General features: G+C 34.7%; 4 protein-coding genes and 1 long non-coding RNA gene across 5 annotated transcripts; 2 read left to right on the plus strand and 3 right to left on the minus strand.

Moving 5' to 3' along the window:
- Window positions 1–1,302: 1,302 nt before the first annotated feature.
- Window positions 1,303–18,359, minus strand: LOC128217936 (uncharacterized). Its single transcript, XM_052925402.1, has 4 exons — window positions 18,146–18,359; window positions 8,518–9,226; window positions 6,009–7,036; window positions 1,303–3,838 (listed from the first exon to the last, which is right to left on the minus strand). Exons 1-4 carry the CDS (start codon window positions 18,146–18,148, stop codon window positions 1,820–1,822), a joined length of 3,759 nt encoding a protein of 1,252 aa, XP_052781362.1. The 5' UTR covers window positions 18,149–18,359; the 3' UTR covers window positions 1,303–1,819.
- On the plus strand, window positions 11,738–13,906 carry LOC128217937 (uncharacterized). The gene is made up of 3 exons (XM_052925403.1): window positions 11,738–12,613; window positions 12,935–13,036; window positions 13,523–13,906. Exons 1-3 carry the CDS (start codon window positions 12,454–12,456, stop codon window positions 13,669–13,671), a joined length of 411 nt encoding a protein of 136 aa, XP_052781363.1. The 5' UTR covers window positions 11,738–12,453; the 3' UTR covers window positions 13,672–13,906.
- Window positions 18,360–20,808: 2,449 nt separating the features above from the next.
- LOC128215993 (uncharacterized) lies at window positions 20,809–31,979 on the minus strand (the record flags this gene model as incomplete). The annotated part of the gene is made up of 5 exons (XM_052922590.1): window positions 20,809–22,291; window positions 22,466–22,727; window positions 23,750–23,756; window positions 30,150–31,491; window positions 31,738–31,979. Coding segments are annotated over 5 exons (3,204 nt in total), but the record flags the coding sequence as incomplete, so codon positions are not given.
- Window positions 31,980–31,988: 9 nt separating this feature from the next.
- On the plus strand, window positions 31,989–46,122 carry LOC128216764 (uncharacterized). Its single transcript, XR_008258127.1, has 4 exons — window positions 31,989–32,200; window positions 43,637–43,787; window positions 44,368–44,465; window positions 45,831–46,122. It is a non-coding gene; the product is annotated as an uncharacterized LOC128216764 (long non-coding RNA).
- Window positions 46,123–56,005: 9,883 nt separating this feature from the next.
- LOC128215994 (uncharacterized) lies at window positions 56,006–57,959 on the minus strand. Its single transcript, XM_052922591.1, has 2 exons — window positions 57,622–57,959; window positions 56,006–57,368 (listed from the first exon to the last, which is right to left on the minus strand). Exons 1-2 carry the CDS (start codon window positions 57,957–57,959, stop codon window positions 56,018–56,020), a joined length of 1,689 nt encoding a protein of 562 aa, XP_052778551.1. The 3' UTR covers window positions 56,006–56,017.
- Window positions 57,960–71,662: the final 13,703 nt, after the last annotated feature.

The following is a 71,662-nucleotide window of genomic DNA, read 5'->3' on the forward strand; positions in this document are numbered from 1 at the left end:
GAATGATATTTTAAAGGATACTTAATTAAAAAAAATGAAAGATTAACCAGAGCACAGTCAGAACAAAGCACATCAAATGAAACACCAAATTGAAAACCTCAAAACGGCGAACTATTTGACGTTCACTTTAAATTCCAACGAGTTATGACGTGGCCCTTAATAAAAAAAAATGCACGTGCAATTTTAATGAAATTTGAAAAAATAAATAAATGATATCGTCAGAACTTCAATTAAATTAAAAATTTTGGTATGCAAAATAAAGTATCGTAAACATGCAAACTTGTTTATGACACTGGGTATGCATTATGTATTATACTGTTCACAAATATTACCAAGTGCTATTATCTTATGTCTTGAAGTTAAATTTGTTTAAATGTATTTATCTGCCACAAGGAAACTATGTGGTTGACAAGAATAAAAACATGTTCTGGGGCCTTATTCAATAAATATCTTAGGTTGGCTGTTTTGATTGGGCTAGAATATTAATTGACCAATGGAAGCTCTTAGTTAATTCTCCTTAGATTAAGATCAATCTAAGTTGTTTATTGAACACTGCCCCCTGCTATATTATTGATTGAGCATTACTTGAATAGAAGATATGTCGGACGTAACTTGGCAAATACAATTTAGCATATTTAAGTTTTTGATTCGTTGAAAAAAACAGTAAAGAGATGAAACTGTCAAATATTTCTCTCAAGAATATGTCTCTAAAATCACTTCAAAGGTTCATTACTTTGATTGTATCATATTTATTTGTTGTAATTAAAATAACTTAATGTCCATGATGTTTATACAAATGGACCAGATATGTGACACCTGACAGTGTAAAAACACTGATCTTCCTTTGTTGTGATTATGACCACTTTTTTTTTGGTTGTTTTTGTCAGCATTTTGTTGAAAAGTGATTTTGATATACTATTTGAGTTTCCAGACAAGAACTTCACGGTTAATAAAATCAATCTCATTGTCAGAGATCCGTATTACAAAAACAGGCATATTGAAAGTATATTAAATACATGACATGACAACGAATATATGGCCGAGCATTTGTTTTTGTAATGAGTTAATACGCAAATATTCGAGAAATTCAGCTTTAAGATAACGTGTGGAAATAGCACTACCATGTCCCTAACAAACAGTAAGAAATGTTTATTTTCCATAAACCTATTTAATTACACATACGATTTTTTTTTAATATCAAACATAATTGTTTACATTATTTGCATTTTCAAAAGTGAGGTACTCATATTTGATAAAAGGAAAAAAATAGAATAATAAAATCAAGAACTAGAATAAAAAAGCTGTAAATATTTTTTTTTATTTCATTAATAAAACTCCATATATCAACCAAAATCAAGAAAGACAAGTTCGCATTAATTTATTAAGTGTAAATATTTATTTATCTTAAAAGACAGCACCATTTGAAGATGAATAAAGCAAGTTTTGTGTATAATAATAAAAATATGCTCCATTATATGCAATTCCAAACTATGTACACGTCAGTGATTATAAACATCATGTAAGTACACATTCTAACAGTATCATTAACAATACTACTTTAACATTTATTATTTATTGTATCATGCATTGCACTTAATTCAAAACATGATAACTTATCATACTTTGAATCTTTTTTTATTAATTTTAAAAAGAAAAAAAACTCTGTAAAAATAATAATGCTCTATAGGACACAACAAAAACAAAACAAGAACAACAACAGTAACAATAAAAACAAACAACAACAGCTTGTATTGTAAATCACGGTTAACTTCCGATTTAAACGTTCACATTACCAGCACAATTCTAAACATAAGTTATCTCAATACTGAGGCATGCGTTCAAAGAAGGGTATCTGCGTCAAAGACACTTTATACCCTCTAAGCCATCTTGGCCCAAGAACTATCTTGTCCTTGTTTACATCCTTCCAAACGCCTCCGGGTACATAAATGTCCCGAACCGCCTCATTGCGCTCCACCGCCTCGCAGAAGATGGGTGCCACCAGATATGTGTCTGCCAATACAAACTGGTCGCCAACGGTAAAGGTGGCGTCATCAGCGCGTTTACGCCACCATAGCGGCTCCATTACAGGCTCGCCCGCTAGGATACGACCCTGCATCCCATAAATTGCGTCCATAACTACGGTGGAATGGAAAATCGTTAGATTCCTCGAAATTTCAACGACACCGACGTCGTAGTGCCAGGGTTTGATAGTGTATCTCATGGCCGGAAGGAATGCGGACAGTTGCATCCACCGGATATATAATTCTCTGCTGGGATACCTGGCTATATCATCTTCGTCGTCGTGATCAACATCGAATCCATCGGACATAACGAACGGGTACCCCATTAAACCGAGATTGAGAATATCAGGAATTATATTTTTCAAACACTTTTGGCCATGCGTCTCGACGATTGACGATGGTAATGCAATTAGATGCGAAATATGCTGAGACTGAGAGGTACTCTCTACTATTGAGTTCCCAAGTGTTGAGACCATATCAGAGAACATTTGTTTTAATTGGTTAGGATTCATTTCGTCAATATGAAAAACTGGCTTGTGTGGTATCCAAGATGAAGTCCCGTAGGCGAACCGGAATGTCTTGATGTCATATTTCTCTGCTATGGTTCGTATTTTAGACATGTACCATTCACGTGCAATCGGATTCGAGACGTCAAGCATGACGCCAACGCCATGTTCCCAACGTAGAAGTGCCGGTACTGAGCCACCGAAGTCTTTGACGAAATAATCTTTGTTAAGTCCCTCTTGGAAATTAACAGAACGAAAGCTGAAGAACGGGTACAAATTCAGGGACATGTCACAATTTGTCTGTTTAATAGACGTCGTAAGATTTGTAAGATTTTTGAAATGATGTTGACTGAATGTAAAATCTCCGAAATTTGATTCCCATTTGCCATCCAGTTCCAGAGAACTGCAGTTTAGTTTATTTCTAATAAGCGACGTCGCAACGTTTTGTATGACACTTTCGTTCAGTTGAAAATCATCAGCGTCCCAAACAGTCGACCAATGAGGATATTGCAAGAATGATCTTTCTGGCATTGCCGTAACGGTTGGGAAGTACGTTTTTCGAATGAAACTGTGGGTATCCCTTATGTTTACCCCATTACAGACAGTGTATTTAAAAGTCTTGAGATACATGTCGTCATGGTGATAAAAATCACCGGTATCTTTACCAATAATACAAAACGCACCGACCCGTCTCCGGTTCCAGCTAATTTCCAAGGGGTAGTTGGAATCAACTACCACTGCTTCGCCGTTTGAAGAAATCCAATAATATTCGATGGCTGAAGTGAACGTTCCGCTTCCATGATGTTTGGCTCTGTTTACGGTGAACCTAAAGCCGTCATGTCGTATCGGCCACTGACTTTCGCTCCGATTTCCAGGCCCGTACCAGTAACCACTTCCGATGTTGTAACAATCAAACGGCGCTGTTCCGTGCTGCATATTCCACGTTACGTTATAGCACTGTGTATTGTTCACTACAAAGTGACTTATATCCAATCTTCCATGTTCTCGCCACTTTAAACACGTTTTGTCCAAAATCTGCGCGTAATCTGGATAACAATGCGTAGGATTTTTCCACGAAGGTATGTCAAGCCCTAATGCCCCAGAAAATGTATCGAGCCCGGCGGAATCGCCCAATGTTAGTACCCGCTTCTTTCCGTCGAAGAAGACCTTCTGTGCAGATTGGACGTACTCGTGGTGTTCACTGTGGAAATGGAGACCAACGACGACGAAAGTAAGCGTCAGCAAGAACAGGAAAAGGACCAACAAGTGCAGTTTATACTTCTCTACCAACCGCTTCCGTTCGGACCACATCTGCAATAAAGGACATGTGCTATAAGTTAAATAGACTTACAGGTAACACGTTTTAAGGGTGAAATGGTTCCTAGTGGTTAAATGTTTTCAAACCATATGTTTAAGGTTATTTGGTTCTACTGGTAGCATGTTTAAAATGCGCAATGTTTACTTGTAGCAGATTTTAAACGTGAAATAGTCCTACTTGTATTCTCTTATTTTAAAGTAAAATGGTCCTACTTGTTTTAGAGTGAAATTATTTTACTTGCAACATGATTTTTAAACTGAAATTGTTTCTATTTTTGCAGCATGTTTTTAAAATTAAAAATGTTTAACTTGAAGCATGTTTGAAAACTAAAATGGTCCTATTTAAAGCATGTTTTTAAAAAGTGAAACAGTCCTACGTGTAGCAAATTTTTAAAAGTGAAATTGTTTTACTTGAAGCATGACTTTGAAAGTGAAAAGGTCATACTTATAGCAGGGTTTTATTAGTGTAATGTACCTACTTGTAGCATGGTCATACTTAAAGCATTTTTGCTTAAGTGAAATGCACTTATTCCATTGTCGTACTTTCAACAACTTTTACAAGCGTTATGGTCCTACCTGTAGCAGAGTCTTACTTGTTACATGTTTTTGAAAGTGAAATGGTACAATTTGTAACATGTTTTACAAGTGCAATGGTCCTACTTGCAGCATGTATTAAAAATGAAATGGTCCTACTTGCAGCATATTTTAAAAGTGAAATGGTCCTACTTGCAGCATGTATTAAAAATGAAATGGTCCTACTTGCAGCATGTTTTAAAAGTGAAATGGTCCTACTTGCAGCATGTATTAAAAATGAAATGGTCCTACTTGCAGCATATTTTAAAAGTGAAATGGTCCTACTTGCAGCATGTATTAAAAATGAAATGGTCCTACTTGCAGCATGTTTTAAAAATGAAATGGTCCTACTTGTAGCATATTTTAAAAATGAAATGGTCCTACTTGCAGCATGTTTTAAAAATGAAATGGTCCTACTTGCAGCATGTTTTAAAAATGAAATGGTCCTACTTGTAGCATATTTTTAAAGTGAAATGGTCCTACTTGTAGCACGTCTTAAAAAGGTAATGGTCCTACTTGTAGCACGTCTTAAAAGTGAAATAGTCCTACTTGTAGCATATTTTAAAAGTGAAATGGTCCTACTTGCAGCATGTTTTAAAAATGAAATGGTCCTACTTGTAGCACGTCTTAAAAAGGTAATGGTCCTACTTGTAGCACGTCTTAAAAGTGAAATAGTCCTACTTGTAGCATATTTTAAAAATGAAATGGTCCTACTTGTAGCATATTTTAAAAGTGAAATGGTCCTACTTGTAGCATGTTTTTGAAAGTGAAATGTTACAACTTGTTGCATGTTTTTCAAAGTGAATGGTCCTACTTGTAACATGTTGGTCCTACTTGTAGCATGTTTTGAAAAATGAAATAGCCCTACTTGTAACATATTTTAAAAGTGGTCATACTTTAAACATGTTTTAAAAAGTAAAATGATCTTGCTAATATGTTTTTCTTCATATGAATGACATTACTTGAAGAATTGTATTAACGCTGACAGTGTCCTATAATTAAAATGTTCAAAATAATAAATTGATTCTTAAGTTGTAACTGTCTTACTGCATAACCTTAAAAATGAAATTGTCCGTCTGTTTAATTTGCAATTTTTAAAGGGGTACTGCATTTTACTTACGTTAAGTCTTGATAGCGGATATATGTGATACGCTTGATCGCTGAAAAGTTTCGCTGTAAAGTCGTTTGCTAATATTCGATGTGTTTATTACGAAATGTAGCTTACTTATTTGCTAAAACGATTGCCAGATGATATTATAAATTGCTGTGGTTCTTTTTTCGTTTTAAATGCATACTTACTTTTGTTTTTTATTAAAGTGTGCATTAACCGCTAATTTCTTTTGTCATATTCATACCGATTCAGCATGTTACTCTATATCGTTATTAAGTTTGTTGGCCTAACGTTAGTCAGTAAAATTGACGTTTTAATAGTATGCTAATTTACAAGTTTGAATCGTGCTATTTAAGTTTTATGAACAATCACCTATATGTGCTTAATTTAAATACACATTATGTTCTATTTTTCTGGTATGTTCTGAAATATTCTTTGCTTTTATGTATCTTTTTTTAAATATCAGCAAATAAAACATACATGTTTGAGGTTATTCTTTCCGAAGCATCTCCAATGACGAACACCATATTGCTTGCGTAACTCCTGCATAGCCGCAGTTCCATGTTGATCTACAAAAAGTGCAATGGAGTCTTTCCGCACTTTAAACTGATGTCCAGCAACTGAATCCTCAGACACGACTGACTCATTATCACTCGGTCGTTGTTTCAGAATAGACTTCGGTGGTGTGTCGGATGATCCCCGTCGGGTTCCAAAGCTCGCCGGCAATGATACAGACGATATCTTTTGTGTCGGATTGACCATGGTATGCTGAATAATCGCCGGTTGATCATAAACGGGCACCCGAATTGGCGCCGGCGACAGACGTCTGACGGGGCGATCCGCGGCTTCTTGATAAGTCGGCGGCGGGCTATGGCTGTCAAGATGTACGCCTTTTAGGGAGTCTTCATCGTCTGCCACGTACGCGCGGTTGTCTATGCCGCTGGCGTATCCTTCTTCAACGTCGCTGATGCTTAATTCGCTGGTTGTCCTTTCAATAGCTCCAGGGCTGTCTCCATCCTCTGTACCTAGTCCCTCGTCTTTGTCTGACGTAATTTGCTTTAACGACACTCTCTTTGGTCTGGTACCATTCTCATAGGTTATCACATTATTATTTGTATTTTCGTCTGAATAATATTCAGGCTCTTCGCAGACGCTTTGTCGTATTTCATCATTAAGAGGATATCTACTACCGTTAATGAGCGTCGTAGTGTCAAAGGAAACCTTTCGTGTTCTCGGCGTATCTTGCACTGCTATGAATTCCGCTGATCGTGTACGCTGCAACCGTGCATCCGACGAAATCTTCCGACGAGGTCCGGTGGTTCGCATTTCCAGCGACGCCGACGAGGGCGATAGCCGGGCATCCGAGGAAAACTTACGCGACTTTTGTTCAATAAGGCGCTGCACAGGAGAGGACGGACTCGGCGAAAGCCGCCGCCGCTGTTGTTCCGGGCTCCTCTCATAGTGTCGCCGGTAATCTTCAGAGTGCGCGCGTTTCACAGGAACCTCGTCTGAATGCAGATAAAATAGCTTTACTTTAATGTTACGCAACAGTGCCATAAAATTCATATTAAATATTGAAAGCTACACATGAAAAAAGCTATTGATCCAATACAGTACTACTGTTTGGGGTCGTGCGTTCGAGCCCAACCAGCTAGCCGAAGCAGTTATCCAGTCCGTTTCATTTGGAATAGCATTCATGTATTTCATACCATACATTTACCACTGGCAAGATAATCGGTTTAATAAAGTGTTCATGAAAAGGCATGAAGCGTAAATTCTTCTAAAAACTTGTAAATATTGTTCAATCAGTCATAATTGACACCGTTTTTGTTTAGAATTGTTCCAAATATTTAATGTATAGTTTGATATAAGATATTAAAAGACAGCCATATAGTCGTTATCATCAACGTCAACTCTTATTTCAATTCAATTCATTTTAATTTAAATCAATGTATTTATTTCCCCTATATAAAAAAGGTTGAACCATTAATTGTCAATGTTTTGAATATGTTTGTACAACTATCAAGTTGTTTTATGCTGTTTTTGTTTTTCGTAACATGTTAATTACAAAAACAACAATTAGACTGAAGTTGCCTGTATATCTTTCTGTGTTTATAGCAATTAAACTCTCATAAAACTACTTTCTGGAAAACAAGAAAACTTTAATTGAAATGAATCACGAAAAGAGTACAACAATAATATTAACAAAAACCATTCTCTTGCTATTAGATGTGCAACTTTTGCGAACTGTAGCCTAATTAAGAAATTATGCATGTGCATAATCTAACCTCGTAGCATGACATGAACGAGTTTGTATAAACCATTTAAATTAGAATATAAATGTCGATCTTTAGTTATGAAACGATACTTTGAAAGAAAACAATATACAAACGGAAAAGAAAGAAAGAAATAGGTTTTGGGAGGTGCTGAAAACAAAAGACAGGGGAGAAAGCACGAAGAAAAGGAGAAAGAAAAGAGAGAAAGAAAAAAAGAAAAAAGAGCAAGAAAAGGAAAAGAAAGAAAAGAAGGAAAGAAACAAAGTAAATACAGATTTTCAGGCACGATAAGGAAACGTAAATGTTAAGTAGGGGCTGTTGAAGAAAATAAAAAAAATAAAAAAACATACTACAGTTAGTTTTTTTTCAAATGCTTGAGGCTCATATTTGAACTTGAATCAGCAGTTATCTGTGACGTCATCTGCGAAAGCGGCTAAATAAATAGGTAACAGTGGCGTGTTTGTGTTTGCAAAATGCCTTGCCCCGTAAGCAAGCGGTCTGTTTTACTTTGTTTTTTGTTTTAAAATTATCTCTAATTCACATTTTAAAAATTGTTGAAAGTCATTTCATTATCCATTCGCTGAACAATTGGTTTTTAATGATGATGTAAATACCTCAACATGACTCATTTTCGCAGAAGATATCACAATATTGCAATGAAAAACAATGTTTCCGTTAACAAATAGGAAATAATTGACATAAAAGCATAATACCTTGCCGACGATCACATCCCTCGCTCGGTTCCTCAGCTATAAAGGTTTTCCGCCGGCGGCGGTCGGGGCTCGCACCTTCCTCCGGCCCGTCGGGGGAAATGAGGAAGCCGATGCTGTCATGGAGGACCCTTTCCTTGTGTCTATCCGTATTAATCTTCAGGTTTTTAGGATTGGCAAGGCGTCTTGGTTTTGTTTCATCGTAGATTATATCTGTTGGTAGGTCTTTATCTATTTGGTGTTTTTGATGTGTGACTGTTTGATTGTTTTCTAACCTGAGTCTCTTTTCTGTATCTGCAGTATGTTCAGCCTCGTGTGGTTGTGGTAAATTTTCATCTTCTTCGATAAATACTTCATCGTTTGTGTCTGCTATTTTGGTTAAAGCTTCAATATGTTGGTTACTATCGTCGTCTTGATCATATGAATTTGGCATATTGTTGATTAATGTTTTTAACGCCAGACTTTCTGAGTTTTCATCAATGGGTGTATCTGGTGTTATTTGAATTTCGGGACAAGTTGTTGGACCGTTCGAATTTTGTCGGTTTTCACCGGATATATGATCGGGCATTTCCGTCCCGTTATGCTGTTCATCTCCGTAAATGTCCGGACGAACTTGGGCCATGATCGTGCGTTTCCGTCGTCTTCCGGGAGGGGATTGTTGGGGAAAAATCTCCTCAGATGTTACGAATTCAGCTGTTGCCTCGGACGCTGACTGAAATAACATATAAATACATGTGAGCAAGGCTATACTAGTGTAAATAAATGCTTAATTATACAACTTATCCCACAATTTTTATTCTGATATTTCCATCAATTTATCGAAAATATAATCTCATTGGTACTTTAATAATATTGGGATATGTCGTGACATGATGTAAGTGTATTCTACCGGCTGTAAACAATAAGTTTGTACCGAGCTAGATTCCGCTTCAGCTAAGCACTTTCACTTATGTTTTTGTGACGTATATGCAGTGTGTGTGTACCATGTGATAAATTGCGTCATTAATGCTACATCGGAAGGCAATATTTTGCTTCGAATAGAAACAACTTCACTTTTTCTTTACCGTTTTAAATGAAACTTAGCACAGTCTACGCCGCCTATGGAGCCCCGTCTTCGATCTTTTGCCAGAGTTTGATTGAGAGTTTAGTTTCATAAAACACTTCGACAAACCTTTTCAGTAGTGGCCTTATCAAACTTACGTAATAAAACGAAGGCGGGGCTTTTAAGCGGCATAGACTGCACTTTGTTTCATTTAAAATGGTGTAGTATAAGAAAAGTTATTTTTGATTTAAGTCTTTATTTTAAGCAGAATGTTGCGTTCCGACGTAGCATTTATGACGTAATTTATCACGTGGTATACACACACTGATATGGTGACGTCAATTCAGCAACAAACAGTAACATGGCTGCCGCAATGACAGTTTTATAAACATGAATTATCCGTGATAAATGTGTTCTTCTACGAGTTTAGTTTGGTATTTGGCATTTGTTTAGCATATTTAAAGGCGATTTGTAGCCGTTTGATTAGCGATACGATGTATACAAAGATGACCTTTATTTTGTGTAGTGAGTTGAGTATAAGTATCTTCCATGGCCGAGAGTGTAAGATAGGTTTATCCCGACCAGAGCGTAGGGTGTTTTGCGGAAACGAGGTTTACCGAGTTTCCGCTAAACACCCTGCGCGAGGGTTTGGATGAACCTATCTTACACAATGGAAGATACCTTTTCTCCCACATCAGTTAAACAAAATTAAGTACAAATGTACTTTTTACTGAAACTCTTTTGTGCGTTGTGAAAATAAATGCGTATGGATATGTGATAATTCGTGGTTGTTATGGATATGCGCGCAGTGATTCAGATTATTATAATTGTAAAATCGGTCTTTAAATAGTTCTGAGGAGAGTGAACCATTATTTCTTAAAAGGTGTGTGAAAACTGTCATTTGAAGCGGGAAATAATTAATTAGCATTCTAAATATTGCCACAAGACAAGGTTTCTGTTATCTGTTGTCATGGATATGCGCGCAGTGATTCAGAGTATGTTAATAGTCAAATCGGTCTTTAAATAGTTCTAAGGAGAGTGAAGCATTATTTTTTGAAAGGTGCGTGAAAACTGTTTTATGGTGACATTTGAAGCGAGAAAGACCTATTTGACTATTAACATACTCTGAATCACTGCGCGCATATCCATGACAACCACGAATTATCGCATATCCATGTATACGCAATTAATTTCACTAAGCACAAAAGAGTTCCGGCAAAAAATACATTTTTACTTAATTTTGTTTAACTGAGGTGGGAGAAAAAGCATCTACCATAGCCGCTCGTGTAAGATAGGTTCATCCTTACCATCGCGCAGGGTGTTTCGCGGAAACTCGGTAAACCTCGTGTCTGCAAAACACCCTACGCTCTGGTCGGAATGAACATATCTTACACTCTCGGCCATGGAAGATACTTATAATCAGGGGTGGGAGGAAAAGTTTATCCGCATGATGACAGTTGGATCATCCTCGAATTATTCTGTGTTTGATGGTAGCAGGAGAATATAGTTATCAAGAAAAAATGTCAGACTCATCGTTTACTTTTGAATCGAGAAAAACATGCCTGTATTTTATTAATGTAATAAATTGCTACCTTTTGCCAAAAAAATAATTTTGAATTTTTTTTTTTAACAAGTGTAAAAAGTGAACTAGTATGGTATATTTAATAGAATAAGATGATCACATTTTGAGTCACGGAACTTACAAACGACCCGTACAATTGACTTGTTCAATGAACAATAAGCCATTATTCATTTTAATCAGGTGAATCGGTTGATTTAAATCAGAGGTAGGGTCAGTAGTAAAAAATCTCAAACACGAAGCTGGTGAAAGCGTTATTAACGTGTATTACCCTAATAATCGGGCCAGTGCGACCAGGCCAGTGCGAGACTCCAGCCCAGTGCGACACTCCAGGCCAGTGGGGTTACAACAGGTCAGTGCGACACTCCAGACTAGTGCGACACTCCAGACCAGTGCGACACTCCAGGCCAGTCTGGCATACCAGGCCAGTGCGACACTCCAGACCAGTGTACTTTGGTATGTTCAAACTGATAAAATTAAACCATTAGATTCATTGTTCAAGCATATCTTAACCCAAACCGGATGTTTATTACGTCATTGCCTTATACACCATAACAGGACTGTGTCACGCACGTGTACCATACCTATACTTAAGCTCTTCCTTAGTAAACCGCCAAGATACTGAGTGTTTGAGTGTAAATACTCGTAAATGAGAAAACGTTTGAATTTGGTAAACAATCGCAGTTTAATGGGGGACATGGTGGGATTATGTTTCGTTTCAATACTTTCAATTTGTTTTATTTAAATCAGTGGCTACTATTCAAAGTTTGTTTCCATTATTTTAGTTTTAAAATAACTCAATAACTTAACGCTCTGGGCTATTCTTAAGTACGTTATTTGATACTATTGGAAAATGAAGAAATAACATTTCGCAACAGGTAATCTTGGTTAAGTCTACGAAGAGAACTAGATCACTTGCAACGGGTTTTATCGATCCGGGCACACACTTAATATCGTATTGGAATCTAGTTAGACGCATTGATTTAAACAGTTGGAAATTACACAAGAAACTTTGACATCACCTGAGTAAGAAAAAGGTGACATTACCTGAATTTAATAAAAAGTGAATCAAGAAAGAGTACTTGTTATACTGAAAACGGATATGTTGAGATTTGTCAAGATTATACGTAGCAATTCTTTCAAAGTGGTGATATCAAAATCCTCTTAAGATTTGTATATGTTTATGGAATGGTTGGAATTATGAAAAGCTCTTAAGCTAAATCTTGAAAGGACCTACGTTATGTTACCTCAAGCCTAACATGAAACGTGTGACGTGCGGAAACATACTTTGTGAAATGAAATAATCATCCGATCTGAGATGGTGATAGCATGTTGTTTAAAGCGAGATGGACACACATTAAAAAGTTTAAAGGAACACTGTCATGCCAGCCAAGAACAAAGTAGGAATGTAAATGTTCAGACAATCTCTGTGGTGCTTAAGGACTATTCGAATGACCCTGTTTCGAAAGGAAACTCAGGTACGTGCTACTTTTGGTTTAAAAATAATTAAAATTTATCGTTGTTGTGATGTCATTCTTAGATGTAATTGGTGATCAAATGTTGTTATATAATATTTTCATGTAAAAAATAATTAAAATAGAATAGCCGTGGTTTGAAACGTGACATGTTTTCATGACAACAATAGTGATCATAGATTTTATTCCATTAATGTCACTGTGGTTTTTAAGATAATTCATGAGGCCGTCATAAAAGGTTGCCTGATAAAATGTTATGCGCTTGAATAGGCTCCAGTGTTTTAAATTTCTGAAAATTGATATTGTTTCTTTCTTCTTTAACAGCCGTTGATGACTCTTCGGAGCCGGAACTGGCGTTCTGGTGCCGTGCCGGCTGTGTTAGCACCGTTTGTGTGTCCGCCCTCATCTTTCTCGCACTTCCGGCAGGTAAGACTGCACATTTGTCTTTCCTCTAGTTAACGACCGGAATCTTCTGGTTCAGCCATACAACTGTGCTGGTGTTGCCGTGCCGGCGTGTTACTATCCATTGTACGTCCATGCTTAACATCCACGTCTTACTCATGGATGGCAATAACGACTGCCATAAGGTCGCTTAATTGTCAGGGGCGTAGCCAACCCTCTATTCATCTGGTGTATTCTGTGCCTTCTAATGTGCTTTATGTAATACTGGAAAATGTACAGTTTTAGGATCATGAAGTCAAGTACGCATACTGCAACTGTGCTGTTTTTTTTATTTTGTCAAAATCATGTGGATTCAGCCGTGTACTCGCATACAGGCAGCTACGCGCCTAATTGTGTCGCCAATTTATAATAGATGCATTATGTTATGATAGATAACTATGCTAGGTATGGCCATTGATTAAATATGTTTTTTGATATCGTATTGAAACCCATCATCATCCTCTATTCCAGGAATCCTCCTGTGTGTCTATGCATCGAATAACGCCGACAACGAACTATTGACCGTCGGCATCATTATATCCTGTCTTCCGATATTGACGCTCCCGCTTATTGTGCTGGTCTTGTTCAACCGCCGATGTATCCGTAGTTCGCGGTCCTGACGAAGTATACATAATCGCCATTAACATTCCAGTCAGAAATTTTGAAACCGTTCAATGTCTTTGTGTGTGATTTAGTTTATACCTTATATAAAGTGATGTACGTATTTCTTTGATGCTTAGTCAATGTTCTAAAAAGGTGCAATGTTGTTGTTTTTTACAAACTTGATGTAAAGCTATCATCTTTTATGAATTAACTGTGATATTTATTTGAATACACGTTATGTATAAAGGCAATAAAAATACAAAAAAAAAATGTTATTTTTTAAGGATCCAAATATTGAACCACATGATACTTTCAGCCATGTGTTTGAGAGTGGTTTCTTTCTGATTGACGTCCCATTCACTCCAATATCTGAACGATAACATGCAGATGAAACAGAGAAACAAAGAAGTACAATGGGCGTAACCGTTCTTATCTAGTTAAACATTTATTATGTTATCTAGTTAACCATTTATTATGTTATCTAGTTAACCATTTATTATGTTATCTAGTTAAATATTTATTATGTTATCTAGTTAACCATTTATTATGTTATCTAGTTAAACATTTATTATGTTACTTATTAAGTGGAATCCACAAACCATAACTAGAAAACTTGTCAGTGTTGTTAAGCATGAAATGGTAAGAGCCTGCTATAGTCTTATAAAGTAAAGTGTATGTTTATTATAGTGTCACCCTCTTAGTAAAGTGTCTGCCCGTTGGGCTTATGAAACACCTACATTTGTGAACATCTTTACCTCGATTCCTATTCCAAATGCCAGGCGCCTGGCAGGAAGGCAATCGGTACCCCTCGATTAAACAAGCTGCTGGGTCGGCAACCGACCATGTCAGAACAAGCCCCGTGTGGAACCTTAGACCTCTCGCTCCGTAGGCGGACGCCTTAACCACTAGGTCACGGAGACGGTATATATATTTACACCTCAACTTCCATTTTATTAATGAACGGCTTTTTGGCAATAGCCAATATTCCGATGAAAGCAAAATCTTCGGAGTTGACCTCGAATTATTGCGTATCAACATAAATTGAAAATTAATTATATGTTATTCTTTTAGTCGGCAGGCCACGAACAATTTAATAAGCATTTTATGACTTTTTAAAGGTATCGTTGTCATTAGCGTTTCAATTTAACGTTAAACAGTATTTTGTAGGGATTTATTTTTTTGCGCGTTATTGTGACGTATAATGATAAACTGTTTTCGGTTACGGTCGAGTACTCCTAGTATACAGAATGGATGAAAAAGAATTATTTCAATGTTTTTTTTAAATGAAATTTTGTATTTTTTATCAATTCTGGAAAGAAATAATAATAACTTATGTGTAAATGTAGGCAATTAATTGCGCGATTTTTGTCATTATCGTGTATATGAACGCAGTTGGTCTGGTTTAAGAACGTGTGGAGTCTCCACCGACTTTAACCGGGTTGGTTAAACAACTTTAACAAGTCATAAAATCATAGTCCGATAATGACATCAATCACGCCATTCATTGCTTAATTGATATTTGTCTTACCGAAAAAATAGCGAATATTAATTAGATAGCTAGATAATTATCGCAAAAATGAAATGGATAAAACGAAACAATTAGCGAACAATAGCAGATTATGTAACAGCTTTTATATGCCACCATACATTATATATCCTCCGTGCAGATAAATGACAACGTAACGCACGTACATTGACGCTATATTCTTAGCGTCGTCCGTCACAGCATGATACAAAACAGTAACGTCCCCCGCAACCCTTACTTAAGCGTTCGTATATAATCTCAATAATTCGGGCTGTGTGTGCCGTTTGTAATATATATTTCATTTCCGCACAAATCGCTATGTCGCGAAGGTGATAATATTAAGGATAAAATAATTGTCACATGACGTTTTTGTTCTTATTGTTTTTATATGGATTTATTATTGCCGATTTGTCATCATTCCGACTGTATGTTCCTTATTAATACTCAGTGACATGTTCATCCTAATCCCCTCGCATTTTGTCAAAACTGGGGGCTTGTCCAGGATTTGGTGCTAGATTGAGCGCATCTTGGGGACAACTAATGAAGTCAGTCACCCCCCCCCCCCCCCAAGACCAGAACAAATGTATACATTGAATGAGATAAGTTGGGTTTAGCGGTCCTCAACCAAAAAATGTTTGTCTAGTTTTAGTATGAAATTTTGCATTCAGGTTTGTTATATGTATATATACGCGACCCTGAATCCGCTAGTGAAATAATGAACCCACGATTTGAAATATTGTACCATGTAGGAAAGCGTTTTCTAAGTTTTCGCCATTCATTTGGAGGTAAAAAGCAAAATGCCACGTGTTACCCAGTTCTTTCATTCAGGCGCAGGGTTTTTCGCGATGTTTGTCTTTCACAAATAAGGTGTCTTCTCTATCCCGCATTTTACGTCCGATCCTGCAGGTTACTCGCTAGTGTAACCTATTTCCATCCGATTTCAGGAAACAAAACAGAAAAGGGACTTGATAAATGGAAACAAGCATGACTCTGTATGGAAAGTTAAATGAATAAAATATGATCGTTCGTCCTCAAAAACAAGGCCACAATCTCGCGCAACATCGTGCTAACAGCAGTAACCTAGCATTAATCACTTGCTTCATAGTCGTTATAAAGAAAATAATTTTTAAACTAAAGTGTGATCATAATGACAAAGACTCACGCTGACCGCTTTACTAATTTTGCAGACCTCATTCTACAGAGCGGATATTACTACGTAGTTAGAATGTTTTGATATAGTTTGAGAGATGTCTTCTATTATTCATATTGTAAGGTCCGTAAACATGCGAACATTTTATTAATTATTGTGTCATATGTCTGACTTCTTATGACTTGTGAATAAAACGTATGGTAATAAAATTCACGAACTTATTTATTTTCCTGACAAAAAATGTGGTAAAACATGTCCAGTACGCATCAGAGTAGTAAATATAGAAATAACACGTCCACACTGCCTGACACAGTAATTATTGGTCATCATGATATCTTGTCCAATGAGAAAGCCGTATTTTTTCAAGTTTTCCCTCATATTCATTTCAGTAAACCAGCTGATTGTATAGATTTTTAATCAGATGAAGCGGTAGATATAAACAGTGGATGGTTCATTGAGTGGGTAGTTTACAAACTATAATGTAGACCACTAAAACGTGAAGATTGTCATTATGTGCTTACACAAAATAAATAGTTATGCATCACCATTATTTTTTGAAAGTACATGGAAACAATCTTTAACCATTACTGAAGGGTTGCTTTTATTTCCTGCCTGCTTCTTATGTTGATAGACATACACTGAATAAAGCATGCTATGTTCAACTGTTTCATCCCATTAGTGTTCGAATTCATGATTTGTTCAATGGGATTGCAGTCATTTTCAAATGTGTGTTACACTTAATTCGTTAAATCAGCAGTAAGCCAATGTATATATTATTCATTAGGTGTGAATGGTAAATTTAAAACCGAGGAAGGGTCAGTAGGCAAAATTTAACCTCAAACACTGAGCTGGTTAAAGAGCTGATAGTATATCTGCATTAACCTTTTGAACTGGTATATCGTCTGCGAAGCTCTATGGCAATTTGTTATGCTAATTACATACTAATAAGTAATAACCCTAAACTATAACCAACATTATTTATTTAGCCTGTTGTGTGGAAATATTACACGTATGTCACAAAAAGGTACGCTTTCGTAAGATTGTCCAGTTTGACGCATGTCAGGTTTTAATTGCATCCAAATTCAAGGGAAAAATCGCCCAACGCAAAGACATTTAATATCTTATTTTCCAAGCGCACTTGAATTATGTAATTTTGCATATATACTAATAACGTACATATTTAGCAATGGTTTCTATTTTCTATTAAGACAAATTTAATACTTTTTCAACTCATACGAAAACATGTCACACGCAAATTAAAATAATGTACTTTTTAATTCGTGTCCTCGCCCAACGTATGTTCATATTTTCGAATTGTACATAATAACTTATAACTATAAAGCATATACTAGCCGACAATGAAATCGCCTATCGGCCATCAATAAGTTTCACACTTAAAGAATAACAATTTAACATCTTAAAAAACGACGTCATAACTAAGGGTTAGCATATATTTAACTTATTACATTATATTATTAAAGAATTATACAACTAAAAACTATACCACAAAGTTCCCGCCTCGGTAAGAGAAAATCCATAATTGATACAAATGAAATCGCACATAAGTAAAACGCTTATTCTCCAAGAACTGCTGTTTTAAATGACATCATAATTGATTTCCCCGCCTGCATGATATTATCTATGTCAGTTAGACGCTTCGCACGCTTTTGTCCTTCTTAATCATTCAGATCTTACACGATATGTTTTAACTATTACTAAGCGTGCACGATAATGCAATGCACAACACCCTTTATATACTTAATCGAAATCTTTACTTAAACTTCTGACGTTTTGAGTTTATTAAAAGCATACATACCATTTCATAATGAAACTTCACGTAGATTGGAATGGAATGATTCCTTCACTAAACTTTTTCTTGACGGCTTTCCTCTTTCACGAATTTATCCTCTCGCAAAAAAACCTGAATATTCTAGTTTTGACATCTAATACGGGAAGCAAAAATGATAAATAACGCACTCGTCTAACTTACGTATACATTCACTGCACACGTTGAACGTAATGAAATCATTCTAACGTTAAGCTACGCTGTCTCTGTTACGCTTGAAGTAATATGACAGTCTCTCAGCTGAACTCTTACATTATTCAGACGTTAAACAACAGTTTATATCTGCATAAAATGTATTTCCCAACACGCTTACGAATCACGCGTAACTTGAACGGGCTTCGACTTGAACGTTTTTCAAAGTTTACGCTTTGATTTTCGTTCACCGGAATCAGACGGGTACAATTAGCAGACACGTTCAAATACACGCTGACAAGTTGTTCATCAATGTATCATAATTGTATAAGTAATGTCTTAACTATCGCATGTACAAAATTGACCGCAGGCTGGCTTGAAAAAATAACGTAAACGAACTAACGTTGTCATCTTTATTACCGCCGTCAACAAGTTATTTACGTGGACGCTTCAATATAAACGTTTTACGTGTGAAACTTCAAATGAAAGGTTAACAATAATACGACGACAGGTCAATGTCGTTGTGCCTTTCTGCTAATTGAACTGTATATGTCAACTGAATATTGTTTGTGACAGTCATTTGAGCTGCGCTTGCAACTGCGCTTGCAACCGAAGAGTTCATCATCATCACCATCATCATCATCATCACCATCAACATCAGTAGCAGTAGCAGTAGCAGTAGTAGTAGTAGTAGTAGTAGTAGTAGTAGTAGTAGTAGTAGTAGTAGTAGTAGTTGTCTATGGAGTCTTCAAATTTCAACAGAAAAGCACATTTATTCAATTACATCGAATCATTCTTATTCCATTCGTTATACAAAATAAATGTGAGTAATTGTACAATTTTGCATACGGTTATAAAATTCAGCAAATTTCATCATTATAACTGAACTAGATATTAAACAGCAATAAAATGAAGATTTGCAGTTTTGCCACTTAAGTCTGAACTCAGACTTGAGATTGTTCGTTATTTTTGCCCCTGAGCTGATTAGGTTCGCTAATATATTACTATTTTTTGGACATTATCAGCATTATTTTAAATGTATTGATTTAATGAATAATGCAACTTCACGCAATTCTAAGGGCGACAACAAATGGAGGAAAGAGACACATTAGGGGGATACGAGTTGCCTTACACTGAGTTACTTCTGAAATAAAGAATACATGTGGTATTGCAACGTCATTCAGAGCCTAAATGTGTAAGAGTAAACATATCGGTTTTGTCAATGCAATCTTATGAAGCCTTTCATACTTTAATAGGAGTACAAACATTTTATTTATTGAATATGCATGCAGTTTGTTAATATATGATTTATGTTACAGGCATTCTTAATTAATTTAAAGCAAACTTTTTTTCCATACATATATAGCATACAGGTATTCATAATTGTAAGATGCAAGATTCAAGATTTAAACATATTTATAACATATATCATACAGTTCATATATATATATATATATATATATATATATATATATATATATATATATATATTTAAAAAGAAGTATTGTTCCCATACAAAAAACAGTATTATGAATTTTACATGTATCCACTACAAGTTGCATTTATTAAGAAACTTTATCGACAATAAAACAAATTTAAAAGGTTAAATCATAGCATTTTCCAAATTGTTTAGTCCCAGATGGATGTTAAAGCTGCACTCTCACAGATTGGCCGTTGTGACAACCTTTTTATCAATACTGTTTTGTCTTTGAATGGGGCAATTTCTGCGTAAATGTTTGGAAAGCAGTGCTAAAGATTGCTGACAAAAGATCAGATCGCAGTTTATATTCATATTTATATTCGAACAGTTATGTTTTGTAGCTAAAAGCGTTACTCACGCTTTAATAAAAATGTTAGTTTTGGCAGTTTTCCAAATATTAAAATCTTTTATATCGTGTGTTATCCTATATGACTGAGAAGAAGGCATTGTCACATAAAAGAACTGCTTCAGAGACAAAACACATTTTTTTTGGTGAAAACTGTAAATCTCTAAGAGCACAGATTTAAGATAATCATGTTAAATTCGCCTTTTCATCTTTTCTGTTAACTTAATTTGCATACCACACAGGATATTGATATTCCGCATTCGTTTGTACTCAATTATAATGGTTAAAGGTCCATTTATACTTTATCGAACGATTAGTTCTCGAAATTATATTTTCACCAATGAGTTATAAGTTGTTATTGACTTGAATCAGGTGATTCGGTAGAATAAAACAGAGGCTGGATAAGTAAACAAAATAGCAAATGCAATAGAATTGATGTTATCAGCTTTATATACATTTGAAGCTGAATAAGATAATAATAATTAATTATAATATATAATATTAAAGCATTATGTGATTAAGTTCATTTGGCAATCATGATTATTCAAATATTGATTTATAAGTTAATTATTTACAACCAATCAAAAATATGATATTTTTTTCTGAAAGATGTATAATTTCTATGTAATGTAATACGACTCAGCAATAAATCACACATTGTACACCGGTATATCACTCATACATTCTTAATATAAACTAACATACATTATTATTAACAAGTTCTCACATTCACGCAAAATCTAATTTTTAAAGAAGTAGGCTTTTTATCGAGTGTACAAGTCTTCTGATGAGCGTTTTTATAATTCATTATTTCACCTTCAACACAACAATGTTGTTATTTTCATCTTGTCCTACAACAAGACTTGATGTATGGCTTCTGTAACACAGTGATTGTGGTTTCACCAATCCATCAGCCTGTGTAGCCAGTGTAGCCAGCTTCCTCTTTCCTTCCCTGTCCACTTGTAGTACGGTGTTTGAGATATAAGAGCAGACAAAAACGTGACCTAGAGGTGACACGTGTATTGCGCGTGGACCTTTCATATCGGGATCGCTGAGCGTTGCTAGTTTATTTCCTTCTCTATCCAAGGTAAGAAGTTGGTCTTTGGAGACATTTGCGACGTAGATTTTACTGCCATCAGAGCTTACAGCACAAGTGTAAACACTGAGCTTATCCGCTTTGTCCTCAAACAGCGTTCCCCCATTTTGGCCAACCTTGTCGTAAGTGTAAAGTGCAGTGTCAGATGTGATAAACAGACGCCCTGAATAATGAACTATTTGTCGTATTGTATGATTGAACGTTAACTTTCTTGTCTGTTGTAACTTCAAATTCATAACGTTGAAGAAGCGAACTTCATGTCTGTTCTTTTTATCAGAGTTGACGGAAACCGCCAGCTCATTGCCCGCAATGTGACATACATCTAGTGGATGAGTTGGAACGTCGCAGTGATCGACAATCTGATAGGAACGGTTTAGGAGCTTTATACGGCTATTGTAATTGTCAACGAGAACGAGCTCTCCACTTAGTAGCTCACATATTCCACTTATGAATGGGTTTTCTTTGTCAATTCTAAGTGCTGCATTGAATTGTGTCGCATTTTCAACTTTGAAAACATGGGATGTATTAATTATTTTTCCAAACCGTTCCACAGACATTAAAGAATCAAGAAGGTCATACAGCTTTGTATTAAGCACAAACGCCAACTCCACTTCGTGTTTGGTTGCGGTATCTCTGATGAAATCATTAGTTTGTGTAACTAATTTCTGGCATCTTGAATATCCTACGCAGACCAAGGAATCGTTTGTTTTATTCTTCCTCATGTTATCTGCAAGAGATTTAATGTCTTTGTTCATCTGTTCGGACAGATCAATGTCTTTCTTTATTTGCTCCTGAAATGTTGCTACCCTAACGTCTAACTCATTGATTGTGTCTTCCTCCAATTGATCAAGAACTTGGTCGAACATTCTTCGCAAAGCTCTGATCTCTGAAAGGATGTGTGCACGGGAGTCCCGTATGCATTGTTGCGTTTTCTTGCGGGACTCTCGCAGCTTCTTGATTTTTGATTGGATGTCTGCGATTTGTTGTGAAAGCCGTTTGAATTCTGGTTTGTCATAAAAACCATTCGCTACGTCTGGTATATGTTGTATCACCGAACATTGTCTGTAATGTAAATTTAATAACGACATTGACATTAAATTAAATACGTGTAGAAATTATTTGTTTTGAGTTTGATCGACTTAAAACTGTTTATAAAATAAACATGCAACCTATTCTACACAACGTTTCCTTTCACCGATTTCATACTTAAATTTCCTTTCGCAAAGCGAACCGTACCTGTGAACAACGGAGACGCATATTTGGCAACACAGCTCTCGGTGGTCCCCGCAGAATAGCTCCACTTTTTTCCCGGGATGGTGCTCGCATCTTTCAATATCGTCCTCGACTGTCCCAGGCACCACCGCCCATTTGTTTACGTCCTGCCGGTCGAGTAATTTGTGCCGCTTAAACAGACCGCAATGTTTGGACTCGCACCGCGAGCAGTAGTACTTTGAACAGTCTACACAAAAGTACTGAGCCTCAGAGTTAAGTCCGCCTTCTTCACAAGGAGAACAATTAAAGTCATGAATTAAATCTGATGATTGGTAATGAGAGGAATCGAAAATAAATGCCATTTTATTTTAGTAAATAATCTTTTAATCATTGAGAATTCAACACAAAGTTTCAACTGCCCTATTTAATTTACGAAAGGTAGTTAATAATCTTATCAGGGCATTTATAATAACCTGATAATAGACCCCGGTATGTACAATTGTTAAACTATAGACTGACAATCTAGCGAGTTTTTATCAATATAAATGTGTCGAATAATCTTCCTGCATTGATAAGAAGTACTTAAAAAGCAGAGTCAGTTTAGACATGAATCATGTAATGTATGCTTTAAGGATTGCGTCCGATACGTATAAAAATATTTTGTTTCACTTATTTGGTTAACAAATTTATGCTTTATATAAGAGGGCCATAACAGAAATACGTAGACACTGAAAATAAAGCATTTAATATCGGTAATATTGTAATTATACTTATTAAATCACCGGAATATTTTCTCATGTTGTGGAAAATTTCATAAACATGTAGATACGTTGAATTTGCTTGATGTAGTTCTAAATTAAAACACGCGACGTAGAACAAGTCGGCGTACTTAACCCAATGACGTCAAACGACGATGTTTACACAGATGCACAAAGTACATTACTTAGCCTTAAGGTTAATAAAGTTATGTATTTATCTAGATACGATTTTGACCACTGCTGAACAGATGTCTAACCGTAAATGTAACCGTTGCAAAAAAAACCACCAAAAGTATACTCCTTTTTAAAGGTTTTTAGCATGATTGCGTATCAAGCACAGCATGCTGAAATGACATCATTATTGCACGATTCTCCCTTAAGGTGTCATTTTGTTGATTTATAAACAGCAGGAGCCTTTTTAAAGATTCAGGTTTCTACATTCAACAAATATATAAGTGGTATTACTTAACCTTGATGTCATATTACGGACATTTTTAAAAACAAACAACAACAACAAAAATAAAAACAACAACAACAACAACAAACAAACTTGAGACCTAAAAATGAGAACAGCATGAGGAATACAAACTTATATACCATACATATGTCTATGCAAACCATTTCTTAGACTGGCTTGATTCTAAGACATATTACTCGTATATTTTACCAATGATACACTAGTGCTTTCAGTCACAAAATATGGTAGCACTATACACATGTATGTGAGATATAAAACATGTTTTATCATTAAAACTTTTTTATAAAGATATATTTCAATACAGTTGTATACTTTCCATCAAATTCTGAAAGCGTGGCATCTCGTCCTGATTTTCTAGTTAATGTATATTCACAAAAAATGACGTCATGAACTTATTACCATTTATGACATAATCTTACCGGATATGACGTTAAGATTGATAAGAAAGCAAAATTGTTGAAATCATAGCGATTGTGTTGTTCTTCTTACTGAACATCATCTTAAAATCCAATCTACTTTTCAACATAACTAGAATGACTGGATGTATATTATGTGTTACCAGGCACTACCATTCTGCAATCCATGAAACGCGAAAGATGACATTGCGTTGTGGTCTAACACACGCCATCATATAATACACACTTTTATTCTATTCGTCCGGGAAATATAAAAGTTAGCTCGTCAATGGTTGGCTTATCTCACACAACTCTTTTTAAAACCGTCCGTTTCAACAAACATTGTTATTGTCATGAATACACCAACAATCAATGCAGTTTGTTTATTTTACAGGTACAAAATATGTTGTTAATTATTTATGCTTAACAATAATTGGAAAACACATTAAGTAGTTTCATTTTCAACATAGTTTACAACTAGTAAGGGTTGGAGCATTCCGTTGAGAGCTCCTTACGCATTATTGACTTCTATAACAAGTCTAATTAAGACACAAAATTAATTTGGATCCTACGTAACAATATTACTCTACTATATGTATTTCACCGAGTCAGCACCAACCCCTATGTTTAATGAGTGGCTTAACAATGTTTGAAATAAAAAAGGTATCTAAGAGATGACATATCTCTCTCGTTCAATATATGTAAAAGGGCAATTGTTAGATATAAAAATGGAATGCGAAGGTAACGCCATTTCGCAAATGATGTTATTGAAAGTGTGTCACAGCCTTTTGCACGCTGAAGTTCGATTTCAAGACAGGGAAAGATATCAATTTGTAACACAGTAAAATGCATAATTACATCGACACATATAAACCACTGGAAAATATATGCAAAGAATTTGATGCATACATTGTCCGTCTATGCTGTGCTCTTGTGTAGAGTATGATCCCTCTGGACACAATCCTATGGATTATATTCTTTAAAGCACGAACATTGTTACCGTGAATCTCGTAGTGCAGGTATGGTATCTATGCCGAAGTTTATTTACAATTACAAAGTGAGTGTAAATCCAAAACAAAACACTGCCACTAACAGTAACTTCGTTTCTGCTCCTTTTCATTTTAATTGTTCTAGTCACAAGCTATAACAAAGAAGCAACATTTTATGTTCCAAATCATATTAGTCAAATTTCATATTCAAACATAATGATTACTATTTAAGCATTTCTAAAGTTTGTAGATACAAATGAAAAAAAAAAGAACCATATGTGTGCCCGTTTCTACTTTTTTCTATAGTTAAATATGAATCAGGATATTGGGTTTCCTGATTCAGTATACTATATTGTTCCATTGAAGGATCAATTCACATTTTACCCCACACTACGTATGGCTTCAAAGCTTTTTTCTGCAGCTTTTTGCATAAATTTAAATTTCAATATATTGCAAACAGGAATGACAGAGGGAACGACTAGACGTAAAGGTTTATTGTGCAAGTGATTTGGCGATGACAATAGCAAATACGAAACAAATACACATATGCCGGTTCTGGGAGAAGGCGAGGCATTCTCACCGACACAGGCTATATTAAACATGACGATGACAAAATACTACACAACTGTATAGATTCAGCTCAATTTTTGAGCACGGACTCTATATAAATGCCTTACAAGGAAAGAGGAAACTAGACAGAAACAGCACGTCTAAGCAGTTACAATCAAATTCAATAAGTAACGCATTGTTCTTTAGAATGGTTACATAAAAAACCTTGAAAGTTATCTGGGCACAATTTTCAAAAAAGCAGTTCAGAGAAATAAATAAATAGAGAGAAGCGATACGTTTAAGGAATTTCAATCAAACTCAATATTTAATGGTTACATAAACATACGTTGTAAGTTATATAGGCATTTATTTCACAATTTATACGCGCAAATAAAAATGTAAGAGAAAATAAAACTGGACATTGTCAACAGCCGCTGGACAATGAAAACCATGGCGCCTTCATGTTTAAGTGGTTATCTTGACTGTGTTTTCATGTCTTGGGTAATATCTTGGGTAAAAGGCTTTCGGAGACCATTCTTTTGTTAATGATTTCAAGTTTTCAAGGTATCTAATATATATTGAAATAACCTATGTGTTGTATATGATGGGTACAATCCCGACTAAAACATTATTCTATTTATGTTTTATTCTTTAAATATTAGTTTTGTCTGACAAATCGGGACCAAAAAGTTAAATAATTATAACATTATTGTTTTCTGATGCATAAAAGCAAAAAAGATAATTTTATCAGAGACATGGGCGAGTGCCTTTAATATATTTATCAGAATGTAACATTTATGTTATCAACTTGAGATACACATATAACTAAATAAGAAAATATATATGTACCAACATATAGTAAAAGCGATTTGTCCTGATCTTCATTTATAGCGAATATCAATATTCAAATAATGATTTACAATATATATATGAAAAACTACAGAAACAAGCTTAGTAGCCAAAAGCTTAAATTTAAACCCCGTTTTATGGCACAGGGTAAACGCCTAAGACATTAACACACAAAAAAAATCACAGACAAGAAACAAAAAACTCAGCATAAAACTCCACAAAATACACAGTACATATATACCTTATAAAAACTAGGTGTGTTTATCAAGGATTGTTAGGAACCGCCTTGGAACGGTCAGTAAAATAAATTTTCTGGAGTTTAAACCAGTTTGCGAGCACAACCTCACCCCTATCCCAGCAATCCTGAATAAAGTAAAGGCAAACGGTAAATATTATCATAGTATGCATTTACTTGAGGAAACTTAATAATAAAACAGTTAATAATTAACTAATAGGTAAACCCCAAGTATTTCAATGATTAGGGTTTGTTACATGATAGAGCTGATTCAGAGTCAAAATACCCCTTTTTTGGTCAAAACTGTTAATTTGTCAGAGTACAGCTTTAAGATAATCATGTATGTTAAATTCTCCTATTCATCTTTTCTGTTAACTTAATTTGCATACCACACAGGATACTGAGATTCGGCATTCTTTATAATACATGATTATAATTGTTAAAGGTCCATTTAAAATTTATCGAACGATTAGAGCTCAAAATTATATTTTCACCAATGAGTTAAAAGCTGTTATTGAATTGAATCAGGTGAATCGGTAGAGTAAAACATAGGCTGGACAAGTTAACACAATAGCAATAGCAATATAAGTTATGTTATCAGATTTATATATATTTGAAGCTGAATAAGATGATATATATATAATATTAAAGTAATATGTGATAATGTGCATTTGGCAATCATGATTATTCAAATATTGGTTTACAAGTTTATTATTTACAACCAATATAAAATATGATATTTTTTTCTGCAAGATGTATAATTTGTAATGTTCTACGACTCAACAATAAATCACACGTTGTTCACCGGTATATCACTCTAACATTCTTAATATGAACTAACATATTTATTATTATTATTATTATTATTATTATTATTATTATTATTATTAGCAAGTTAAACTCACGCCATGTCTAATTTTATATAAGTAGGCTGTTTTAGTATCGAATGTACAAGTTCTTCTGATAAGCGTTTTTGTAATTAATTATTTCACCTTCAACACAAAAATGTTATTTTCATGTTGTCCCACAACAATACTTGATGTATGGCTTCTGTAAGATAGTGAGTGTGGTTTCACCAATCCAAAAATATGATCTAGAGGTGACACGTGTACAGCGAATTGACTTTTCATGTCGGGATCGTTGAGCGTTGCTAGTGTATTTCCTGCACCATCCAAGGTAAGAAGTTGGTCTTTGGAGGAATTTCTAACGTTAAGTTTCATTGTTTCTGTTACTCTTGAAGTAATGGCAGTCTCCCAGCTAAACTCTTACATTATTTAGACGTTAAACAACAGTTTATATCTACATATGATGTATTTCCCAACACACTTACGAAACACACGTAACTTGAACGGGCTTCGACTTGAATGTTTTCAATGTCTACGCTTTGATTTTAGTTCACCGGAATCAGACGGGTACAATTAGCAGACACGTTCTAATACACGCTGACAAGTTGTTGATCAATGTATCATAGTTGTATAGGTAATGTCTTAACTATCGCATGTACAAAATTGACCGCAGGCTGGCTTGAAAAAATAACGCAAACAGATTAACGTTCTCATCTTTATTACCGCCGTCAAAACGTTATTTACGTGGACGCTCAAATATGAACGTTTAAGTTGTGAAACTTCAAGTAAAAGGTTAGCAATAAAACAACGACAGGTTAATGTCGTTGTGCCTTTCTGCTTATTGAACTGTATATGTCAACTAAATAATGTTTGTGACAGTTATTTGAGCTGCGCTTGAAAACGAAGAGTTGGTTTTCCAACCTTTCTCTCAAATGTTTTAATAATAGTTCATCATCATCATCATCATCATCATCATCATCGTCGTCGTCGCCGTCGTCGTCGTCGTCAGCATCATCATCATCATCAGCAACAGCAGCAGCAGCAGCAGCATAAGTAGTAACAGCAGCAGCTGCAGTATAAGCAGCAATAGTGGTCGTAGTAGTAGTAGTAGTAGTAGTAGTAGTAGTAGTAGTAGTAGTAGTAGTAGTAGTAGTAGTAGTAGTAGTAGTAGTAGTAGTAGTAGTAGAAGTGGTAGTAGTAGTAGTAGTAGTAGTAGTAGTAGTAGTAGTAGTAGTAGTAGTATAAGTATTTGTAGTAGTTGTAAATGATGTAACCTTGTCTATGGTGTCGGCAAATTTCAACTTCGTTATCTTGGTTACTGGAATTAAACTGGAATACCTCGCATGCAACAATAATATCAATACGCAATCAATATTTTAAAAAGGGTACTGCAGATGCTCGTGAAAGATTCAAAGCAGAGGTGATAAGGTTCGCTCAAATATTACTATATTTTGGACATTATCGACATTATTTTTAATGTATTGATTACAATATACATAATACCAGTATTATGAATTGACGGTATATCAACTAGAAGTTGCATTTATTTATAAACTAATCGACAATAAAACATATTTAAAAGGTTAAATCATTACATTTCCCATCTCTTTAGTCACAGATGGATGTTAAAGCTGCACTCTCACACATTGGCATTTTTGAAAACCTTTTTATCAATACTGTTTTGTCTTTGAATTTCTGCGTAATTGTTTAGGAAGCAGTGCTAAAGTCTACTGACAAAAGATCAGATCGCAGTTATTCATATTTATAATCGAACATTTATGTTTTGTAGCTAAAAGCGTTACTCACGCTTTAATAAAAATGTTATTTTATGAGTTTTAAATATTGAAATATGTTATATCGTGAGTTATCTTATATGACTGAGAAGAAGGCCTTGTTACATAAAAGAGCTGATTCAGAGACAAAAAATATCGGTTTTGGTGAAAACTGTAAATCTGTGAGAGTACAGCTTTAAGATAATCATGTATGTTAAATTCGCCTTTTAATCAATTCTGTTAACTTAATTTGCATACCACACAGGATATTGATATTCCACATTCTTTATACTCAATTATAATGGTTAAAGGTCCATTTATAATTTATCGAACGATTAGTCCTCGAAATTATATGTTCACCAATGAGTTATATAAGTTGCTATTGAATTGAATCAGGTGATTCGGTAGAATAAAACAGAGGCTGGATAAGTAAACAAAATAGCAAATGCAATAGAATTGATGTTATCAGCTTTATTTCATTTGAAGCTGAATAAGATAATAATAATAAATTATAATATATAATATTAAAGCATTATGTGATTAAGTTCATTTGGCAATCATGATTATTCAAATATTGATATATAAGTTAATTTTTTACAACCAATCAAAAATATGATATTTTTTTTGAAAGATGTATAGTTTCTATGTAATGTGATACGACTCAGCAATTAATCACACATTGTACACCGGTATATCACTCAAACATTCTTAATATAAACTAGGATACATTATTATTAACAAGTTCTAACATTCACGCAAAATCTAATTTTTATAGAAGTAGGCTTATTATCGAGTGTACAAGTCTTCTGATGAGCGTTTTTGTAATTCATTATTTCACCTTCAACACAACAATGTTGTTATTTTCAGCTTGTCCTACAACAAGACTTGATATAGGGCTTCTGTAACACAGTGATTGTGGTTTCACCAATCCATCAGCCTGTGTAGCCAGTGTAGCCAGCTTCCTCTTTCCTTCCCTGTCCACTTGAAGTACGGTGTTTGAGCTATACGAGCAGACAAAAACGTGACCTAGAGGTGACACGTGTATTTCGCGTTGACCTTTCATATCGGGATCGCTGATCGTTGCTAGTTTATTTCCTGCCCTATCCAAGGTAAGAAGTTGGTCGTTGGAGTAATTTGCTATGTAAATTTTACTGCCATCAGAGCTTACAGCACAATCGTAAACGGTGTATGCATCCGACTCGTCCTCAAACAACTTTCTCCGGTCATTACCTGCCTTGTCGTAAGAGTAAAGCGCAGTGTCAGATGTGATATACAGACGCCCTGAATGATGAGCTATTTTGGATACTATGTGACTGAACGTTAACTTTCTTGTCTGTTGTAGCTCTGAATCCTTAACGTTGAAGAATCGAACTTCATGTCTATTCTCATCATTACAGTTGACAGCAACCGCTAGCTCATTACCCGCAATATGGCATGCATCTCGTGGATGAGTTGGAACGTCACAGTGATCGACGACCTGGTAGGACTGGTTCAGGAGCTTTAAACGGCAATTGTAATTGTCGACGAGGACGAGCTCTCCACTTATTAGTTCACATATTCCAGTTATAGTTGAAATTTCTTTGTCAGTTTTTAGTGCCGCATTGAATTGTTTCACATTCTCAACCTTGAAAACATGAGACATATTAGTAATATCTCCAAACCGTTCCAAAGACATTAAAGAATCAATAAGGTCGTTTAGCCCAGTACTTTGCACAAACGCCAACTCTACTTCTTGTTTGCTTGTGTTGTCTTCGAGAATAGCTTTGGTTTCTGTAATTAATTTCTGGCATCGAAAATATCCAATATAGGCCAAGGAATTGTTCGTCTTAGTCTTCGCCATGCTATCTGCAAGTGATTTTATGTCCTTGCTCAACTGTGCTGACTGTTCAATGTCTTTCTTCATTTGCTCCTCAAATGTTGCTACCATAACGTCCAACTCTTTGATTGTGTTTTGCTCCAATTGATCAAGGGTTTTGTCGATCTTTCTTCGCAAAGCTCTGATCTCGAATAGGATTTGTGCACGGGAGTCCCGTATGCATTGTTGATTTTCCTCGCGGGACCCCTGTAGCTTCTTGATTTGTGATTGGATGTCGGCGATTTGTTGTGGAAGCCGTTTGAATTTTGGTTTGTCATCAATACCTCTTGCTACGTCTGGTATATGTTGTATCACCGAACATTGTCTTCAATTAAAAAAACGATAATTAAATAACGGCATTAACATAAAAATAAATAATTGTAGAATTCTGGCAAAACATATTATTTGCTATGGACTTAAAACCTGTTTATGAAAAACCTATACTACATAATGTTTACGTTTACGAATGTTATGCTTAAATGCCCGTTTGTTTATATCTAGTGTAACTTTTGTGTAATCAGTCCCCTATGTGATAGCTGATAGTGGCCTACTTTCGCTATACGATTCGTACCTGTGAACAACGGAGACGCATATATGACAACATAGCTTTTGGTGGTCTCCGCAGAACAGTTCCACCTTTTTCCCGGGATGGTACTCGCATCTTTCCAGATCGTCCACGACCGTCCCAGGCACCACCCATTTCTTCACGTCCTTCCGATCAAGCACTTTGTGCCTCTTAAACAGGCCGCCATGTTTGGACTCACACCGAGAGCGCAGTAGTACTTTGAACAGTTTACACAAAAGTTCTGAGCCTCAGAGTTAAGTCCTTCTTCTTCACATGGAGAACATGTGAATTTATGAATTAAATCCGACGCCTTGTGAAGAGATGAATCGAAATTAAATGTCATTTTGTTCTATTTAATAAACTTTAGTTCACGAGACTTTAAAACTACGCTTCAAATGGCCTATTCAATCCACGAAAGGAAGTAAATGATCGTATCAGTGCATGAGTCATAAACTGGTTATCGACAACGGTATGTACATTTATGTATTCGATACTCACAATATATCTACTCTTTATCGCTTTAAACGAATCAAATAATCTTGCTGCATTTATAAGACGTACTTAGAAAGCTGAGTCAGTTTAGACACGAATCATAAAATGTTTGCTTTTGGAAGTGATAATATATTTCGTCCTTGGTACGTCCGATATGTTTGTTCAATACATTTATTTCATTGACTTGGTTTACAAATGCTTTATATACATAGGCCATAACAGAAATACGTAGTCACTGTAAATAAAGAATTCAACATAGGTAAAATTGTATTTATACTTATCACAAAACCGCCGTAATCTGTTCTTCTTATGTGGGAAATTTCATATAGATACGTTGAAATTGCTTGATGAAGTAATATTTTAAAACATGCGGGGTAGAGCAAGTTGGCGTACTTAACCCAATGACGCCAAACGATGATGTTTACAAAGGTGCAAAAATCACATTGTTTAGTTTTAAGATTAAAATAGTTATGCTATTTATTTAAATGCGATTTTGATCACTGAGTAACAGATGTCTGACGTAAATGTAACCGTTGAAAAAAATACACCAATAATAGAGTCCTTTTGAAAGGTTTTAGCATGTTTGCGTATCAATAACAGCATGCTGAGATTTTTGTCATTATTGCATGATAGTTTTATTAATCGCATTTAAGATGTCGTTTTGCTGATGTTTAAACAACAGGAATCTAGTGGTATTGTGAAACCTGAGTGTAATATGTTGGCACTTTTAAACAAAACAACTTGAGACCTAAAAATGATACTTAATGAGAAATACAAACTATTGTTAAACCGTACACACTTTGATGCCAACTATTTCTCTCACTGGTGTCTGCAATAAAAGCTTGATTCTCAGACAGTTTTGTTCAAAGTTTTCATCTTATATTTGTCCAATGATACATTTGAGACACAAAATGTGGTAGCATTATACGCATGTATATAAAATATAAGACATGTTTTATCACTAAAACATTTTCGTCAAACACACACATTCGGCTAAAACCACCATTTCATGCTGATTTTCGATTGCACAGCGGGTTGATGAGTGACGGTCGTTTAAAGTTTTCCGCGCTCTTGTTTGCTGTCCTCGACGAGTCGAGATTGACAATGCTTGCTTTTTCCCGTACTTTGGCCCATCGCCTGACTAGCAACTCGGCCGAGACCGGGCGAAAACTTTGTATTTATAATGAAGATTAATTTGAATACAATAGTATATTTTCCATCAAATTCTGAAGAGGAAAGCATGGTATCCCGTCCTGATTTCGTACTTAATGTATCTTAAAGGCCTAGTTTAATCCTTCTATAAGTGACTCCCCCCCCCCTCTTAAAAAAACAAAAAAAACGTGTATTGATCTTTATCTAATTGCCTTATTGTCTTATCAGATCTCTGATCTGAATATCCTGCTGTGTAGTTTTGGAGGTTTTATCGTAGAAATTGACCATAAATGGACCTTGGTCAATATACAAATACACAGGAAATTGGCCCCTACTGTGACATCAGTGCAATTAGCAGGAGATGCACAGCAGGGGATTGTCATGCCAAACATTCCTTAAACTAGGCCTTTAACAGGAAATGACGATATGAACATCTACCCGATTATGACGTAATCTAACCGGACATGACGCAACGATTTAAAAGAAAGCAAAGTCCGTTAAATGCTTTATACTTATAAACAATATTAAAAAGATCGGGTGTATATGTGGTTTTAAATTAAATTTCTGGTACTACATTTCTACATTTCATTTTTCTTACTTACATATTTCCTGAAATCGTTAAATGAAATTGTTTATTTTATGACGAGTCGTGACCCTTTATATACACAACCCACTTTTTAAACCGTCCCCGTCTTAGCATTTAAGTCTTAAAATAATCATCATAGCACCAAAAAGTAAATGCAGTTTGTATATCTTTATTGCAGATACTTAAATGGAATACCTTATCTTATGGTCTAACAAATTATGACCCCCGAAGATACAATATTTTATATTAAAACCTATGTTTTAAAACATAGTTCCAATTTTTCGAGTTGCATTTTCAGCACATATCACTCAATAAGTGTCGGAAGTATCAAGACTAAGGTACAAAATATGCTTTTTGATTTTCTTCTTAACAACAATTGGACATGAAGTAGTTTTATTTTCAACATAGCATACAACTAGTTTAACGCACGCCGTTGAGTTCTTCTTACCCATAATTTACTCTTCTATTACAAGGCTTACCAATAAACAAAATATATATGGAACCCAAGTAATAATATATCTCTACTATATGTATTTCACCGAGTGAGAACCAAAGCCTATGTTTAACGAGTGGCTTAGCAATGATTGAAACTAAAAAGGGTGTTCATGAGATGACATATATCTCTCGCTCAATATATGAAATGAAATGTAATTGAATTATATAAAAAAGCGCCAAAATTAATGCAAACGTAACGTCATTTCGGGAATGACGTCATTGAAATGTATAACAGTCTTTTGCACGCTGACGTTGGATTTCAAGACAGTGAAATATATCAATTTGATAAAAAGTGAAATATCAAGTTTAGTTACATCGATAATCCCTACAACCACTGGAAAACCTATGAAAATTTTTTGATCCATGCATTGTCCGACTCTGCTGTGCTCTTATGTGGAGTATGATCCATCTGGACACAATCCTATAGATCCTATTCTTTAAAGCACGAATATAGTTACCGTGAATCTCGGCTGCAAGTATGGTATCTGAGACACCTGAGATGACCCTGTATATTTACGAGTATATCGAGAATGTAAATTAAAACAAAAACAGTGCCACGAACAGTAACTTTATTCCTGCATTTGGTATTCTTATTGTTCTAGTAACGAGCTATCAGATATACATGAACATACATGAAGCATTTGTTTGTTTGTGAAGACAATACACATATTATAGTTCCGAGAGAGGCAAAAGCCTGCTAATCGGCACTGGCTATATAAACATGACAATAGAAAATACGAAGACAATACACATATGACAGTTCCGAGAGAGGCAGAGGCCTGCTCACCGACACTGGCCATATAAACATAACAATAGAAAATACGAAGACAATACACGTATGACAGTTTCGAGAGAGGCAGAGGCATATTCACCGATACTGGCTATATAAACATGGCAATAGAAAATACGAAGACAATACACATATAACAGTTTTGAGAGAGACAGAGGCATGCACACCGATACTGGCTATATTAAACATGACGATAAAAAATGTATTGCGTGCGTTATGTCTAAGGTAAAATAAAATCCGAAGGCCATCGTTCTTAAGTGCTTTCAATATATGTATGAACCATATAAAAATAAATCCATAAGTAATCGGTTTAAAGTGACAATTTTATTAAAATCAATACATGCACATGTATAACAAACATAAATTGTGACTGATAAACCTTAAACTACTTACTGAATAATGCATTAAAGGAAAATATTAACTAATGATAACAATATTGTAACCCTGAATTTAATAGCACAAAGCACAAAACTATTAAATGATTAGCGAATGCTAAAATATTAACTGTGATCTACTATATAGTTTCATAAGGTCGAAAAAGTGTGTTATATTCTCATTTCTGTCAATTTAAACTCATAATCCTTCATATGACAATTGGTTTTGACATTAATTCATCCTCTATGGAATAATATTTACACCTCTACTTCCATTCCTAAAATGAAGTGCCTTTCGGTGATTGCGTTCATCAATCGATGAACGCAACATCTTCGGATATGAACCCAGTTGGGCTGGTCAAAGTACGCGTGGAGTCCTTCGGACTCCATACACTTAGACCAGCACAATTACGTTCATACCCCGATAATGACATTAACCCCGCAATTCATTCCTTAATTTAAACAATAGTATTAACTGTGGTAAATCGTATTTATGTTCTTGCCTAATAGACAATGAAATATGTATATGTATGCATTTAAGACAAATATGAATATTCAAAACTGATTAATAAGTACAATGTTCACTACCAATCACAGATATAGTACTTTTTTTGCACAACTGTTCCACTATTTAGCAATTAAGCACACTTTTTAAACATTCTATAACCAAAAATTAATCAAAGAAGTACACTATAATAAACAAGTTAAAATCAAAAAAATTCTAATGTTAAAAGTAGGTGGCTTTTTATTATCGAGAAATGAGCTTTTTTGTACTTCATTACTTCACTTTTATTACAACAACATTGTTATTGTCATGTTGTCCTACAAGTAGACTGGAAGGGCGACTACTATAGCATAGAGACACTGGTAGCTTCACTTCATCATACTGTGCAGCAAGTTTGGCCAGCTTCGTTTCGCCTTCGCTGTTCACTTGAAGCACGGTGTTTGAGACATAAGAGCAGACAAACACGTGATTAAGAGGTGACACGTGGACTGCGCGTGGACCTATTATATCGGGATCGGCGAACGTTTCTAGTTTAGTTCCTGCACTATTAAGCGTAATAAGCTGACTTTGTCCATAATTTGCAATGTAGAGTTTACTGCCACCAGCGCTTACATCGCATTTATAGACTGTGTACGTACCCGTAAAGTTCTCGAATAACTTTCTCCCATCATTGCCGCCAATGTCGTAAGAGTATAGCGCAGTATCAGTTGAGATGTACAGGCGACCAGAATGGTGAGATAAATCTCTTACTGCATGTTAGCGTCCTTGTCTCTTGAAGTTTTGAATTACTCACGTAGAAGAAGCAAACTTCATGCCTGTTCTCATCATTATAGTTGACAGCAACCGCAAGTTCATTTTTCCTGATATGGCACAGATCTTGTGGACACCTGGGAACGTTTCACTTATTGACTACTTGATAGGCTTGATTCAGCAACTTAAGACAATTATGTGTGGCGTCAGCGAGAACGAGTTCTCCGCTTGGTAGTTCACATATTCCCCTTATGCTACACTTCTCTTTCTCGCCACTAAGCGATACATTGAGTTGTTTGATGCTTACGGCCGTGAAAACATGGGGCGTGCTAGTGACCTCCCCAAATACTTGTAACGAAGCACATAAATCAATTAGGTCGTTTAACGTTGAGCTGGGTACGAAGGATAACTTCAACGTTTCCTTGGTTGTTTCTAAGAGAAATGATTTTGTTTCATTTATCATGTTCTGATACCTTGAGTTTCCTACGAAAGCCAACGACTCGTTTGTCTTACCCTTCGCTTGGATGCTATCAACAATCGATTTCATATCTTTGTTCATGCTTTCAGACTGCTTAACGTCTGTCTCTACTACATCCTCAAGCAATGCTACCATTGAGTCCAGCTCTTTTATTGTGTTTCGCTCCATTTGATCAAGGACTTCATCGGTTATCGTTCGCAAAGCTTTAATCTCTTGCAGAACCTGTGCACGAGACTCTCGTATTTATTGTTGCTTCCTCTTGGATGAATCCAGCAGTTGTTCCGCAACAAAATAATGTCCTCAGCGCGGGTTTTGCAGACCTGTAATAAATACATCTCAATTGTCTCATTACAATTGTATTAATACGATGTAAACTTCAGACAATAAAATATGTCTATCAATAAATGTTTGTGTCACCGCTCTTGAACAGTCAACGAAATAGAAGTTCACTTAGGGCTTAAACTAGTTAATGAAAGTCCAGTCTTACGATAGTCCCAAAACAGATATTTATATTGGTAATATATGTTTTTTTTCTCTGATATACGCTTTTTGATTACTAAAAAAGATGGCATGAACGAAAAATCATCGTAGAAAAACGGGCCTGTACGTAAGGACTCGCTTTTTGCATCTTATACATGAGTGGTTGTAACGTGCCATCAGTTTAGTTTGTGTTCTGTTAAAGAACAAAACATAGTATAAATATTAAGTGTTTGGTTTTGCCACCGCAATCTTGTTTAAACCAAGATATTTTCAGTACAATTTCACTATCCGTGCGTTTCGGGCTACCAAAATATGCATTCAAATGATTTTTTTCAATTTATTGCTGATCTTTTTATCTTCTGTTGTTCTTGTTTGATTTGTTATAAAAATATACTTCCTCTCTCAGAGAGCTTATTGTATCGCCAAGTTTGTAAATTGGGACCTAAACCGTGACAGGGACACTAAGTCTGTCGCTAATGTTACGATCCTCGGTGTTCCAGACTCTGAATGACACCACAGGGTATTCTATAGATAAAACTGATATATTCGCTAGATATTTTTATTCACACTTCACATTCAACGTAAGTACACACATTTAAATTGTAACAAGCAACAAGAAGAACTAATATGGAAACAGAAACTACAAGCACAAGCAAGGAGCGTAATATTTCACCAAAATCTTGTTTAAAGGGGAACATATTCCAATTCGGATATGACCACTCAGTGCTTCTTCATTTTATTCCCATATGGCAGTGAATCAAAACATTGTTATACCATCAGAACATTGGCTTCTTTCCATCTTTATAGCTTTTGAAGACCTACGTGTTTTGTTTGTTTACATTTCCATCCCCATTGTTTGTATCCTAGAATATCCTTGGGTGGCATTGCATCACTTTATCGAATACATAATGGTTTCGATCATCCAATTCATTTTACTTATAAAATTCGGTTCTTTTTTCTAATGTTGTTTAATGCTTACACCACAAGTGTATCTTTATATATAGTGGTTGGTGTCGGTAAACACTAGACATCAGTTTTTATTTCGCGTGCAAATCACTATTGACTATGGAGGAAATCAATGTAATGGTCTATTTGCCAAGGGCTTAAGGGTCAAATTCATTTGAGACGTCTTTAATGACGAAATTTATTGTACGAAAATATTGATTCCAATTATCACTACTTGTTTTACTGATTTATATGTGTTTTTCCTCGTTAAGACTTCAGAATATTATTGATTTAGATTGTTTACCAGGTATGCAAGCACTTCGAGTACTGTTCCTGTTTGCATGTTTCGTCTTTAACCATTAATGTACTTATTGTTGAATCGGAGAATGTTTGGCTATAGGGAATTCTAAATATATGAAAAAGACAATACTCATTAGAAAGTTCGATTTATTAACAGAAAAAGCTTGAATGGATATAAAATAATAATCAATTACAAACGGATTGTATTGTATTTAATTTTACAAGCAGAATGAACCAACGACAAGAATGCTTGAAATCTTTATACAAAGTGCAGCTTAATTATAATAAACACAGCGTGTACTTAGTCTACTATCTATGACGTACCATGTGGATCAATAGTCGCCTTCTACTATATACATTTAGAGGCAATCTTAACTAGTCTAGCGGAGGTGCAATTCTAAATTTAGAGGTTACTTCTATCTTATTGAGACGAGGCGCAGGACTTAATATAGAGGTGGACATCTATTTTCTTATCTCATTTAGAGGTGTACCTTTTTCTTATAAATAAAACTATTATACATGACCTAAATGTAAGATAGATATATACCTCTAAATATTTCGTTTCTACTGTCGGGATTAAATGAATTTTGACCAAAATGGAATGTCGTAATCATCGCCTTTTAAAGCGGAGGTACAGCTCTACGTCAACTATTTATGAATAAAACTTCTCTTAATTTCATGACAGTGAACGTCCACAAAAGTGCACATACATGTGTGATTGATAAAAGGCCGTTATCACAGACAGCTTAAGACAGCATATGTACAATAATGTGCATATATACCTGGTAAGCCCATATTATTTGGTACTATCTCAAAGTGTTCGATGTATAGCAAACACATATGTCAAAGGAATATAAAATGACAAACAATACAAATGTGCATTTTGGGCTTAATGCATACTTTGATAAGATTTACCTTTTGCTTTTTTACTTTATTCAGGATTGATGGGATAAGAGTGAGGTTGTGCACACGCAAACTGGTTTTAACCCCCAGTAAATTTATTTTACTGACCGTTCCAAGGCGGTACCTAACAATCCTTGATTAACACACCAATTTTAATTTAGTATGTATGCACTGTGCTGTTTGTTGAGTTTTGTGCTTTTGTTCCGTGTTTCTTGTTTGTGATTGTTTTTGTTTTTGTGTTCTTTGTCTTTGACGTTTACCGTGTGCAATTAAACGGGGTTTATGTTTAAACTATTGGCTACTGAGCTTGATCTCACTGACAGTCGGAACAATCGAATAAAGCTACTGCACTGCATCAACAGATGGTCGATAACTGCAGCTTTTCAATGTGCCAAATTTTCACAAAATGAACTATTATCAACTGTAATAAATAGAAAAATATGTTAGTGTCTTCAGAGTTATGAATTCAAATCAACAACACAATCATAAGGACGTTTACGTTTAGCCATATAATAAAATATTTAGCTTACCGTGCTGCCAGTAGAAAGTGAATGCGGCACTGGCAACACAGTCTGATGGATCGAAGCATCTAGTCGCGCTATGTTATATTAGCCCCAACTCCAATCTAATTGTAAGACAGTAAAAAAATAACTACGTTGGCGTGTGTGATAAAGGTGAAACGAATAGGTTAACACAAGCTAAATGCAAGCAATTGTACCTTCCAGGAGTCTATATATCAGTCTATATAAGCCATCTCCTATAAAAATAACAGTATGTATTTTCTTTTGTAACTTCTTTAGCATAATAGTCATGTCTTTTACCTGGAATGTTCAAATGGTATCGATAATATATAATCAATGTTCAGAATCCTATGTCACTTAAAAGACAAAGTCATCCTAGTGCAGGTATTTTATAATATCAGTATATGCTGTGTGTTTAATTAATCTGAAAATAAGCAAAACCCCTTAATTGAATCTTGATACTCATTTATCTAATCTATCGATAAATCTACGAACAAAAGCTGTCTTCATTTAGGCCATTCTACGATAGATTCCATTGTCATTTTTGTACCATCGTTGTTAAGACTTTGTTAAACTTTGTATTGGGTTCGTTTCCTGTATATGTACGGTAAGGTAAAGATATATATAGAAAAGTAACTGGTATTAAATAGTGTATATACTAAATATAATAGTTTTACTGCAGGTATTAACTGATTTACTCAATGACAAGTAATTACTTCTATAACGCGCATTACGGAAAGAGGTTTGTCGGTATACGAAGCAGAAATTGATTTAAATTCAATACAATCGGATTTTTATTGTCTTATTAGTTAGTCGAATCAAAGTTGCGCAGTGTAGTAACCACATTGTTTAGCACGTTGTATTTTTCCTACCCATTGATCTGAAGGGTATTGATCAACTAAGTAATAAAAGACTGATTCTTATCTTACTACCTTACACCTATTCATTACTTATATACGACGTAATTAACCTTATGTCCTTGACAGAACTGCAAAGCATTGAAGTCCTACAGTAAAAGCATATATTACGAGATCTGGGAGTTTCTCTTGAACTCTTTTTATTAACCATCAAAGAGATTATACAGCATCATGTAGCTACTGACGAAAAGAGCTCCTCGAAACAGTTGCGGAACCATGATTTGACGTGAGCGCGTGCGGTACCTTCTACATGAAATAAAAATATAGGCTATAAAAATAAAAGTTGGGCTTCAGGTTCTCCCAAAGAAAAGATGTTTGCTAATTTAAGTCTTATATATAATAGTGCATTCGGTTTAAATTAATGCATATTTTGTCTACAATATTAAAATGAAATATTTTTGCGCACCCTTCCCCACCACCTAGATCCGCTAATAAAAACAGTTTTTTCGACAACAATGACAACGACTAAGACTACAACTACCTTCTACCTTCTCCTGCTTCTACCACTATCACTACTACTACCACTACCACTACCACTACTGCTACTACTACTAATACCTACTACTACTACAACCTATTACTACTACCACTACTACTACTACTTCTACTACTACTACTACTACTACTACTACTACTACTACTACTACTACTACTACTACTACTACTACTACTACTACTACTACTACTGCTGCTGCTGCTGCTGCTGCTACCACTACTACTTCTACTACTACTACTACTACTACTACTACTACTACTACTACTACTACTACTACTACTACTACTACTACTACTACTACTACTACCACTACTACTGGTAGTACTGCTACTGTTACTATTACTTCTACTGCTACTACTACTACTACTACTACTACTACTACTACTACTACTGCTACTACTACTACTACTACTACTGCTACTACTACTACTACTACTACTACTACTACTACTGCTGCTGCTGCTGCTGCTGCTGCTGCTGCTGCTGCTGCTACTACTACTACTACTACTACTACTACTACTACTACTACTACTACTACTACTACTACTACTGGTAGTACTGCTACTGCTACTGCTACTGCTACTGCTACTACTACAACTAATATCAAAAGTACAATTAATACAACAACTACTACCACTTCTATAAACCAAATCAACCACAACTATACTACTACTACAACGGCGACGACGGCAATTACGATGTCGAATATTTAATTATAACTTCATATTTTTATTTTCATTACAAAAGCGTGGATAAAAAACACATTGTTATAAATACAGTATTGAACTACTAATATAAGTAAAACTCCTATGTGGGGTCTAACTATGCTCTAAAAGGTACTATTAACTCCATTTTGATACCATTTAAAACATAAAGTATACAAAAGTACACATTCTTATAACTTTTACAATATTATATACACTTCAGTGAACCGATGACATGACTTCAACCATGAAATGATCATCCACAACATTATAGAAAATTATAGAATTAAACGGTTTTGACTTAATACACTTCACTTGGTTCGTTATTAAAGACAACCTCAAATATTTTTAAAAGTACAGATTCATATCAGTGCTTTATAAATGCTCACGTCAAAAGCTGAAAAGTAACTGGTAACCTAGTCGTTTTAAACATATGAATTCTGATGTGTTAAGATTATTTCTTCACAATATAAATATTATATTTACAATTTTTTAATGCATTCCGGTGGACTATAGAGATCTTAAGTGGAAATGAACAAATAAATCACTGATAAAATGATTTTTAACAATTTCGAAATAATGGCCCACTCTTACTTCTAAATGAATCATTATTCGCACAATTTCGACGACGTCGTTTCCGATATGACGTTACGTTCGCATACAAAAAAATTGTCTTCACAAAGTACAATAAACTATCATGCTCTATCCTTTTAAGGCATATAATAAAAAGCAAATTCTCTATCACATCTCACTGTTGTTGACAGTTTCGTTTTCGAATTCAAACGATAACCCAATACTTATCTTCATTATCATTCGTTTTCGGAAATTGTTTTATTGATTTTAATTACGCGTGAACGTCACGCCATTGTTAACGTCAGCGTTCAGACTTCACTGGAAAGTAAAAACAAACAAACTTAGTCCTAAAAAACTGAAAATGAAACGAGCATTGCGCTTTTCAATTCCGTTAGTATACCATAGAAACTCTACAATGCGTATAATGACTATATATGCTTTCAGCCGTATCGATAATGACCATATCAAATACAGGAATTGATCGAAGCATTGGAACTAAACTAGGAGCATTTGATAAAAGGACATAGAACTGAAACAATCGTAGACATGTGCATGAAAGTTACGTGTGAGAAATGCCAGAAACCCACTTGGAAAGGTGAGTTTTAATCATTACACTTTTAAGTGTACATGTTTATACATACCGACATATTTATATCGTTCATATGCCCATACTCGCGTTTGATTGTCAGTTTATCAGTGACGTAAAACTTCTTTGTACTCCGCTATTTGATCTTGTTAATGTAAAATACAAACTTGAAATGAATTGTATTAAATTGAACACGATATTTGTAATCAATGATATGAATACGGGTATTTAACATTTTGATTATCTTACATACGGTACTAATTAAGGATAATGTTCGTTTAAACAATTAAATAAACTGTATTGTAATATTATTTAAGATTGTGCATTTCACAAAATATACAACACAGTTTATTCATTATAATCCAATTTGTGAACACATATCTGGTGGTATTCTTTTTTCGAAATATATAAACATTGCCATTGCTAAACCTATGTTTAAATGACGTGTTTCATATCCAAAGTATGTCATTATAAACTTTTATTATCTTCCCGATTAATTATTTAAACTGTATCAAATATTATTTTAGTTTTATCTTAAGGTTTCATTCCTTGTTTCTTATCTACATATATTTATGTTTCACCTATCCAGGGTGCGGGAACCACATTGAACAGGTGATGAAGGACGTACCGGAAGACCAGCGATGTAAGTGCCCGCGGAAGTAGCGCATGCGCGCACTTTATCGACGGGTAAGCCTTCCGGTTGTCATTTAAATGCCAAAGCAAATGTGTCTATTTTGTGGAAGGCCTGATTGGCTAGATATCAGTAGCCAAAATAGCTTTAAACATCTTATCATTTTAATTGTTTTTATATTGTGACTGTGTAGGGTCATCTCCGTATTAAATACAAATAAAATTTCAATTCATCATTCTTCAGACTCTAAACAGTAAACTTAACAGTGAGGTTGAAATCAATTTTATGTGCATATAAATTAAATCTAGATTTATTTCAAGATATGGAAACAACAAAAGAGCAATATTGTGTTATTTCGATATAAACCGTTCAATGCCATCAATATGTTATCATGTTTTTGTTCTATTACAATTGAGAACACATAGCTACTGAAAATACCTTTTCAAATCAAGTGGTCCTAATGAAAACATTTGTAAAAGGAATTTAAGCGATTTGGACATTGTTGACTTATTTTGATTTCTAGCTATACAATGGAAACTCAGATATTTTTATATCGATTATTGAATAAACACAGAATCTTTTATTACCAGCATGAAGTACTGAAATTGATCAGGTATTACCACAATGAATTATTGCAATCGATCTGGTCACGTTCAATTGACCTGAATTTACATATTTCTACAATGAACTGTTGCAATTGAACTGTTCACCTTAATTTGACCTTGAATCACGTATTACCACAAAGAACTATTGCAATTGACCTTATCACCTTTAATTGACATACATTTTCATATTAACTAGGAACTATTGCTAATAACCTAATTACCTTTAATCGACTAAAATTCAATCACTTCAACTAGCCTGTTCAATTTTAAGTGACCTAAATTTACATATAACCATCAAGAAGTACTGCAATTGACATGTTCACCTTTAATTAGTTAAATCCATATTTATCACCAAGAACTTCTGCAATTAACATGTTCAATCCTCTTTAAGCTGGAATCAGATTTTATGATCAAGAACCCGTGCAATTGACCTATTCCCCTTCAATGGAGCTTAATTTACATTTTATCATAAAAAAAATGCCGCAATCGACCCGATAACCTTTAAAGGGACTAGACACCAGATGGTCCCAAAATCTACAAATACAGTGTTTTCTCAATTGTCAATACGAGATAGTAATGTCGCCGATAATATATCATCTTACATGATTTAAAAAATAAACGCAGCAGTCTTGTCGGCCCATGCAGTCTGAGCTGACTTTCCCCGTTTAAATATAGCACGGGTGCGCTAAATCCGATGACCAAGACATCATGAAATGAGCTTTCGTGATCCATATGAATTAGTCCTATATATATGCGTATGTGTGTGTTTGTGTGTATGTGTGCTTTTATATAAGACATTTACGTTTCTATTTTCAGATTTCCGGACATGAACTTGGCCATGGATTTATATTGTTCTACAGCAAATCCCTATTAAGTTGCTCACTGATCCTCTGTGCCAGTTGTACTTTTGCTTTTTAATTATTTTTTTTGTTTTTAAAATTTTTGATAGATAAATGTTGTCAATGTTTTGCGTTTTTAAATAAATGGAATGTACAATAATTAAAAGCATATGCAACTAAATACCAGCGGTTACGTCTCTTTGAATTACTCAGTCTTTCATCGAGATGACTGCAAGGGAACAAACTCTTGCATAAATTGTTGATCGCTAGATATTGATTTGTCTTTAATTATATTAGTTTACATTTTGTGTCAAAGAAACCGTGTTACACAAACGTATATGACGAGTTATTAATATTAAATCAATATAAAGAACTGCTGGTCTTAGAACGTTTATATTAGTAACTAAATTTACATAAAGAACGATAATTAAAGTATCCACAATAGCCACAAAGTTTCAATGTGACGATACAATGAAATAATCTACATTAATCTTTACGTCATAACTCGCTATTTGTTCTCTTTGGTCATTTTGACGACCAATGAACGCGTTAATAAAAACACTACCAACTACAAGGACCCTTGTTGCGTTGTTTTGGCGCATCTTTCCTTTGTTCCGTCAAACTAGTAACGCTCTGTCATCAGCCGTTTTGCCGGTGGATGCCTCCATGCTGGCTCACTTAACGGGGAACCCGCAACGATGAGTTGTAAACAATGTCAACTATAAGTTTATGTCCTTGTATAAGGATGTTGTTCCTTGACTGAATGAACTTGAGAGTTGATATGAGGCCGATTGTTAACGTCATCGTTGTTAACTTTCAAATCGTTCATGCTCTGTTTAATGGATGCATTTATGATCTGCTGGTTTTAACAAGATTTGAAATAGTCTCTCAGCAGTACTTGTTTATACATAAAATGTGAGCACATAATCCAAAAAACATATTTAAAAGTTTACAACGATGTCGCAAAACACGTTGTTAACTTTAACAAAGCTCAGAACAATCGGCCAATTAAGCCATATATCTGTTCCTTCGGAAGCCAATCGGTTACATAAGGATATAACATACTTTATATTTTGCGTCAACCAAAATGCCAACGAAATAAATTATTTTTATTGCATAATAAATGTTCCGATGGAGTAACCTGTACTCAAGGTCAAAGACCACTAAATACATTCCCTTTATATTTAGATTTCTAGTGTTTCACGATCCCCAATGCGATATATGTGAAAAATGATCCACTTGGTACTTAACATTGCACAAAATGAGATATGAACCGATACGTTTCTTATAAGAAACATATACTTGGTTGAACGTAACCACTGTGCATTACATTAAGTGACAGTATCCAAAGTAGAAGTACAAACATTGCAGTGAATATAATAATTAAAAAAGAAGATCAAGTAGATCCAGCATGTCCATCACACACCATTCAGCTTCAAAAACTATCAAGATTGAAAGCAATCATTTGTCTAAGACGGTATAACCATGCTTTGATTCGTTGCCATGTGTTAATAAAATTAGAATCAAAGCGTTAAGATAGTTAAAAGGCTTTCGGTCTGCTATGTTTAGTAAGTTTAGTCATGTAAAAATATGAGCCTCATCAACTTTTAAGAACATTTTTATATCTCAGCCAGGTGTTTATCATGATTACATTTAGTTTCGCTTGTTTATGTATCGTTATACATGTAAGATGGGTAAGTGAGTATTGCTATTTGAAAATAAAACGTGTTTAAATACATATTTACTATGATACTGATCGCATACGGACATCGGTTGGCAACCGACAAAACAATGCTTGCGCTGCACACATTTTGCAATCAACTCCTTTTATTATTTGCCAGATAACTGCATTGCATGAATCAAAGTCTTACGTTTTACCCTTTTTAAAAGGACGTTCTTTCATAGATTATTTTGATAAAAATGTTAGTCAAAATTTAACACGGGAGGAATTTATAAGTCTTCTTAATTTGAACAACGACTTTTTAAAATACCCTATATTTTTCATCAAATTAATTCATATGTCCTATCATTTGGATCTTTTTGAAAATTAGCATATCTTTTGTGTAAAAACATTGTTAGTTTTCTTTAAATTAACTAAGAACATATTTTCAGTTTTTTAACATTTTCATCAAGAAATTTTATGAATACTGCCCCTTGGCTCATATTTTCTAATGTCGTTTGAGTCTGAGTTTGAGAAATGCGATATTTTAAATGTTACGAAGAAATTACATGTTATGCGAATTATCCCTTAAAACTAGAGTAGTATAAAATTCCCGTTATTCATTCAAAGCTTGTATCACACTGGACTCATAACTAAAAACATTGAACATTAAGTTTATAATAGTTAGTCTTACAGCAACTGTGATTTTTATGCATAGGGCATATAGTTATTTGATTGTCTGTCCGTCCATCCCCACAGTTTCTGAACTCTGAAGGCATGTTAGTCATGACCTGCAGATACAGCTTTTTTATTTTTAGGGCATGTGGCCAATGGTGAGGGTCGTGGTGACTTTAAGATTATCTTCAGCTTAAAATCTGTTCCCGACCAATATATAGAGAACACTGAGGCTCACGAATCTTAAACTTTCTAGGTATTAGGTTATTACCATGATATGAAATATGTTGATTTTGAGAGCAATGGGTCAAAGGTTAAAGACGTGGCGACCTTCAATTGAAAATCAGTTTACATTCAACATCTGAAGAATGCTTTGGCTCAGGTACTTCAAACATGGTAGTATAATTTGTCATGACCAGCAGATGAACTGTATTTATCTTGCAGTCAGTGGATCAAAGGTCAAGTTGGTTGTGATCGTAAGCTGAAAATTGGTTTCCGATCAATATCTAAAGACATCTAAGGACCTTAAACAATGTAGGCAGGTTGGAAATGAATATAGGTCAAGGTCGTTGTGACCATAAGTTAAAACAAACCGCTGTTTCCTATCAATAATTTAAAAACACTAAGTGCATGAGTGCATATTAGGGTTGACCTTAAATAACGTCGATATGCGTTTTCCAAATATCTGTCATAGTTTATATCCAAATATAATGATTACTATTGATTTATTCAGTTAGTAGACATACATGAGCAGACAAGAACCCCAGGTTTGCGTTTTGTTCGACTCCTTTAGATCTCCTTCGTTGACATAAATATCGGGACAGTATAGTGCAAAATAATATGAGAGTGGAAACGAACACATTTAAGGGTTTATAACGCACGTACTCTGACAATTTGAATAAAAAATAAGGAAGAAGTGCCGAGATTCAACATTTAATTCATTGGTCAATAGATTTGTCACATATACATAAGCTGCAAGTTAACGTGGATGAATTTTTCATCAAATTACACGTGCACACAAAACTATCAGTATCAAAGAATGTGTACATTTTCAACAGCTACTGAATTATGAACACATGACATATCTATGTACATAAGTGATTATTTTGTCGGTTTTTCGTGTCTTGAGTTATATCTCTTGTAAAGAGAATGTATGACCGATTTTTAAAACCATCCATAGAAAATAAAATTCAATCTATGTTCTTAAAAATGCATTTTCTGCTAATAGTATGGACACATTTTCAAGCCATCATTTTTTTCCGTAAAATATTTTGCCTGAAACACATACTTGCAACAAATATGTTGTGTTATAATTATATATATTTATTTTTTTCGACATACATTTAAAAAGATGGCATTGATCACACGAAGTGGTCATTTGGAGGTCCACTTATCGCGTCCATAGTTGCTTTTTTTGAATAAGCGGACAATTATATAATAATTAAGATGTAGTAGAGCAAGAAAATATGTATCTAACATATTATGCGATGCATTATGTGTAAATATTCTTTGACGATATAAGAGTGTGTGTATTTTTTTCTTGGCTGTAAATGCATTGGTTCGATCCCTACTAAAAGCAGATTTTCTTGTTTTACTTCAATAGTATTATATGTACCAACATATTATAAAAGCGATATTTCCTAATATTCATTTATTTAATAGCAAATATCAATATTCAAATAATGATTTACAAGTTTGTTTTCTCCAACCAATCAACAGGTATGATATATTAATAGTTTTCCTACCAGATGAATCATTTCTATGTATTGTTTGACGTTTTGAAACGTCGATTGAGCGTGGAACTTTTATATCGGGATCGCTGAACGTTAATTTATTTCCTGTTCTATCCAAGGTCAGAATCTCATCTTTGGGGTCATTTGCGATGTAGATTTTACTGGCATCAGAACTTAACGCATAGCAGTGAGTGGTCTCTGTATCCGACTTGTCCTTAAACAACTTCCCCCCATCTTTGCCTGCCTTGTTGTAAGAGTAAAATGCAGTGTCAGAAGAGATATACAGACGCCTTGAATGATAAGCTAATATGAGTACTTTGTGATTGAACGTTAGCTTTCTTGCCTGTTGTAACTTTGAATTAATCACGTTGAAGAAAAGAGCTTCATGTCTGTCCTTATTATTACAGTTGACAGTAACCGCCAACTCATTGCTAGCAATGTGGCATGCATTTCCTGAATAAGTTGGAACGTCACAGTGATCGACAATCTGATATGACTGATTCAGGAGCTTTATACGGCAAATATAATTGTCAACGAGAACGCGTTTTCCACTTATTAGTTCACATATTCCACTTATGATTGGGTTTTCAACATTGAAAACATGGGATGTATTAGAAATCTCTTCAAACAATTTCAAAGAAACAATAGAAGCAATAAGGTTGTTTAGCCCTGCATTAAGCACAAACGCCAACTCTACTTTTTTTTTGTTTGTGTTGTCTTCGAGAAAAGCTTTGGTTTCTCTAATTAGTTTCTGGCATCGAGAATATCCATCTTCGCCATGCTATCTGCAAGTGATTTTATGTCATTGCTTAACTGTGCGGACTGTTCAATGTCTTTCTTCATTTGCTCCTCAAATGTTGCTATCATAACGTTCAGCTCTTTGATCGTGTTTTGCTCCAAATTGATCAAGGGTTTGGTCGATCTTTCATCGCAACGCTCTGATCTCTAATAGGATTTGTTCACGGGAGTCCCGACTGAATTGTTGATTTTTCTTGCGGGACTGCTGTAGCTTCTTGATTTGTGTTTGGATGTCGGCGATTTGTGTGTGTGGAAGCCGTTTGAATACTGCTTTGTCATAAATACCTATTGCTACGTCTGGTATATGTTGTATCAGCGAACATTGTATTTAATTAAAAAAAATACCGTAAATTAAATAAAGATACTATTATTACATATTGTACTTAATAATTGTAGAAATAAGCGAAACATATAATTTGCTATAAATTTGATGTACTTTGAATTATCACTACATCAATTAATATGCGTACTTTGCCACATAACGTTTCATTGATTCAACTTAAATGCACTATCATTTCGTCACCTTAGTGCAAGAACTCACTATCTTCTTATATAGCTATATGCAGTTATTGAACTATTGTGGCGATAAAATGTATCATTTTTTGTATTATGTACTCAGTCCCCATGATAATGCTCATATTGATTTACTTTCTCAATACTATTCTTACCTGTGAACAACAGAGACGCATATATGGCAACACAGCTACTGATGGTGTCCGCAAAACATCTCCACAGCTTTCCCAGGATGGTGCTCGCATCTCTCAAGATCGTCCACGACCGTCCCAGGCACCGCTGCCCATTCCTTCACGTCCTGCAGGTCGAGTAATATGTGCCGCTTAAACAGGCCGCCATATTTGGACTCGCACAGTAGTACTTCGAACAATCCACACAAAAGTATTGAGCTTCAGAGTTAAGTCCGTCTTCCTCACAAGGAGAACATGAGAAGTCATGAATTAAATCCGACGCCTTATGAAGAGATGATCTGAATGAAGACGTCATTTTTGTTATTTGTATTTTTTCGAGTCCTCCGTTCTAACTAAGGACTGAATTTCATAATGCATTTAAGAACAATTATAGCCAAGCTCAAAAGAAAAAAATAATCTTATACGCGTAGTTATGTGTTTCGCTTTTAGTTAACGACCTTTCAAATAAACCTTCAAATCGTCCTATTGATTTCACGAAAGGAAGTCAACTATCGAAATATATGATTTTGCCGGACCTGATAAACGAATATGGTTATTGACACCGGCATTTATGCGCGGTTTTAGTTTTAGTTAAAGTTCGATTAACATATCGATTGTTTGGCGATAAAACACTGAAACACTTATAGTAATATATATGCGCTTGAAATGTTAAGAAACGTTTAATTGTAGGTTGTAAAAAGCGCACCAAATTGAGTAAAGATAGCATGCACGTACACGCAAGAGTTGACTAGGGAATCGGCTACATTTCAAAGCAGTAATAATATAATTACTTAGTTAATCTCCAGCATATACAAAAAAGATTTTAATGGGTGCATTTTAGGGTTGACTTATAGAAAGGTCGATATGCGTTCCCAGATCATATAAGTCATAGTTCATATCCCAACAAAATGATTACTATTAATGTATCAATAAAGCTAGTAGACATACATGAACAGACAAGAAGCTTAGGTTTGTGTTTTTCGACTCTTTTCTATTTCCTTCGTTTAGCATATTAAACAATATACAAGCGGTTCCTTCTCTTAGCAGTACTCAATCTTTCAACTAGATGACTGTTTATACACAAAACTGCGAGGGAACAAACTCGTGCATAATATTTACATTGCAAGATAATGAGTTTTCTTTCTTTATATAAGTTTACACTGAGCCAAGAGATACCGTTCTACGTAAGTGTGTCAAGTTATAACCATATATGACTGCTAGTCTCACATCATATAAATTCTAAATTAGTCACGACATTTACATAAAGAGCTATGCTTAAAGGATCTACATTAGTCACAGAGTTTCGATATGGCGATACAATTACATAATCTACAACAGTCTTTACGTCATAACGCGCTTTACGTTCTGTTTGGTCATTATGACGGCCAATGAACGCGTTAATAAACACAATACCAACTACATGCACCGTTACTGCGTTGTACTCACGCAACTTTCCATTGTCGCGTCGAACTAGTAGCGCTCTGAATCCGGTGATTTTCCGGGTGTATGTCTCCATGCTGGCTTACTTAACGAGAAATCATTCTAACGTTAAGCTACATTGTCTCTGTTACGATTGAAGTGATATGACAGTCTCTCAGCTGAACTCTAACATTATTCATACGTAAAACAACAGTTTATAACTGCATGAAATGTATTTACCAACACGCTTACGAAACACACGTTACTTGAACGGAATTCGACTTGAACGTTTTCAATGTTTACGCTTTGATTTTCGTTCACCGGAATCACACAGGTACAATTAGCAGACACGTTCACATACACGCTGACAAGTTGTTGACCAATGTATCATAATTGTATAAGTAACTGAATCTGACTTGCAGTCTTAACTATCGCATGTACAAAATTGACAGCAGGCTGGCTTTAAAATAAAACGTAAACGATCTAACGTTGTCATCTTTATTACCGCTGTCAAAACGTTATTTACGTGATCCCTCAAATACAAACGTTTATGGTGTGAAACTTCAAATGAAAGGTTAACAATAAAACGACGACAGGTCAATGTCGTTGTGCCTTTCTGCTAATCGAACTGTATATGTCAACTGAATATTGTTTGTGATCATCATCATCTTCATCATCATCATCATCATCATCATCATCATCATCATCATCATCATCATCATCAGCAGCAGCAGCAGCAGCAGCAGCAGCAGCAGCAGCAGCAGCATCAGAAGTAATAACAGCAGCAGCAGCGGCAGCAGCATCAACATCATCCTCTTGTAGACGGAGAAGTAGTAGTAGCAGCAGCAGTAGCAGTAAAAACAGCAGCTGCATTAGAAACAACAGCAAGAGCAGAAGTAGCAGCTGTAGTAGTTGTCGTCGTCGTCGTCGTAGTAGAAGTAGTAGTTGTAGTAGTAGTAGTAGTAGTAGAAGAAGTAGTAGTAGTATTAGTAGAAGTAGTAGTAGTAGTAGTAGTAATAGTAGTAGTAGTAGTAGTAGTAGTAGTAGTAGTTGTATGTGTAATGGTAGTGATAGCAGTATCAGTAGCAGTGGCAGTAGCAGTACCATTAGCAGTAGCAGTAGTAGTAGTAGTAGTAATAGTAGTAGTGGTGGTAGTTGTAGCAGAAGCATTAGAAGCAGCAGCAGTAGCAGTTGTAGAAGTAATAAATTATGTAACCTTATTTATGGAGTCGTTAAATTTCAATTGCATTATCTTGGTTCATTATTTTGGTTACTGCAATTAAACTAGAAGCCCTAGCATGCAACAATAAACTTAATACTATAATTTTTTAAAAAGTACTGCATGTGCTGGTGAAAGATTCAAACCTGAGGTGATTAGGATCGTTAAAATATTACTATTTTTTGGACATTATCGACATAATTTTAAATGTCTTGAGTTAATAAATATTGCAATTTCACCCAAATCTAAGGGCGACAACAAGTGGAGGAAAAAGACACATGAGGGGATACTAGTAGTCTTACCCTGGGTTGCTTCTAAAATAAGGAATACATGTGCTATTGCAATGACATTCAGAGAATTAGGTCAGACAGTGAACACATCCGTTTTGCAAGTACAATCTTATGAAGCCGTGCAGATATATAATGAAAAAGTAGTATTAAGTACAATAAGATGCAGCCTCCAATATACATAATACCAGTATTATGAATTCAACATGTATCAATTAAAAATGCATTTATTTAGAAACTTATCGACAATAAAACATATTTAAAATGTTAAATCATAACATTTCCCATATGTTTAGTCACAGATGGATGTTAAAGCTGCACTCTCAAAGATTGGTCGTTTTGACAACCTTTTTATCAATACTGTTTTGTCTTTGAATGAGCAAATTTCTGCGTAAATGTTTAGAAACAGTGCTTAAGACTGCTGACAAAAGATCAGATCGCGGTTATTCATATTCATATCCGAACTTTTATGTTTTGTAACTAAAAGCGTTACTAACGCTTCAAAGCTGCACTCTTACAGACTATTCGTTTTGACAACTGTTCTTTTTTTGTCTTGGAACGTGCCTATTTATGCAAAAATGCATGTAAGCCAGTCATATAAAACTACTGAAAACAATTTGATCGCAGATTTTTATATTTAAGTTCAAAAATTGATGTTTTATACATTTTTCTTAAACCGTTAGTAACGCTTTTAGCAATACATTAATTTTCGAGCGGAAATATGAAAATCTGCGATCAAATCTTTTGTCAGCAGTCTTTTACCACTGGTTTGCAGATGTTTACGCAAAAATTGCTCATTCCAAGACAAAAAATAAAAAAGTTGTAAAAACGGTAAATCTGTGAAAGTGCAGCTTTAAGAAAAATGATATTTTCAGCAGTTTTCCAAATATTGAAACTGTTATATCTTGAGTTATCTTACATGACTGAAATGAAGGCCTTGTTACAAAAAAGAGCTGATTTAGAGAAAAAACACTTTATTTTTGGTAAAAACTATTAATCTGTAAGAGAACAGCTCTAAGATAACCATATATGTTAAATTCTCCTTTTCATCTTTTCTGTTAACTTAATTTGCATGCCAACCAGGAAATTGAGATAACGCATTCTTTATACTCAATTATAATTTTTAAAGGTCCATTTATAATTTATCGAACGATTAGTGCTCGAAATTATATTTTCACCAATGAGTTATAAGCTGTTGAATCCGGTGAATCGGTAGAATAAAACAGAGGCTGTATAAGTAAACAAAATAACAATAGCAACATAATTTATGTTTTCAGGTAAAAAAATCATCTAAAGCTGAATAAGATATATATATATATATATATATATATATATATATATATATATATATATATATATATATATATATATATATAGTATTAAAACAATATGTGATTATGTTCATTTGGCAATCAAGATTATTCAAATAATGATTTACAAGTAAAGTATTTACAATCAATCAAAGATATGATACTTTTTTGCAATATGTATATTTTTTTATATAATGTTGTACAACTCAGCAATAAATCACACATTTTACACCCAGCGGTATATCACTCTAGCATTCTTAATAAAAGCTAACATATATATTATTATTAACAAGTTCTCACACTCACGCAAAGTCTATTTTTATAGAAGTAGGCTTATTATCGAGTGTACAAAATCTTCTGATGAACGTTTTTGTAAATCATTATTTCACCTTCAACACAATAATGTTGTTATTTTCATGTTGTCCTACAAAAACGCTGGATGAACGACTACTGTAACACAGTGAATGTGGTTTCACCAATCCATCAGCCTGCGTAGCCAGTGTAGCCAGCTTCCTCTTTCCTTCCCTTTCCACTTGAAGTACGGTTTTTGAGCTATACGAGCAGACAAAAACGTGGCCCAGAGGTGACACGTGTATGGCGCGTTGACCTTTCATATCAGGATCGCTGAACGTCTCTAATTTAAATCCTGTTCTATGCAGGGTTAGAAGCTCATCTTTTGAGTAACGTGTGATGTAAATTTTACTGCCATCAAAGCTTACAGCACAACTGTAAACGGTCTCTGTATCCGACTCGTCCTCAAACATCTTTCTCCTATCATTGCCTGCTTTGTCGTAAGAGTAAAGTGCAGTAAAAGATGCGATAAACATACGCCCTGAATGATAAGCTATTTGTCGTACTATGTGATTGAACGTTAACTTTCTTGTCTGTTGTAGCTTTAAATTCATCATGTTGAAGAAAAGAACTTCATGTCTGTCCTTACCATTACAGTTGACAGAAACCGCCAACTCATTGCCCGCGATGTGGCATGCATCTCCTGGATAAGTTGGAACGTCACAGTGATCGACAATTTGATAGGACTGGTTCAGGAGCTTTAGACGGCAATTGTAATTGTCAACGAGAACGACCTCTCCACTTAACAGTTCACATATTCCACTTATGTTTGAGATTTGTTTGTCAATGTTAAGTTTTACATTGGATTGTTTCACATTTTCAACATTGAAAACATGGGACGTATTAGTAATCTCTCCAAACAATTTCAAAGAAACAATAGAATCAATGAGGTCGTTTATACCTGTATTTGGCACAAACGCCAACCCCACCTCTTGTTTGGTTGTAGTGTCTTCGAGGAAAGCATTAGTTTCTGTAATCATTTCCTGACATCTTGAATATCCTACGTAGACCAAGGAATCGTTCATCTTACTCTTCGCTATGTTATCTGCAAGTGATTTAATGTCTTTGCTCATCCGTGTGGAATGTTTAATGTCTTCCTCTATCTGCTGCTCAAACGTTCCAACCATATCGTCCATCTTTTTTATTGTGGCTTGCTCCAATTGGTCAAGGACCTGATCGATCTTTCGTTGCAAAGCTCTGATCTCTGATAGGATGTGGACACGGGAATCCCGTATGCATTGTTGAGTTTTCATGCGGGACTCTTGCAGCTTCTTGATTTTTGACTGGATGTCTGTGATTTGTTGTGGAAGCCGTTTGAATTCTGTTTTGTCATAAATGTCTCTTGCTATGTCTGGTATATGTTGTATCATCGAACATTGTCTTCAATTAAAAAAAAAAGAAAATTAATAACGACATTAACATAAAAATAAATAATTGAAGAGATCTGGCAAAACATATTATTTGTTATGGATCTAAAACTAACTGTTTATGAAAAAATGCTACCTATACTACATATGTTTACTTTACCAATATAAGGCTTAAATGCCTTTTTGTTTATATCTACGGTATCTTTTTGTGTACTCAGTTCCCTTTGTGATTGCTGACATAGCTACTTTCGCTATACGATTTGTACCTGTGTTCAACGGAGACGCATATATGGCAACACAGCTCTTGGTGGTCTCCGCAGAACAGCTCCACTTTTTTCCCGGGATGGTGCTCGCATATTTCCAGATCGTCCACGACCGTCCCAGGCACCGCCGCCCATTTCTTCACGTCCTTCCGATCAAGTATTCTGTGCCGCTTAAACAGGCCGCCATGTTTGGACTCGCATCGAGAGCAGTAATATTTTGAACAATCAACACAAAAGTAGTTAGCCTCAGAGTTAAGTCCGTTTTCTTCACAAGGAGAACATGAGAAGTCATGAATTAAATCCGACACCTTATGACGAGATGAAATGAATGAAGACGCCATCTCTTGGGTTTTTTCGAGTCCTCCTTACTAACTAAAGACTGAATTGTATAATGCATTAAAGAACAGTAATAACCAAGCCCAAATGAAGAAAGAATCTGATATTTATGTTTTTTTTTTAATTTACGATCTTTCAAATAAACCTTCAAATCGTCCTATTGATTCCACGAAAGGAAGTCAATTATCGACATATTTGATTTTGCCAAACATGATAAACAATAAGGTTAATGACACCGGCGTATCAAGTATCAGTTCTACTCGCCAAATGACATGATTTACACATTGACAATTTCATTAGGGTAGGAAGCAGAACAATGGTAAAATTAATGATTACTATTTAAAATAGATTAAGGCAATTGTTTAAAAACGCCGTCAATAAGGACCTGGGCCAAGATTGATATACAGCCTTATGTAGGTTTTTGGTAGCAATATTATATTTAGCATAATAATAAATGCACAAATATATTGTCATTGTACTCCTCTCAGATTCGGTACAATGGTAATTGATAGAAATGGAACAATCAAATCAAAATTTGGGCACTAGTAATAGAGAGCACGAATGTGACCATAGTTCATATTTTAGAGTGATATTACCTTAAAAATATATAGGTATCAATGCACAAGTGAATGCAGTCTTACCAACCAAATACATGAATTGAATGAGAGAAGATAAATCAGACGTATTAAAGATATAATATATAAGTAAAATACGTTTCGATCTTAGTTAATAGAATAACTCAAAGTTAAATGTTTCCGAATGTTGATTCAATATATTCAATTGTCTTTCTTAAATTGTTTAAGCCTTTTTGTAAGACTGCTGTTAACCTTCTAGGAAAGGTTTTGATCAGTAGGCAGTTTCTTAAATGACATTGAAACATGAGTCATGATTAAAATAAATTGTATAAGGTTGCATTAGTTTGAACACTAAAGAGGACTATTACATGTTTTAGTTTAAGTTCGATTAATATATCGATTGTTTGGCGTTAAAACACTGAAACACTTATAGTTATATATATGCGCTTGAAATGTTAAGAAACGTTTAATTGTATGTTGTAAAAAGCGCGCCAAATTGAATTAAGATAGCATGCACGTACACGCACGGGTTGACTAGGAAATTGGCTACATTTCAAAACAGTAAAAATATAATTACTTAGTTAATCTCCAGCATATACAAAACGCTTTTGTTGAGTGCATTTTAGGGTTGGCTGATAAAAAGGTCAATATGCGTTTCCCAGATCATATAAGTCAAAGTTCATATCCCAACATAATGATTACTATTAATGTATCAATAAAGCTAGTAGACATACATGAACAGACAAGAAGCTTAGGTTTGTGCTTTTCGACTCTTTTCTATTTCCATCGTTTAGCATATTAAACTAAAGACAAGCGGTTACTTCTCTTTGCAGTACTCAATCTTTCATCGAGGTGACTGCTTATAAACAGAACTGCAAGGAAACAAACTCGTGCATAAATATTTCATTGCAAGATAATGAGTTGTCTTTCTTAGTACAAGTTTACACTGAGCCAAGGGACACCGTTCCACGTAAGTGTGTCGAGTTTCAAACATATATGAACTGCTAGTCTCACATCACATCAATTCTAAATTAGTCACGACATTTACATAAAGAGCTCAAAGGATCTACATTAGTCACAGAGTTTCAATATGGCGATACAATTACATAATCTACAAAAGTCATTACGTCCTAACGCGCTTTACGTTCTATTTGGTCATAATGACGGCCAATGAATGCGTTAATAAACACAACACCAACTATACGCACCGTTATTGTGTTGTTCTGACGCATCTTTCCGTTGTCTCGTCGAACTAGTAGCGCTCTGTTATCCGGTGTTTTTTTCCGGTGAATGTCTCCATGCTGGCTTACTTCACGAGAAATCATTCTAGCGTTAAGCTACATTGTCTCTGTTACGCTTGAAGTAATATGACAGTCTCTCAGCTGAACTCTTACATTATTCAGACGTTAAACAACAGTTTATATCTACATAAAATGTATTGTCCAACACGATTACGAAACACATGTAACTTGAACAGGCGTCGACTTGAACATTTTCAAAATTTAAGCTTTGATTTCCGTTCACTGAAATCAGACAGGTACATTAGCAGACACGTTTCTAAACACGCTGACAAGTTGTTGATCAATGTATTATAATTGTATAAAGAAATGTCTTAACTACCGCATGTACAAAATTGACAGCAGGCTGGTTTGAAAAAATAACGTAAACGGACTATCTTTGTCATCTTCACTATCGCCGTCAAAACGTTATTAACGTGGACGCTCTTATGTGAACGTTTATGGTGTGAAACTTGAAGTGAACGGATAACAATAAAAAAGCGACAGGTCATCATCATCATCATCATCATCATCATCATCATCATCATCATCATCATCATCATCATCATCTTCTTCTTCGTCGTCGTCGTCGTCGTCGTCGTCGTCGTCATCATCATCATCAGCAGCAGCATCAGCAGCAGCAGCAGCAGCAGCAGCAATAGTAGCAGTACCAGTAGCAGAAGCAGTAGTAGGAGTAGAAGATGTAGAAATTGGAGTAGTAGGTTCGCTAAAATATAACTATTTTATTACATAATTGACATTATTTTTTAATGTATTGATTAAATGAATAATGCATTTTACGCAAATTTGCGCGACAACAAGTGGAGGAAAGAGACACATTAGGGAATACTAGTACCCTTACCCTGAGTTACTTCTGAAATAAAGAATACATGTGGTATTGGTACGTCATTCAAAGCCTAGGTCAGAGAGTGAACACATCGGTTTTAACCTTATCTTATGAAGTCAGTACTGTACTTAATAATGTAGAACGCACTATTTGCATTTATTTATTTAATTAAGTAAATAGTAAGAAAGAAATAAGTTGTTTATTTTAGTGACATGTGTACAACACACAATACAAAGATAAATAATGATAACACACGGCCCATCAGGTCTATAAGTCACCTTAATGTTAACATTTCTCAAGCATTTGAACATAATTAACATATACTATTATGTAAGTCGCATTGCTGTTTCTCTTTTGCAAAGAGTTCTTAGTTCAGGTTGTTAAAACATGTGTGTAAATGATAAAAGTAATAATGATTCCCAGAACACCAAACAATTAACAGCGTGTTTATCTAACTACATTCAGTTAAATGAGGATACTTGGTCGTTAATACAATGTTAGTACATATAAATGTTAAAAACAAAATTTAATGGCACTAGGCAAATGACACAAATACGCATATAGTTTACTTATTCTTAGAGCATTAGCTTTCATATCGTACTCGATAATGCCTTATTTTGTAAGAACGCTAATGTTTCAACGTCAGTAACATTAGTGAATGGTCTTCAGATCATGGGACCAAAGCACGAAATTCTTCTATTGGTATACAATGCACATTTTAATACAAAATGGCACTTACTATCTACCTCTTGGGTATCGCATAGCCTAAAAAGTCTTGTATCCAAAGACTTACCTAGATACCGTAGATTAACATGTATGCAGTTTGTAAATACGGACCAAATCCATGATATTTGTTACAGCCTTTAAAACTATAATTGCTTTGAAAATAAACATGTTGCAACTACAAGTCGCATTTTTCAAGAAACTAATCTGCAATAAATCATATGTTTGAGATTAACATTTTCCCATATGTTAGTCACGGTAACATGTTAAAGATGCACTCTAACAGATTGACCGTTTTGACAAATGTTTTTGTCTTGAAATGAGCCAAAATGTTTTGAAACCAGAAATGCAAGACTGCTGACGACAGATCAGATCGCAGTTTTTCTATTTATGTTCGATAATTATGATTTAGAGCCAAAAGCGTTATTAACGATTTAACGCTTATATTGTTGAATCAATATCTAAAAGAGCTAAATCTGAGACAAAATGTCAATCTGTGAGATTGCAGCTTTAAATTTGATGGTTAAGAATACCAAAAGATAACGATATGTATGTTAATTTGTCTTTGTTTCATCTTTTTCTGACGTCGTAAGTTTGCATATCATATAGGACATCTTGATTCCGCATTCTATATATTCAATTGTAAAATTTAAAGTCAATTTCTATTTTATTGAATGTTAAACGTTCGAAGTGATATTTTATCAAATGAGATACCAGCAGTCAGCCGTTATTGATTTAATCAGGTACATCGGTAGATTGGAACAGAGACTAGTCAAGTAGACAAAATATAATCTCGAACACGAAGCTTGTAAAAGGGATTTTTGTAAGCGTTTAACCAAAATAAAAACTGTCACATTAAACCATTTGTATTGGTTAATACAGGCTTATAACTAATAACTTTCACATGACTGAGGAAACAATTGCGCGCACTATATCAATATCGTATAAACTTAAAGGGACTTGCTCATTGGTTGTAAAATGTACTATTTTGTATGACGAAATTAAGTGTGGCAGATCATCAGGGGTGTTAAAACTAAGATACTGAAAGCTCGAACCATCATCAAATGCTGATATATGCTCAGATATTGTCTTTGAAGTCTGCGTTTCCTAAACCGTTGCTATCGCAATTGACCTAAAAGTTGTAGTGTGATTAGTTGATTGACATTATCAAGTAAAGTATTTAAGGTATTTGATAAAAGTTAAACTAACCAATGGGTCGTGTATGCGTCTCTGTGCAGGAGTTGATACAATCTCAGTTTTCAATGGTTTGTACCAGCGTGGGTTTGATCTCGACTACAACCAGATTTTCTTTTTAAACATTAATTACATTTTGTCTGCAATTTCGGGATCCAAATGTAACATAATTATATTAGTGTTCTAAGATGCGTGGCAGTGAAAAAACAAATTGTCCAAAGACATGAGCGAATCCCTTTAATACCAGAACATAGCATTTATGTTATAAACTAGATATACACATATGTACCAACATATTATTAAAGCAATATATGCTGATATTTAATTTTAGCGAATATCAATATTCAAATAATGATAAACAAGTATATTATTTACAATCAATCAAAGGTATTATATAATAATAGTTATTTATGCTAGTTGTAATATTCTATGTAAAGTTCTATGACTCAGCAGTAAATCACACGTTGTACACCAGTATATCATTCTAACATTCAAAAAAAAATATATTGTTGTAAATAGGTTTCACTTACACAAGGTCTAATGTTTATAAAAGTAGGCTGTTTTACTATCAAGTGTACATGTGCTTCTGATGAGATCTTTTGTAATTCATTATATCACCTTTATCACAACACCATTGTTAGTTTCATATTCCCCAATAATAAGGCTGGATGAATGGCTACTGTAACACAGTGATTGTGGTTTCACCAATCCATCAGCCTGTGTAGCCAGTGTAGCCAGCTTCCTCTTTCCTTCCCTGTCCACTTGAAGTACGGTGTTTGAGCCGCCATAAGAGCAGACAAAAACGTGACCTAGAGGTGACACGTGTACAGCGCGTAGACCTTTCATATTGGGATCGCTGAGCGTTGCTAGTTTATTTCCTTCTCTATCCAAGGCAAGAAGTTGGTCTTTGGAGACATTTGCGATGTAGATTTTACTGCCATCAGAGCTTACAGCACAAGTATAAACACTGAGCTTATCCGCTTTGTCCTCAAACAGCGTTCCCCCATTTTGGCCAACCTTGTCGTAAGAGTAAAGTGCAGTGTCAGATGTGATATACAGACGCCCTGAATAATGAACTATTTGTCGGATTTTATGATTGAACGTTAACTTTCTTGTCTGTTGTAACTTCAAATTCATAACGTTGAAGAAGCGAACTTCATGTCTGTTCTTTTTATCAGAGTTGACGGAAACCGCCAGCTCATTGCCCGCAATGTGACATACATCTAGTGGATGAGTTGGAACGTCGCAGTGATCGACAATCTGATAGGAATGGTTCAGGAGCTTTATACGGCAATTGTAATTGTCAACGAGAACGAGCTCTCCACTAAGTAGTTCACATATTCCATTTATGTTTGAGTTTTCTTTGTCAGTTCTTAGTGCTGCATTGAGTTGTTTCACATTTTCAACTTTGAAAACATGGGATGTATTAATTATTTTTCCAAACCGTTAAACAGATATTAAAGAATCAAGAAGGTCATACAGCTTTGTATTAAGCACAAACGCAAACCCCACTTCGTGTTTGGTTGTGGTATATTATCTGCAAGAGATTTAATGTCTTTGTTCATCTGTTCGGACTGATCAATGTCTTTCTTTATTTGCTCCTGAAATGTTGCTACCCTAACGTCTAACTCATTGATTGTGTCTTCCTCCAATTGATCAAGAACTTGGTGTCGAACATTCTTCGCAAAGCTCTGATCTCTGAAAGGATGTGTGCACGGGAGTCCCGTATGCATTGTTGAGTTTTCTTGCGGGACTCTTGCAGCTTCTTGATTTGTGATTGGGTGTCTTCGATTTGTTGCGGAAGCCGTTTGAATTCTGGTTTGTCATGAAAACCATTCGCTACGTCTGGTATATGTTGTATCATCGACACATATAAACCACTGGAAAATATATGCAGAGAATTTGATGCATACATTGTCCGTCTATGCTGTGCTCTTGTGTAGAGTATGATCCCTCTGGACACAATCCTATGGATTATATTCTTTAAAGCACGAACATTGTTACCGTGAATCTCGTAGTGCAGGTATGGTATCTATGCCGAAGTTTATTTACAATTACAAAGTGAGTGTAAATCCAAAACAAAACACTGCCACTAACAGTAACTTCGTTTCTGCTCCTTTACATTCTAATTGTTCTACTTACAAGTTATAACAAAGAAGCAACATTTTATGTTCCAAATCATATTAGTCAAATTTCATATTCAAACATAATGAATACTAATTAAGTATTTCTAAAGTTTGTAGATACAAATGAACAAAAAAGAACCATATGTGTGCCCGTTTCTACTCTTTTCTATAGTTAAATATGAATCAGGATATTGGGTTTCCTGATTCAGTATACTATATTGTTCCATTGAAGGATCAATTCACATTTTACCCCACACTACGTATGGCTTCAAAGCTTGTTTCTGTAGCTTTTTGCATAAATTTAAATTTCAATATATTGCAAACAGGAATGACAGAGGGAACGACTAGACGTAAAGGTTTATTGTGCAAGTGATTTGGCGATGACAATAGCAAATACGAAACAAATACACATATGACGGTTCTGGGAGAAGGCGAGGCATGCTCACCGACACTGGCTATATTAAACATAACGATGACAAAATAATACACAACTGTATAGATTCAGCTCCAATTGATCAAGAACTTGGTGTCGAACATTCTTCGCAAAGCTCTGATCTCTGAAAGGATGTGTGCACGGGAGTCCCGTATGCATTGTTGAGTTTTCTTGCGGGACTCTTGCAGCTTCTTGATTTGTGATTGGGTGTCTTCGATTTGTTGCGGAAGCCGTTTGAATTCTGGTTTGTCATGAAAACCATTCGCTACGTCTGGTATATGTTGTATCATCGACACATATAAACCACTGGAAAATATATGCAGAGAATTTGATGCATACATTGTCCGTCTATGATGTGCTCTTGTGTAGAGTATGATCCCTCTGGACACAATCCTATGGATTATATTCTTTAAAGCACGAACATTGTTACCGTGAATCTCGTAGTGCAGGTATGGTATCTATGCCGAAGTTTATTTACAATTACAAAGTGAGTGTAAATCCAAAACAAAACACTGCCACTAACAGTAACTTCGTTTCTGCTCCTTTACATTCTAATTGTTCTACTTACAAGTTATAACAAAGAAGCAACATTTTATGTTCCAAATCATATTAGTCAAATTTCATATTCAAACATAATGAATACTAATTAAGTATTTCTAAAGTTTGTAGATACAAATGAACAAAAAGAACCATATGTGTGCCCGTTTCTACTCTTTTCTATAGTTAAATATGAATCAGGATATTGGGTTTCCTGATTCAGTATACTATATTGTTCCATTGAAGGATCAATTCACATTTTACCCCACACTACGTATGGCTTCAAAGCTTGTTTCTGTAGCTTTTTGCATAAATTTAAATTTCAATATATTGCAAACAGGAATGACAGAGGGAACGACTAGACGTAAAAGTTTATTGTGCAAGTGATTTGGCGATGACAATAGCAAATACGAAACAAATACACATATGACGGTTCTGGGAGAAGGCGAGGCATGCTCACCGACACTGGCTATATTAAACATAACGATGACAAAATAATACACAACTGTATAGATTCAGCTCCATTTTTTAGCACGGACTCTATATAAATGCCTTACAAAGAAAAAGGAAACTAGACAGAAACGGCACGTCTAAGCAATTTCAATCAAATTCAATAAGTAACGCATTGTTCTTTAGAATGGTTACATAAACAAAACTTTGAAAGTTATCTGGGCACAATTTTCAAAAAAGCAGTTCAGAGAAAGAAAGAAATAGAGAGAAGTGATACGTTTAAGGAATTTCAATCAAACTCAATATTTAATGGTTACATAAACATACGTTGTATGCTATATAGGCATTTATTGCACAAATTATACGTGCAAATAAAACTGTAAGAGAAAATAAAACTGGACATTGTCAACAGCTGCTGGACAATGAAAACCATGGCGTTTTCATGTTCAAGTGGTTATCTTGACTGTGTTTTCATGTCTTGGGTAATATCTTGGGTAAAAGGCTTTCGGAGACCATTCTTTTGTTAGTGATTTCAATATATATATATATATATATATATATATATATATATATATATATATATATATATATATATATATATATATATATATATATATATATATATATAACCGATTTTAAAAACAAATCCTTAAATATCAGGTCAAATTTATATTCGTTAAAGCGTATTTTCTTCTAACAGTATGCAAGCGTTTTTGTACAAAAGTTTGTTGTCCTAATTTTATATATAGCACCCAAACCGTTATTTGCCATAGCATTTGTTTCATTGTTTTACGACATACATGTGTTTCAACATAAAAAATTATCACTCGAAGTTGACTTTCGGAAGTTAACTCAGCGCTTCCATAGTTCCTTTATTTGAAATCAACGCTCGAAGATTTTCTTATTCAATGACACAACTGTATATCATTACAAACCATTAAATGTCAATTCCTTATCATATTAAACAAAATATGATAGATTTTATGTTCTTTATTAAATATATATCTAAAGCAGAATAAGAAAACAATATGCCTCTACATATCATACAATAGAATATTTGTTTATATTCATTTAAGATGAATATGCATATTCAAACTGATTAATACATAAATTATTCACATTATATCAAAGTTATTATATGTTTTTTTACAACTGTTCCACGATTCAGCAATTAAGCACATCATTTACATCATTATATCAACAAAAAATAAACAAGCAAAGTACACAAATATAAACAAGTTACACAATCACACACATTCTAATGATAATATAGCAGGTGGCTGTTTTATTATCGAGTATTGAGCGTTTTTGTTTTCATTACTTAACCTTTATTACCAAAACATTGTTATTGTCATGTTGCCCTACAAGAAGACTGAAATTAAAACCAAAAGAGCTCGCATGCCACAATACCATTATTACTTTAATTTGAATAACATATTACAGGTGCTCGTGCTAGATGGCTCAAGACCACAGTTATCTGCCCCCCCCCCCCCGTTGACCAAGATCCGGATGTGAATACAGAAAAAAAGAGTGCTTGTGTTCAAGTATCAATACTTTATTAAAATTGAATGAAAAAGAAGCAAAAAATGTTATTTTTGCAGAGAACTTGACTGAATTTGACACTCTATTGCAGAAATTGATAGTTTTCAATGTAACTATTGGAAAAATCATAGCTTGTGGAAGTCTGAAAATTAGTTGTTTGTAGCCGATTGACTCCCTGGCGGAAGGGTTATGTATTTGAACTCAATTTTGACAGTCGGGTCAATGGTCAACATGGTGTTTTCTTGTGATTATATTTTGTGTCTTGAATTGTTCTAGAGATGCCATGTCCTTGTTTTTCAATTGGGGTGTGTATAAAGTCAAAAGCCAGGTTAATGTCTATATGAAACATATAGTAAAAATAACTGTGGTCTCCCGCCAGATACAAATAAGAGCTAATTATGTTCGCTGAAGTATTACTATTCTTTGGACATTATCGACATTGTTTACAACGGTAGAAAAAGGGGAGAATGCAATTTTATGCAAGTATAAGGGCGACAACAAGTTGAGAAATGCGACATAAAAGGGAATACATGTAGAATTATCATGGGTAACTGAAATAAGTAATAGATACATACATACACGTATAACCTTTACATGACTGAGGAAACAATAGCGCACTATATCCATACCGTATAAAGTTAAAGGGACTCATGTTTTGTAAAATGCACTTTTTGTACGACGAAATAAAGTGTGACAAATAATCAGGAGTGTTAAAACTAAGATACTGACAGCTTAAACCCTTTAACAATTGATATATGATATATTGATATATTTTATTTGAAGTCAATGATTTCCAAAACCGTTGCTATTGCAATTGACCAAAAGCCTGTAGCGTGATTATTTGAAGTTTTCAAGGTATCTAATATATATTGAAATAACCTATGTGTTGTATATGATGGGTACATTTGTTTTCTTGGCTGTACCAGCATGAGTTTAATCCCGACTAAAACATTATTCTATTTATGTTTTATACTTTAAATATTAGTTTTGTCTGATAAATCGGGACCAAAAAGTTAAATAATTATAACATTATTGTTTTCTGATGCATAAAAGCAAAAAAGATAATCTTATCAGAGACATGGGCTAGTGCCTTTAATATATTTATCAGACCGTAACATTTATGTTATCAACTTGAGATACACATATAACTAAATAAGAAAATATATATGTACCAACATATAGTAAAAGCGATATGTCCTGATCTTCATTTATAGCGAATATCAATATTCAAATAATGATTTACAATATATATATGAAAAGCTACAGAAACAAGCTCAGTAGCCAAAAGTTTTAAACCCAGTTTTATGGCACAGGGTAAACGCCTAAGACATTAACACACAAAAAAAAATCAGTTTACGTGCACAACCTCACCCCTATCCCAGCAGTCCTGAATAAAGTAAAGGCAAACGGTAAATATTATCATAGTATGCATTTACTTGAGGAAACTTAATAATAAAACAATTAATAATTAACTAATAGGTAAACCCCAAGTATTTCAATGATTAGGGTTTGTTACATGATAGAGCTGATTTAGAGTCAAAATACCCTTTTTTTGGTCAAAACTGTTAATTTGTCAGAGTACAGCTTTAAGATAATCGTGTATGTTAAATTCTCCTATTCATATTTTCTGTTAACTTAATTTGCATACCACACAGGATACTGAGATTCGGCATTCTTTATAATACTCTATTATAATTGTTAAACGTCCATTTAAAATTTATCGAACGATTAGAGCTCAAAATTATATTTTCACCAATGAGTTAAAAGCTGTTATTGAATTGAATCAGGTGAATCGGTAGAGTAAAACAAAGGCTGGACAAGTTAACAAAATAGCAATAGCAATATAAGTTATGTTATCAGATTTATATATATTTGAAACTGAATAAGATAATATATATATAATATTAAAGCAATATGTGATAATGTGCATTTGGCAATCATGATTATTCAAATATTGGTTTACAAGTTTATTATTATTATTATTATTATTATTATTATTATTATTAGCAAGTTAAACTCACGCCATGTCTAATTTTATATAAGTAGGCTGTTTTAGTATCGAATGTACAAGTTCTTCTGATAAGCGTTTTTGTAATTAATTATTTCACCTTCAACACAAAAATGTTATTTTCATGTTGTCCCACAACAATACTTGATGTATGGCTTCTGTAAGACAGTGAGTGTGGTTTCACCAATCCAAAAATATGACCTAGAGTTGACACGTGTACAGCGAATTGACTTTTCATGTCGGGATCGTTGAGCGTTGCTAGTGTATTTCCTGCACCATCCAAGGTAAGAAGTTGGTCTTTGGAGGAATTTCTAACGTTAAGTTTCATTGTTTCTGTTACGCTTGAAGTAATGGCAGTCTCCCAGCTAAACTCTTACATTATTTAGACGTTAAACAACAGTTTATATCTACATATGATGTATTTCCCAACACACTTACGAAACACACGTAACTTGAACGGGCTTCGACTTGAATGTTTTCAATGTCTACGCTTTGATTTCAGTTCACCGGAATCAGACGGGTACAATTGGCAGACACGTTCTAATACACGCTGACAAGTTGTTGATCAATGTATCATAATTGTATAGGTAATGTCTTAACTATCGCATGTACAAAATTGACCGCAGGCTGGCTTGAAAAAATAACGCAAACAGATTAACGTTCTCATCTTTATTACCGCTGTCAAAACGTTATTTACGTGGACGCTCAAATATGAACGTTTAAGGTGTGAAACTTCAAGTAAAAGGTTAACAATAAAACAACGACAGGTTAATGTCGTTGTGCCTTTCTGCTTATTGAACTGTATATGTCAACTAAATAATGTTTGTGACAGTTATTTGAGCTGCGCTTGAAAACGAAGAGTTGGTTTTCCAACCTTTCTCTCAAATGTTTTAATAATAGTTCATCATCATCATCATCATCATCATCATCATCGTCGTCGCCGTCGTCGTCGTCGTCAGCATTATCATCATCATCAGCAACAGCAGCAGCAGCAGCAGCATAAGTAGTAACAGCAGCAGCTGCAGTATAAGCAGCAATAGTGGTCGTAGTAGTAGTAGTAGTAGTAGTAGTAGTAGTAGTAGTAGTAGTAGTAGTAGTAGTAGTAGTAGTAGTAGTAGTAATAGTAGTAGTAGTAGTAGTAGTAGTAGTAGTAGTAGTAGTAGTAGTAGTAGTAGTAGTAGTAGTAGTAGTAGTAGTAGAAGTAGTAGTAGTAGTAGTAGTAGTAGTAGTAGTAGTAGTAGTAGTAGTAGTAGTAGTAGTAGTAGTAGTAGTAGTATAAGTAGTTGTAGTAGTTGTAAATGATGTAACCTTGTCTATGGTGTCGGCAAATTTCAACTTCATTATCTTGGTTACTGGAATTAAACTGGAATACCTCGCATGCAACAATAATATCAATACGCAATCAATATTTTAAAAAGGGTACTGCAGATGCTGGTGAAAGATTCAAAGCAGAGGTGATTAGGTTCGCTCAAATATTACTATATTTTGGACATTATCGACATTATTTTTAATGTATTGATTACAATATACATAATACCAGTATTATGAATTGACGGAATATCAACTAGAAGTTGCATTTATTTATAAACTAATCGACAATAAAACATATTTAAAAGGTTAAATCATTACATTTCCCATCTCTTTAGTCACAGATGGATGTTAAAGCTGCACTCTCACACATTGGCATTTTTGAAAACCTTTTTATCAATACTGTTTTGTCTTTGAATTTCTGCGTAATTGTTTAGGAAGCAGTGCTAAAGTCTACTGACAAAAGATCAGATCGCAGTTATTCATATTTATAATCGAACATTTATGTTTTGTAGCTAAAAGAGTTACTCACGCTTTAATAAAAATGTTATTTTATGAGTTTTAAATATTGAAATCTGTTATATCGTGAGTTATCTTATATGACTGAGAAGAAGGCCTTGTTACATAAAAGAGCTGATTCAGAGACAAAAAATATCGGTTCTGGTGAAAACTGTAAATCTGTGAGAGT

The sequence above is a fragment of the Mya arenaria genome, chromosome 14, assembly GCF_026914265.1.
Source record: "Mya arenaria isolate MELC-2E11 chromosome 14, ASM2691426v1".
Classification (NCBI taxonomy): Eukaryota; Metazoa; Mollusca; class Bivalvia; order Myida; family Myidae; genus Mya; species Mya arenaria.

Excerpts from the sequence above, each read along its gene's own strand:
- LOC128217937 (XM_052925403.1), top strand. The coding sequence starts at position 12,454 with ATGGTGATAGCATGTTGTTTAAAGCGAGATGGACACACATTAAAAAGT. Across the intron at positions 12,614-12,934 it reads TGTTTCGAAAGGAAACTCAG|CCGTTGATGACTCTTCGGAG; the intron begins GTACGTGCTACT and ends CTTCTTTAACAG. Across the intron at positions 13,037-13,522 it reads CTTTCTCGCACTTCCGGCAG|GAATCCTCCTGTGTGTCTAT; the intron begins GTAAGACTGCAC and ends CCTCTATTCCAG.
- LOC128217936 (XM_052925402.1), bottom strand. Across the intron at positions 7,037-8,517 it reads GGGATGTGATCGTCGGCAAG|ACGAGGTTCCTGTGAAACGC; the intron begins GTATTATGCTTT and ends ATCTGCATTCAG. Across the intron at positions 3,839-6,008 it reads GAAAGAATAACCTCAAACAT|ATGTGGTCCGAACGGAAGCG; the intron begins GTATGTTTTATT and ends CCTTTATTGCAG.
- LOC128215994 (XM_052922591.1), bottom strand. The coding sequence starts at position 57,959 with ATGGCGTCTTCATTCATTTCATCTCGTCATAAGGTGTCGGATTTAATT. Across the intron at positions 57,369-57,621 it reads TGCGTCTCCGTTGAACACAG|ACAATGTTCGATGATACAAC; the intron begins GTACAAATCGTA and ends TTTTAATTGAAG.